Below are 72,089 nucleotides of genomic sequence, written 5' to 3' on the forward strand. Positions count from 1 at the left end.
TTGTGTGCGGCCCACTGATATCTGAGCGCTATGTGACACGCTCGATGGCACAGCTGCCTGTGACCAAAGTGACGAGAGGATAATGGAGATTTTGAATCTCTGCGTACACTTTTGGACACTGGACACTTGTGGATTGTGTGCGGCCCACTGATATCTGAGCGCTATGTGACACGCTCGATGGCACAGCTGCCTGTGACCAAAGTGACGAGAGGATAATGGAGATTTTGAATCTCTGCGTACACTTGTGGACAGTGGACACTTGTGGATTGTGTGCGGCCCACTGATATCTGAGCGCTATGTGACACGCTCGATGGCACAGCTGCCTGTGACCAAAGTGACGAGAGGATAATGGAGATTTTGAATCTCTGCGTACACTTGTGGACAGTGGACACTTGTGGATTGTGTGCGGCCCACTGATATCTGAGCGCTATGTGACACGCTCGATGGCACAGCTGCCTGTGACCAAAGTGACGAGTGGATAATGGAGATTTTGAATCTCTGCGTACACTTGTGGACAGTGGACACTTGTGGATTGTGTGCGGCCCACTGATATCTGAGCGCTATGTGACACGCTCGATGGCACAGCTGCCTGTGACCAAAGTGACGAGAGGATAATGGAGATTTTGAATCTCTGCGTACACTTGTGGACACTGGACACTTGTGGATTGTGTGCGGCCCACTGATATCTGAGCGCTATGTGACACGCTCGATGGCACAGCTGCCTGTGACCAAAGTGACGAGAGGATAATGGAGATTTTGAATCTCTGCGTACACTTTTGGACACTGGACACTTGTGGATTGTGTGCGGCCCACTGATATCTGAGCGCTATGTGACACGCTCGATGGCACAGCTGCCTGTGACCAAAGTGACGAGAGGATAATGGAGATTTTGAATCTCTGCGTACACTTTTGGACACTGGACACTTGTGGATTGTGTGCGGCCCACTGATATCTGAGCGCTGTGACACGCTCGATGGCACAGCTGCCTGTGACCAAAGTGACGAGAGGATAATGGAGATTTTGAATCTCTGCGCACACTTTTGGACACTGGACACTTGTGGATTGTGTGCGTCCCACTGTTATCTGAGCGCTATGTGACACGCTCGATGGCACAGCTGCCTGTGACCAAAGTGACGAGAGGATAATGGAGATTTTGAATCTCTGCGTACACTTGTGGACAGTGGACACTTGTGGATTGTGTGCGGCCCACTGATATCTGAGCGCTATGTGACACGCTCGATGGCACAGCTGCCTGTGACCAAAGTGACGAGAGGATAAGGGAGATTGGATTGCTTTTAAAAAAGCAGTTTGCGGAGCAGTGGGTAAACAGCAATGCCAGCGTGTCAGGAAGCCTTAAAAGGCAGCCCAACAACCAACACCACTGATACACCACAATATAGCCTCCCCTTGCACTGCACACACAGTGACTTGTGTGTTGTGCAGGCCAAATCGCTAGCAGCAGAAGCAGTTTTTTTGTCTTCTTCCCTGCCTAACGCTCTCCCTACAGAATCAACAGCAACCTCTCCCTATACTAAGATCGGCAGAAGTAAGATGGCGGTCGGCGTGCACGCCCTTTTATACCCCCTGTGACGCCCACCAAAGCAAGCCAATCACTTGCATGCCCTTCTGAAAGATGGTGGTGACCCGTGCCTATGTCATCACGTTGCCCACAGTGTCCGTGGATCCTGATTGGCTGAAAAAGAGCGCAAAACAAACTTTTGAAATGCGACTTTGGCGCGTAAGTCGCCGACCTCGTGGCCGACCTCATCCTAGGGTCGGGTTTCATTTCATGAAACCCGACTTTGCTAAAAGTCGGCGACTTTTGAATTTTTTCGACCCGTTTCGGTCAACTCTAGTAATAACACATAAGAAGCTCAGACTCAGGAGGTAGACATACACACACACGTGCAAACAGAGTGGTAGAGTATCCACTCACACACACCGAACCTGAGTGACACTAGCGCACCCAAAGCTCCAACCCAAACACTCACGCCCAGCCATCCATGACATCGCCGCGGGCCAATCCGGAGCTGCCACATCACCAGAGCAGCTAACGTCTGTCCACTAATGAGAAGACGCCACATCACGGACATGCTCAGTAAGGTGATATCTGGACTTAGGTTCCAGAGCGCAAGGCTGCACCTGTGTATTACTGGTTACCATAGACTTGGCTGGAGAGCCAGCAGTAACCAAACGTATACCACAAGCCTGAGCAAGATACTGGGACCGACGTCCGTGTTGGGCAGCAATCCCGGCGGCCGGTCCAGAATGGGAGATCACAGCATCAGACCATGCCCGTGCAGCGGGAGAATCCTGGAACCTAACACACCCCGTCAAGAAATAACATACATGCTCTATAGCAAAGAGGAAGTCTCAGTCACCACTATTGTCGGGTGATGAATTGTGCACTGAAGCTACTGGTGAAATACCTTGGTCATGAGTAAGCATGGGGTCAGTAGAACGACATTAGAATGCCCCCTTGTAGTAACTCAAAGAGCATGAACAATGAGACTTTCCTGCCAGTAGAAGCAAACACAGGTGACAATGATCAGCACAGGAGGAGGTTGGGCCAAAGAATAGGTAGCTAGTAGTGGGAGAGAGTAAGCACTCACTAATTTGGTGCAATACTCTTAGGCCCTGATCTAAGCTGTAGCATGAAAAACTTTTTCCCACAAGTAGAAACCTCCAATCTTTTAAAAATACCAGTAAATTTATCTCAATGATATATTCTGTACAATACAAAATAAAATTGTGGCACCGTGTACTTTTCTCAATGATATATTCTAAAATATATTCATAAATATTACATTTTAACTATACAATTAATGTATGTACTGTATTTTAAACGTGAACAATTGAGCATTTTAATTTAAGACAACCGGTGACAATCTTCAGGACATATGAATGTGTCCACTCTTACCTTTAGATTAAATATTTTGAAAGGTGTAGCCCACAATCATGAATTATCACCCAGGATAGGTGGTAAGTAGAGATGAGCGACTTTGCCTTTTTTAGGGTCGAGTCGGCCGACTATAGGGAAAAGTCGGAGGTCCGACTGAAACACGAAACCCAATGCAAGTCAATGGGGAAGCAAAGTTGGCAGGGAGTGGAGGACAGTAAACATACCTACAGTGCCCATTTCAATGCCAACAACATCAATTCTTATTACTTAAGGTTGTCAACCTTAATTTACTTTACAATAATAGTTACGCATTGAAAACTGGGAGTTATTTGGCTAAAGTTTTGGGGGGGTAGGGCTGGCTCCAGGTTTTCATGTGCCCCGGGCCAAAGAGTGTCAGTGCTCCCCTTTAATCATACCATAATTCATGATGCTCCGATACGGCACAGAAATATAGGTATAGTACAATGAAAAATACTTCACTTCTTACATGACATGACTGATATCTATTTTAAATTCTACAATAGCTCAAAAAATGGACAGCATATTACTCCATACGCTATATTATGGCCACCACATGGTGCATCATACAGAATAATGAGCCCCATATATTTTTCCATATGGAATAATTGGTCCCATATAATGTTCCATACAGTATATGATGAGCTCCACATAATGCTACAGTATATGATGGTCTCCGTGGATGATGCTCCAGTATGTTATGGGCCCAAATAATGCTCCATATATAATGGGCCCCATTTCTAATGCTCCAGTGTATAATGGGCCCCATAGATGCTGCTCCAGTGTCTGATCTGCCCCATTTAGAATGCTCCAGTATATGATGGGCCCCATGGAGGATGCTCCAGTGTCTTATGGGCCCAAATAATGCTCCATATATAATGAGCCCCATTTCTAATTCTCCAGTGTATAATGGGCCCCGTAAATGCTGCTTCAGTGTCTGATATCCCTCATTTGGAATGCTCCAGTATATGATGGGCCTCATGGATGATGTTCCAGTGTCTTATGGGCCCAAATAATACTCCATATATAATCTGCCCCATTTTGAATGCTCCAGTATATGATGGGCCCCATGGATGATGCTCCAGTGTCTTATGGGCCCAAATAATGCTCCATATATAATCTGCTCCATTTAGAATGCTCCAGTATATGATGGGTCCCATGGATGATGCTCCAGTGTCTTATGGGCCCAAATAATGCTCCATATATAATGTGCCCCATTTAGAATGAACCCAGGCATGGTATGTGAAAAGAGCTCCATGGAGTAATCTGAAGTGTGGGCTGCCGCATCCTTCACTTTTGGTGTGGGTGAAGGACCCAAGGAAAGGGGTTGCTCCTGACCAGAAGCCTGCACTGACAACTCAGTGCTTGCATTTTTTTGAAACTTCAGAAGAGGCGGCGATAGAGCTGGAGGCTGTTTCAGCAATGTAAGGAAAAACCAGTTCCTGATGCTCCAGCTTTAAAAGCAGTTTACCTACTCCCTGAAAAGGGAGCCTTACAGGCCTTCCGGAGCCAGACCATGATGCAGGCTCAACACCTCCTGCCTTATCTGCTATTGTGCTTTTGGCACTACCAGCAGATGCACCACCACCACCATCAGTACCAGCTGCCCCCCATGCCCACGTCCGCGGCCTCTTCCACTATACTTACTAATTTTTTGTGAAAATGTACCCAAAATACCAGCAGATATATGGTACTGTATCAGAAGCGTACAGTTCTATACAGTCTAGAGATAATTGTAAATCTCCGTATATATTTCATGAGTCATACACAAACGCTCACAGGCTCAGTATGGATTACGCAATAATATAAAAAGTTGAAAAAGGGTACAGTATCACCAGATACAAGGTATATATAGTATAGTTTAAACATTTTGAATCTCCGTATATATTTCAGGAAGCAGACACAAAGGCTCTCAGGCCCAGTATGTATTAGACAAGAATATAAAAAGTTGTAAATGGGTAATGTATCACAAGCGTACAGCTGTATACAGTGTTGGTGTAATTTTTAAATCTACATATATATTTAATGAGTAACACACAGACTCTCACAGGCTCAGTATAGATCACACCATAATATATAAAGAAGATCCGCAAGAAATAATCACACATGTGGGCCAATGTTCCAGGTGTCAATGATGCACTTAGAGTGGTGGGAGGAGGAGGACTTTCTGGTTGAAAGGGTACTGTATCAGATACAAGGTATATATAGTTTAGAAAGTAGAAAAAATATCCGTATGTATTTCAGGAGGCAGACATAGACGCTCTCAGGCCCAGTATGGATTCGACAAGAAAATGGAAATTTGACAAAGGGTACAGTATCAACAGATAATCGGTATATATAGTATAGTTTAAACATTCTAAATCTCAGTATATATTTGAGGATAAAAGAAACAAAACAGGGCGCATCCACTGTGTGAAACCTTTAAAACACAATTGGAATGGTGAGGCAAGGAGAGACTCACCTGATAGGGTTGTGAAACTTCGGTCACAACACCTACAAACGCATGAAACAGCTGCTGCAGTCTGCACAGGGTCCAAAGACTTGTAAGTGAAGATGGCTTTAAGGTGCAATGATACACTGCACTGCTGTAGGTATAATTCAAGGAACTTTATTGGTGCCTATGCGTTTCCTGAGCTGTCCCAGCTCACTTCATCAGGGCATGATACAAGAATGCAATGCAGGAGTTTATATACAATCCAAAGTGGAAAAAAAAAAGGGGGGCAGGACAAGTAACTGCCACACCAGCAAGGCTATGGTATAAAACACATTAAAATAATTGTATTTTAATAGAATATATTAAAACTGCATATAATAAGAATACATACTCAAGAACAATAAAAAAGAAAATACATATATATATATTTCTTTTGAAATAGACACGGGGGATCACAGGGTCCAATAAAAAAGTAGTTAAAATCATCCTCAAGGAGTCTAGAACTGTGTTTTATTTCAAAAGAAATATATATATTTTCTCTGAGTGCTAGGTTCATATTTGTTGCTTTAGACACTGGTTTAAACCTCCCCCTAAACAAGCAACATTGTTTGGGAGGAGTGTTGATAAGAAGGTGTCTTCAGGGCCAGACCAATACTCTACAGACAGCCTTGCAGAGACCAGACAAGAACATAGAAGAGCCTTCCAACTGTGGATTCAAGCTTCAGCAGCCAAAATGTGAGTATTCTTCAACATAATGTCTGTGTGTTCTGTACAATTTATTATGTACTAATGTATTTTTTGTTTAAATTTCATCATGTTTTCTTCTTGATCGGCCTATTCGCTATCTCGCCAAGAACTGGCACAAGCAGATCGTGAGGTGAGAATCTTGCTGCATTTGGGTAAGTATAGCTGTTGCCTCTAGAAATGTCTAATAATTTTTTTTCTTTACAGACATTGGACACGGCCAGTGAAGGTGAAGTGTGGGAGCAGTCTGAGCGGAAGCAGTCTGAGCGGGAGCAGCCTAGCCAAGTTGTGGCAAGGAGACATTATGTAAGTACAGGGGTTAGACTAAATAATGGAAACACCTAACGTTTTGGCATCATAATCTTCGAACATGTTATAAACATGAAAACTGTGACATATGGTAATGTTTTGCAGTTGATTATTTGTGTTATGTGATATGTGTATGTAAATTAACTGTTTGTTTTGCAGAGTTGTAAGAACATTGATGAAAACCTGATACCAATGGCAGACCTCTTGGATTTTCAAAGAGGCCAAATTGTTGGTGCTCGTATGGCAGGCGCTAGTGTAACAGAAAGTGCCCGAATGCTTGGCATGTCAAGAGGTACTGTCTCCAAAGTAATGACTGCATTTGAAAGAGAAGGAAAAACGTCCACAGCAAAGCACAGGTCCAGCAGAACGTCGAAGTTGACTGAGAGAGACCATCGGACTCTAAACCGAATTGTGAGAGAGGATCGCAAGACCATGGCTCCGAAAATCACTGCTGAGCTCAATGAACACCTACAGAACCCAGTTTCCATGAAAACTGTTCGTCGGGAGCTGCACAAATCTGGATTCCACAGAAGAGCTGCAATTCAAAAACCGCTGCGCTCAATGACAAATGTTTCCAAGCGCTTAGAGTGGTGTAGAAACCTCCAGAATTGGTCCCTCGAACAGTGGAAACATGTGGTATTCTCAGACAAATAATTGTTTACCCTATTTCCGACCTCCGGCCGAGACTGCCTTCTCCCAACCGTAAAACATGGCGGAGGTTCTGTGATGATCTGGGGTGCTATTTCGTGGAGATCCGCCGGGCCAATGATATCCCTTCATGGAAGAATTAACAGCCGCGATTATTTAGGCATTTTGGGCGACCAAGTGCATCCTATGGTTCAAGCACTGTTCCCGGAGGGGAACGCCATCTTTCAGGATGATAATGCACCAATTCATACAGGTAGAATCGTTAAAGCATGGCACGAGGAACATTGTAATGAAGTTGAGCATCTCATCTGGCCCCCACAATCCCCAGACCTCAACATTATTGAGCATTTATGGTCAATTTTAGAGATTCAAGTTAGATGTCGATTTCCGCCGCCATCGTCTCTCAAAGAACTGGAGGGTGTTTTAACTGAAGAATGGGCTACAATTCCTTTGGAAACAATTCACACCTTGTATGAATCCATACCTCAGAGAATTGATGCTGTAATCGCCGCAAAAGGTGGACCTACACCATATTAAACTAACTTTTGTTGATGTTTCCAGGTGTTTCCATTATTTTGTCCAACCCTTATATAGTCTCTCAATTTTTTTTTTCTGTCTTTATTTTTATCTTCTATCTTGCTTCTTCTCTGTTTCTTTTTCTATCTTTTTCATTCTCCAAAATTACAAAGATTCTATTTTTTTTGTTTTTTTCTAGGTACCACAATGGGATGATGAAGATGTTTACATCGACAAAGAGCGCCTGATCTGCCTTGTTGAGGAGTGTATCCCGTTGTGGGGGGCCGTGACCAGCAGTACAAAGACACAGTGGTGACCCGGCAGCTCTGGAATGAGGTAGCCGCAGCGATGATGGATGGCTGGGACAGCGCCTCTCCAACTTCAAAAAGGGCATTCAGTAAGTATAAAGCTGCTCTGTGATGCTGCATTTATTCTTGGTCCTGATGGTGCTGGTGTGTTTGTTGCAAGATATATTCTGGCATCAAACACACCAATGCCTTCTGGAAAAACAGTGATTGCTTTGTGTATTGAACTGCTGTCTTGAATCTGGATTTATTTTTGGTCCTGATGGTACAGGTGTGTTTGTTGCAAGATATATTCTTGCATCAAACACACCAATGCCTTCTGGAAAAACAGTGATTGCTTTGTGTATTGAACTGCTGTCTTGAATCTGGTTTTATTTTAGGTCCTGATGATACAGGTGTGTTTGTGGCAAGATATATTCTTGCATCAAACACACCAATGCCTTCTGGAAAAACAGTGATTGTCTTGTGTATTGAACTGCAGTATTGATCCTGCCTTCACTCTTGCTCCTGATGATACTGTTGTGTTTGCTGCTAGATATATTCTAGCAGGAAACATAACAGTGTCCTCAGGATCAACAGTGACTGCATTGTGTATAGAATTATTTTGTGATGCCGCATTGACTGTTTGCAAAGTTCAATCAGGTGTGTGTGTGCTGATAATGATGTTGCCTTCAGTGCATTGTATAACATTTTTTCTTTGTTTTTCCAACAGTGAACAAAGTCCGCACACATTTGCACTCAATGAAGGACCGCTTCAACACTGATGTTCGTGCTGAGGGACAGGTTCGTAGTAGTTCAGCGGCAAGGCCCAAAAGAAAGTACCACTATCATCGCGAGTTGGCTTTCCTGAGACCGGTCCTTGCCACCAGAGCGTAAGTATTATTAATTTATTTTTTTTTTAATTACTATGTGCTTTTCTATTCTACAGCTGATGCTTCTTGTAAATGCATGATAGTAATGTTTTCCCTTTCTTTCCACAGCACTTGGAGCAGCACCCTGCAACCTGTCCTTAAAACGTGATCTGTTGGTGGACCTTGAGGACTAGATTTTGGAAACCCTGGCATAGAGGATGGTGTTGAGTGCAAGGCATATCTATTGTTACCTTGCCTATTTTTTTTTTTACCATCATCATTTAACTATTTTTGAGACAAGGCAAGGGGATTATAGATATACCTAGCAATTAACAACATACTCTATTAAGTGTGTGGAATAAACTGATGACCTGATGCTGAAAATAAATGTTTTATTTACTTCACCAATACCCTGGCCTTGTATCATCACTATCACACCTGGGCAGGTGAATACACATGAGTTTTAACCTGCAGCGTTGCTTCAGTCTCCATATATTTGAAGCAGCCTGTAGCGATGCAGCAGTTTAAGTCATATGTGTATTCTCCTGCCCATGTGTGATAACTTTGTGAAGTCAGTATGCGTTAGTTTGTGCATCCTCACTTCAGCATAACACCAGGCCTAGGTATGGTAGAAGTTGTATAAACTCTATTATGTCTCCAGTGTGCGTTCAACCTCAAGCCACAGTGGTGATCCTACAAATGCCAGTCACATATTTTGGTGTAATAAAAAGTAAAGGATGCCAGTGCATCCAGAAATCATTTTTTTTTAAATTGGCCCATGTGACAAAAATATTAGTTGTATTATCTCCACCGTCGCTGCTAATTGAACATACACTGTAGAGATGATAAAGGTCATACAACTTGTGTGTGTATGTATAGTCACTTGGTCAGGAGTACTAGTAAATTCATGATGCACAAAACACAGCATCATAATTTCATTGGTGCACCTGGCGAGTTGATAATAGTATTGGGAGTGTAAAAAGACACAATGCACTCAGTACAGGTATCAAAATATTGTTTTATTAACACACCAACAAGAAATTTTTTTTACACCATTTGCTCTTGCCATTCCACCCGGCCTATATCTGAGATGAAGTAGGCCGCAAATTGGTCCCTCATTTGGCCAACTTCAACCGATGACCTGAGAGGGTGCTGAGTAAATTCAGGCAATGGGTTAGGAGCAACATCATCAAGATCTTAGTTCGGATGCTCTCTAGCCATGACAAAATTATGTAGAACCACACAGGCCTTCACCACCTCATCCAATGTTTCCAGTTTTAGATTAATGGCTGTGGCGAGAATGCACCATCTGGATATAAGAATACCGAAGGCACACTCATTAGTTCTTCTGGCCCTGGTCAGCCTGTAATTAAAAAGTCTTTTGGTGTGGTCCAAGTCCCGGCTGGAGTAGGGCTTGAGCATGTTTAGGCACATCTGGAATGCCTCATCCCCAACCATTACAAAGGGCCGTGGGGGACCTTCGGTGTTGGGAAGAGGCCGTGGCATGGGAAAATTAAATTAGTTGCCATACAATATCCGGCCCATGTCAGAGTTCTTAAAGGCCTGGGAGTCATTTCCACGGCCAAATGCCCCAATGTCCACTGCTACAAACATACAGTCTGCATCCGAAATGGCTATGAGTACTGTAGAAAAGTACTTTTTATAGTTGTAGTACTCCGATCCAGTTCTTTTTGGCTTGATAATCCGGATGTGTTTCCCGTCCACCGCTCCCAAACAGTTGGGGAAATTGCAGACTGTCCAGAATTTTTTGGCGATTTCCAACCACTTTTCTGCGGTGGGCAGAGGCATGAATTCTGGACAGAGAACATTCCACAAAGCAGGTGTCCGCTACAATTCCAGACAACGTGGATATTCCAATACGGTACTGGAAGTGGAGTGAAGAGAGGGTCTTTCCAGTTGCCAGGAATCTGGGAAACAAAGGAAAAACAAAAATTATTACTTCTGTATATGTATTTTTAAAACACCAACAATAAATTAAAAAAAAGTTAAGAAAAATACATCTGCAGCCTTTTGTTCACTACATGCCATAAAAAAAAAACGCAGCTTTTTGTTAAATACATGGCAGAACAGTAATTCTGCCAGATTTGGAATAGTACATGTCACAACAAAGAAAATTCTGCAGGCATTAGTTTTGCAATACTACGTACCGTAATGTAACCAGTAGCCGTTACTCAGGAGTAATCACAAGACGGAGCTGCGTGTCCTGTCTCCGGATGACTTCTTGGACCCGACAAGGCAAATCGTTAAAGCTTTGTTGGGACATCCGGGTATAATCTGTACATTTTTCCGGGTTTGCCTGTAGCTCACTGTAGAGGGTGTGTTACACTCCACAGCTCTCCCAGAGTTCAATAATAGGATGTATCCACAAACGCCGCTGCTGCCGTCTTCGCTGCTTCTCTCTCTCCCTTTGTTGATGGCAAGCAACTGCATAAGCCTGAGCCATCCTGATGTCTAGATCCAAGTCAAAGTAAAAACTCTTCCAGTGCAGATCCATGTTTCACAAGGAAAATGCAAGCAAATGTGAAGAAATCAGCTGTAAACAGGGTCTATATAAAGAATTTACGTAACACACGCCCACTGGTGTCCCATTGGTGAAGTCTGTTGCAAGAATTTTTCAAAGATTTTTCTCCTGTGAAATGTGACACTATTGAGCATAAAAAATGCAAATGCATGAAAAAACGCTTACAAACACATAAAAACGCTGCGATTTTTTGTTGTAATGTGCACAATAATGCTCAAAAAAATGTAGCATTTACAAGCGTTTGCACACGCTTTTGACATGTGCTTCATTTGCGCTCGATACTTTGCGCAAAAAGGCGCAAGTGTGAAAGCAGCCTAAAGGTACTTTCACACTTAGCGATGTACCAGCGATCCCGACCAGCGATATGACGCAGTCAGGATCGCTGGTACATCGCTAAGTGGTCGCTAGTGTGCTGCGACACAGGCAGATCTCACCAGCGACATCGCTGGGGATGGGGGTCGCTACTTATCTGTCACACTAGGCGATCCTGCGTCCTCCCGCCCGGCTCCATGCTCGTCGCTCGCCTCTCCACAGGAAGCGCCGCAGGAAGCTGACGATGAGAAACAGTCCTGGACGTTCTCGCGCGATCAGCGATAACCAGCGGGGGAGCGGGTCGTAGGTAAGTATCAGACATAGCGATATCACTAGCAATATTGCTATAACTTCACAAGTTATAGCGATATTGCTAGCGATATCGCTTAGTGTGACAGCACCTTAAGCCAGTCCAGACTCTCCGCTACTGGAAACTAGATGGATACAAGTACAGACGGAAAGTCGAGTGTTTGCAGAAATTAGGGAATTACTAATCACGGGAAAACCTCCCGGTAGATTTCGCAGAGGCGATGCTGACCCTCAATTACTTTGTCTGTGGAGACAGCGAAAACGGTTCTTTGTGAAGAAAGGACTGCTTTATCGCAGTAGTATGGATCCCATCACCGTTACTCGTCTCCTTCAAATTGTGATCAAAGGGAGAGATGTAGACATGGTCCTCACTGCCTAACATGATGAGTCTAGTCACTTTGGAGTGCAAAAGACAGAATCCACAGGCCGTAGGCGATTCTATTGGATTGGTATGAGAGGAGACATTGAAAAATGGTGGCAGGAATGTCACACGTCTGTGACTAGGAAAACTGTGAAAGCTGATCATAAAACACCACTGCATCCGATTGTGAGTTGACGTCCATTAAAAATGGTAGCCATTGATTATCTGAAGGTAGAGACCAGCAGGACAGGCCATAGCTACATCTTAACCATCATCGATCAGTTCACCAAATTTGTAGTGGCCGTCCCTGTGAAGGATTTAACTGTCCAGACTACACAGAGATGGAGAAGGGAGAGGTAAATATTGCAACTTGCAAGTGCTGTGGCCATGAGCAAGCAGGGAGGCCCACTCGTGGGCGATGGTACTGGCACAGGGCCCCTCATAGTACGACGGTGTGTCTGACGGCGAGTGGGCCCCCCCACCATCAGAGACACTGTATTGTACTATGAGGTGCCCTGTGCCAGTGTCATCGGCCAATAGGGGGCCTATCCACCTGTTCAGGGCAACGGCACTTGCCCGGGTGCACCAGGTGGTTACCCCAGCCCTTGGGGGGGGCAGCCCAGTTAGGGAGGTTTAAAAAATGGCATATGTTGATGTGTAGGCTGTACATTCAGCAGCTGCAAATGGAGGAATTGCACAAGTCCGAGGAAGAGGAGGACAAAGCGAGCCAATTTTCTGGCAACCTATGTGTCATCAGGGGAAGGTGGGACAAAATCCTTTGAAACCCATGCATGGTTCATTTTATTGAAGGTTAGATCATCTACATTTTGGGTCAACAGACGGGTCCTTTTTTCTGTCAGGATTGATCCAGCAGCACTGAAGACTCTTTCCGTTAGCACACTATCAGCAGGGCAAGCAACCTCCTGTAAGGCATATTGTGCCAAATCAGGCCAGGCATCCAGTTTAGAGGCCCAATAGTCAAAGGGGAATGACTTGAGAGGGAGAACATCGATATTGGAGGAGAAGTAATTTGTAACCATATTTGACAACTGCTGTCTCCTGTCACTTTTAATCGATACAGTATTAGCAGTCGTGTGAGCGGTACTTGAGAAATCATTCCACAACATGATCATTAAACCCCTGTCTCAAATGCCACTTTGGCTGTGTGCACCACGAACACCTCTTCCATTGTGCCCACTACGGCTCGTGGGAGAACCAGCACCACTGCTGTGTGCTGGGAAAGCCTCAAACAACCTGTTTACCAGAGTTGCTTGTTTGTTAGCGAAAATTATCTCTAGGTTCTCCTGTGGCATGATGTTGTGTAATTTGCCTTTGTAGCGTGGATCGAGGATGCTGGCCAGCCAGTAGTCATCATCTCTCATCATTTTGGCAATGCGGGGGTCCCTTTTTAGGATCCGCAAGGCATAATCGCACATGTGGGCCAATGTTCCAGGTGTCAATGATGCACTGCCAGTGGTGGGTGGAGGAGCACTTTCTGGCAAATCCACATCCCTACAGTCATGCACAAACACTGTACCTGACCTTGGAATGCCAACATTTTCTCTTGCCCCCTGAGAAGCATCCTCCTGCCCAAAATAATCATCCCCCTCATCCTCCTCCTCTTCCTCTTCTTCCTCCACCTCGTCCAGGACAGATCCCTGACCAGACAATGGCTGACTGTCATCAAGGCTTCCCTCCTCCTCCTCCTCTGCTGCAAACGCCTGATCCTAAATGTGCGTCAAACTTTGCATGAGCAGACGCATAAGTGGGATGCTCATGCTTATGATGGCGTTGTCTGTGCTTACTAGCCATGTGCATTCCTCAAAACACTGAAGGACTTTACAGAGGTCTTTCAGCTTTGACCACTGCACACCCGACAATTCCATGTCTTCCCTCAAACTGCGTGCCCTTGTATCCTCCCACAAATGCATTACAGCCTGCCTCTGTTCGCACAGCCTCTCAAACATGTGCAGGGTGGAGTTCCACCTTGTTGCAATGTCTATGATTAGACGGTGCTTGGGGAGGTGGCGCAATCGCTGCAGCTTCTGCATACGACTGGAGTGTATGGCCGAGCAACGAATGTGCGAGCACAGTCTTCGCACCTTATGGAGCAGGGATGTTAACTCCGGATAATTATTAAGGAAGCACTGCACCACCAGGTTCAAAGTGTGAGCCAGGCAAGGTATGTGTGTGAGTTTTGCATGGGCTATGGCTGCCACAAAATTACAGCCGTTATCACTGACTACCTTGCCTGCCTCAAGATGTAGACTGCCCAGCCATGACTCAGTTTGTCGCTGCAAGTAGTCAGCCAGTATCTCCGCGGTGTGTCTGTTGTCGCCCAAAGACATCATCTTTAACACAGCCTGCTGACGCTTACCACTAGCTGTTCGATAGTGGGACACCTCGTATGCAACACTGCCAGCTGTGGATGGAATGCTCGTGCGACTGCGCTCTGTGGACGAGCATTCGCTGATAGAGGATGAGGAGGAGCGAAAGCCTACAGCCAACTGTTTCCTATACCGTGGGATAGGCAGCACTGTTCCACCGCCGCTGTCCCCAGTGGAGCCTGCATCCACCACATTAACCCAGTGCGCAGTGATGGGCATGTAGCGGCCCTGTCCATGCCTACTGGTCCATGCATCTGTTGTGAGGTTCACCTTTCCATTTACTGACTGTTTTAGTGCATGGACAATGCGGTCTTTTGCATGCCGGTGGAGGGCTGGGATGTCTTTTCGAGAAAAGAAGTGCCGACTGGGTAGGTCATAGCGTGGGACAGCGTAGGCCATGAGGTCACGGAAAGCTTCGCTTTCAACCAAACGGTAGGGCATAATCTCTACTGAGATTAGTTTGGCAATGTAGGCATTCAAGCAAAGTGTACACGGATGAGACGATGAGTACTTTCTTGTCCTACTCAGAGTGTCTAGTAGTGTGAGCTGGACTGGAGAGCTGCATATGGGGGAAGTAGCGGTGGACCGGACGGAGTGAGATGGGGTTGGTGATGATATTGGTGGTGATAGCCTAGATTCAGTGTTGTGTTGCAAAACCTTTGTGATTCCCTGAGTGCTTTGGCCTTGCGACGACACCTCCACATTTAGTGCTGGTGGTGTGCTTAATGGTGGTGGTGGTCTTACAGTGGGGGAAGCAATGGAGCGTTGCTGGCTACCTTGATTTGGAGGAGGTGCACACGTACTACCTGAGGTTTTGTAGTCTGTCCATGCTTGCAAGTGCATGTTGATTAAATGTCTAAGCATGCAACTGGTATTCAAATTTCTGAGTTGTTTACCTCAGCTAAAGGTCCTTCCGTTGTTCTAACAGGTAACCTTTGCCTCATCAGTAGGATTTTGGACAAAGAAGTGCCACACTGCACTCTTCCTAAAATGGTATATATTTTCTGGCCTTGCACGCTGTGCTAAGTTGACCATCTGGCCAAGCTGTCCTGCAACTCTTTAAGCTTTTGTTCCACGTTTCTGGACAGCTATGGGCCTGCCAGATAACCGCTGCTGCGAAGTTAATGCCTGCTGCGGATCCTTCTCCTTATCTGAAATATTGTGCCACCCTCCTCCTCCAATGGATGCCAATCCGGGTCAAGAACTGGGTCATCCATCACCTTCTCTTCAAAGTCATCTGCACCTTCCTCTTTACCTTCCTCTGTGTCACCGTGTAAGGTGGTATAGTATGCGGGAAGGGGCACCTGAGTTTCATCAGGGTCAGATTCTGGCTCAGTACTGTAGACTGCGAGGGCAATGTAGTGCTGTGGGTCAATGTACCAGCAGAATCATCTAGCAGTGGCTGTGCATCAGTGCACTCCATGTCTGATTCATCTTGGACTGGGGAATTCAGGATTTGACTGTCATACCCAGGCATGGTATGCGAAAAGAGCTCCATGGAGTAATCTGAAGTGTAGGCTGCCACATCCTTTTCTTTTGGTAGGGGAGTCAAACACATATAGCATGTATTTGTCCGTGATACTAGCTGGTACACGGTAGTGTGTGAGGAGCGTACAGCTCTATACATTGTATGCATGGAAAAATGAAAATCTACATCTATTTTTTTCCATAGTCACACACAGACGCTGTCTCAGTATGGATTTTACCGTAATCTAAACAGCAGATATACGGTACTGTATCATAAGCGGATAGCTCTATATGGTGTATGTATGGAAAATTTTAAATCTCTGTCTTTTTACGGAGTCACACACAGATAGCATGTATTTGTCCGTGATACCAGCCGGTACACGGTAGTGTGTGAGGAGCATACAGCTCTATACGGTGTATGTATGGAAATTTTTAAATCTGCGTCTAATTTTTTTCGGAGTCACACACACACGCTGTCTCTGTATAGATTTGACTGTAATTAAACAGCAGATATACGATACTGTTTGAAAAGCGGACAGATCTATACGATGAATGGAAAAAATGGAAATGTCTGTATATGTATTTACGGAGTCTCACACACACACGCTGTCTCTGTACAGATTTGACCGCTATCCAAACAGCAGATATACAATACTGTTTGACAAGCGGACAGCTCTATATGGTGTATGTATGGAAAATTTTAAATCTCCGTCTATTTTTTTACGGAGTCACACACACACACGCTGTCTCTGTATAGATTTGACCGTCATCAAACAGCAGATAAACGATAGTGTTTGACAAGCGGACAGCTCTATACGGTGTATGTATGGAAAATTTTAAATCTCCATCTATTTTTTTACAGAGTCACACACACGCTGTCTCTGTATAAATTTGACCGTATTCAAACAAAAGATATACAATACTGTTTGACAAGTGTACAGCTCTATACAGTGTATGTATGCAAAATTTTAAATCTCTGTCTATTTTTTTAAGGAGTCACACACACACACATGCTGTCTCTGTATAGATTTGACCGTGATCAAACAGCAGATATACAATACTGTTTGACAAACGGACAGCTCTACATGGTGTAGGTATGGAAAATTTTAAATCTCCATCTATTTTTTTACGGAGTCACACACACACATGCTGTCTCTGTATAGAAGTGACCGTAATCAAACAGCAGATATACGATACTGTTTGAGAAGCGGACAGGTCTATACGGTGTAGGGAAAAATTGAAATGTCCATTTATGTATTTACAGAGTCTCACACACACACTGTCTCACTGTCTCTGTATAGATTTGACTGCAATACAAACAGCAGATATACGATACTGTTTGAGAAGCGATCAGCTCTATATGGTGTATGTATGGAAAATTTAAAATCTCTGTCTATTTTTTTTACAGAGCCACACACAGATAGCATGTATATGTCCGTGATACCAGCCGGTACACGGTAGTGTGTGAGGAGCGTACACCTCTATACGTTGTGTGAAAAAATGAATGCTCTGTAACTGTGCAAAAAATCAGAATAAAAGTCTTTTTGCTTTGAAAAAAGCAGTCTGCATAGCACTGTGCACACAGCAATGCAGCTATCAGGTAGCCTTATAAGGCAGCCTACTAACCACCAGTGCTCCTGCACACACAAAAATCCTCCCCTGTCACGGCACACTAACTGTACAGTTGAAATCGCTATCAGAAGCACAGATTTTTTTTTTCTTTGTTGCCTAGCACTCTCCCTATTGAGAATCAACGGTAGCAACCTCTCCCTATGCTAAGATCGGCAGAGGTAAAATGGCGGTCGGCGGTCAGTGCTTTTATAGCCACTGTGATGCCACACAAAGCAAGCCAATCACACGAATGCCCTTCTCTAAGATGGTGGTGGCCGCTGCCCATGTCATCGCGTTACCTACGGTGTGCGTCCATGATAATTGGCTGAAAAAAGCAGCTGGAAGCATTATGGGAAACGCGACCTCATGGCCGACCTCACGCTATGGTCGGGTTTCGATCTGCGAAACCCGACTTTAGCGAAAGTCGGCGACTTATGAATTTGACCGACCCGTTTCGCTCAACTCTAGTGGTAAGTATCTGATCACCCTATTACCAACTGCTGGAATCCTCAGCGAGCACAATAGCAAGTGCCAGTGGTTGTACATTTGCTCTGCCGTTCAATTCAAAGTGTATGGGAATGACCTCTATCCCACAGAGAATGAATGGCTTGTTTTCATTTGCTATATATACTAGTTGCTTTGTAACTTTATTCATAACCCATAGATTTTCTATACATGTTATCAATTTATTCAAGTTGATGGTTTTATAAAAAATTTTGAATTGTTCAAAATCTTTTAATTTGCTCACGTCAAGTAAGCATTTCTTTTGCACTAATTTTTTATATTTAGGGATGGGTGAACCTGTGGATATTTAGGTTTTTCAGGTTCAGCCCATCTAGAGTTCAAAGTTTGGTTCAGCATTTGAACATGACCCTGCATTCCTGTGCATGCCTGCTTAATGAAACCAGGTACAGCTTATACTGTATGTGTAAATATGTGTACCGTCTTGTTAGGCGTCGGGTTCTTGTCGCTGCACAGCAGGAATCCCAAGCCTTGCCTTTGGCGGTCTCCCATTCCTCTTCAGCCGCAGAGGAGGCTGCTCAGCAGACTCGTCGATCCCGGCGCTCTGCTCAGACTAGCACTGTGGCTTTGGTCGCTGCTGCCACCTCTGGTCCAGCTATAGCAGCACATGCTGGTCAGCAGCGAGCTACTCCAGGGACAAAGTCCTCCTTTCAGTCTACTGAACGTGCTCGTGGGACGATCGCTCATTGGAGATCGGAGGTCACATGATCAGGTCCTTCTCCTGTTCGGATTGGACCATCAGGAAGGTCCCCGAAGGATGCTGCTATAAAAGGCTCGCATGACCGCTCGGCCATGCGCTAGTATAGACAGTATTTTGTAGTTGTGTGTGTGAAGATGGATGTATGTGTTCTGGTGACTGATTCATTAAGACTCCCTCCTTCTGGTTGTGCATGTGTATAGGGTATTGGAGATAAGTCAGCGCCTACAGGTGGCATTGCCTATATGCCACAGTGCATCCAGTCCTCTGCACCACACTTAGCATCTAACTGTGCCATCCAGCACAAGGCACTACTATACTGTGTCAATCAGCAACTGCCAGTGCGGCGCCGCGCGCAAACATTTCGCTTTCCAGCCATAAGGTTAGGCTGGTTAGTGTGTCCGCCAGTGCGGCACTGTCTGAACCTAATGTGCTTTATCTTTATTTTGTGTATGTCCAGGCACCGCAGTAGCGGTGCTGAACACTAGTGGGTCAAGAGGGACTCTAACCCCGTGTCCTTGGGGCAGGGTCCTGTGATCACAACACTAGTGCTCACTCAGCGGTATCGCAGTCCTGTGAAGCAACAGGGTCTGCTTCCTATTAACCGGGTGAAGTTAACCCGTGTGTACTAGTTATACCGCCAGTTATTGTCCGCCATTATTGAGCAGCAGTTGTCATCTCTGCACTGTGGACCCCGGGCTGCGAACGCACCTCTTACCATCTCTTTATTATTTGGTGCGTTCTGCCAGCCCTAACACCGTGTAATGTGGTAGCATTTGATTATATATATGTCTCTAGGTGTGAGGGATAGAGGTAGGGATATGTAGTTATACAGTTAGGTTTAGTGTTCAGTTAGGGGTATGTTGCATTTAAGAAAGTGGTTGCACTATAGAGTCAGATTTAGATGTCAAATAAAATAGGAATAGTTAGACAATGGGAAGCTAGCTAGTGGGATGAGTTAGCTGAGAGTGAGCAGGAGATTCTTGAGATAGATAGTGTCTTGAGAAGAATTAAAGCTGGACAAGTGTGTCGTGTCTGTCTTTGGAGTACGCGTGGATCTGGGCAGCTGGAGGGAATCAGCAGGTAGGCCTTTGGATTACTCCCGTGACGTCCGGGACCTACGGTCCGACAAGGACTGCTGGTAGCATCCTTTAATTCCGCCCAAGATGGGGAAAGTGGACAGGGAGCACCAGGGACAAGGTAGATCGGTGATCCAGAAAGCTGCAGGAATGTAGACCACTGTGCAACATTTCACGTTAATAGGAAAGACCAGGGACAGCTTAGCAGAAGGAGCATTCATGACATATGAAGACTGTTGGGCGGTGTCTGTAATGAAGTTGAATGAGTTTAGTAAAATTTTGCTGAAAATGATCCGGGACTTTGAGAATATTTGTGTGCTGCTGAAACAGATTGGGACTTTGCACTCTGAGGAATCTTCTGACCCACAGGTAGGTGAAGCACATTCCAAACACAGCACACAACAGAAGGAATTTAATTTTTCTATAGTGGAGCGTCAAGGTATGCCAGAACAGCAGCAGACCCTCGCTATGACTATCACCCTGGCCCACGTTACAACATTGAGCCCCATGAAAGTCAATGACAAAAGTCAATATTACATACCTGTTATGTCTAAATGTACCTGTGATGTTAACATGTACATGTAATGTAATAATTTACCCCTAATGTTTACTGAATTAAATATAAACTACCTTCCCTCAAAAAAAAGTGTGTTTGTGTTGTACCTTACCTCAAAAAACAAATGTGTTTGTGTTGGTGGCGGCGCATAAAGATGAAAAAAACACAAGATATAGTGCTAACAAAATACAACAACTTTTATTTTCAACACTTTTACAACTTTTATTTTCAGCATTTTTTTTAAAAAAAAAGGGTTAAGCTTGGGGTGATTTGCTTTTTCTTCGGGGTTTACGTGAGATTGAAATGGGTAGGACCTTGGGGGCGTGGAGCTGTGAGGATTGGGTGATAGTTGATAAGGAAGGGATTACAGGGTAAGGGTCTACAGAGGAAGGGGCAACCAATTGAAGGATTGGATCAGGGATGGCAGTGGAGACATTGGGGATAGATGACAAATTGGAATCATGGGACTCAATAGACAAACTGGAAGGAACAGACAGAGACACAAAGTAAGGTAGTGACAAATTGGTAGGTGAGGGTGGAGGTGGTGGGTTCAAGGTGGGCAGATTTTTTTGGCTCCTGGTTTTGGTCCTGATGTCAAGATGTTTTTTTTGGACCTCGCTTTTCTTGGCCGAGTGGGAGTGCTGAGTTCTGTAGCAGTCATCTGGCATGGTGTTGGACTGGGCCGCATTGTAGATACTGCTGGCTGCAGGGGTGCTGTAGTGGGCAGGGGTGCTGGAATGGGCGGGGGTGCTGGACTGGGTAGGGGTGCTGGACTGGGCAGAGGTGCTGGACTGGGCAGCATCGTTGATCCTGCTTGCTGCATGGGTGCTGTACTCTGGAGCATGGTGGATGCTGCCGGGTGCAGGGTTGGAGGACTTGGCAACATGGTCACTCAGTGAACTTGAGGCGGCGGTGGTGGCGGATAGTTCGGTGCTGTTGGAGCTGGATAGTAGGTTTGCTGCTGGTAGTATCCTCCGGCCTGTTGAGTGTAGGATTGTGACTGCTGCTGGGACTGTTGATGCTGCTGCTACTGTAATGTGTGACTGTAAGCAACTTGGCAGGCCTGCATGACATTGAGCTGGAGTTGAGGCGTAAGGTTTTCCGACACGCTCCACTCAATTGCATTAAAAAAATGTTGCGGCTGTCTATTAAGGTCGGCTTCCAGGAAGTCTAGGTGATTGTTGACTTCCTTGAACCCACTCTTCACTCTGTCAGCAATCAACCTAACCCCATCCTGGAAGACCGGGCTTAATTGAAGAAACTTGGGCATGCCTGACCTCTCCCAGGCCCTCTGCTACTGATGAGAAGACCCAGCAAAAGCAGAGGCAGAGGGCTGGGAGAGGGGAAAACCTGATGGACCGGCTGCTTCTTTCCCAGCCTGTGTAGCCTGCAAGGTTGCTCCATCGCTGGTGGATGACTGGGACTGCGTCTGTTCAGTGGCTGGTAGATGAGGGGCCGCTTCAACCGAGGAGGTTTCAAGTTGTGTGGTGCTGCACCAGGTTCTGTGTGGAAAAGAGAAAAGCATTAGTGCAAAAATCAAAGTTGTGTTGTGCTGCTCATGGTTCTGTGTGTGGGAAAAAAATTAAACATTAATAAAAAGAAAAAAAAAGTATATACTTATGTTCACTGAGCAAGCGCAGGCCTCAGAAAGGCAAGGTCCCGGTGGAATTTGTAGTTGCGGAACCTTGCAGCAGAACCACTTCGAATCCGAAGCTCCTCTCTCATGTTCTTATTGAAGCAGACCTTCATTGAGCGCCAACAGATTTTGATTTACTTCACTGTGAAGGGGAAATAAAAGAATTAGAAAACAATGCACATCCATTCACAGGTTCACTGCCGGTCCAGACCACATTGCAATACTTACCAAAATCAGTTCTGGCTCACGGAGTGGCACGGTCCCAACCAGGCAGCAGCAATGTTGTTGCCACTTCTTCCCAGAGCCATCGAATCACCACATTGTCGGAGTGCTGACTGTCACGGGTGTCCCACAACGGTACTCGCTCTTGCACAAGATGGATAAGTTGTTTGTTGTCTATATCCAGTGTGGCTTCTTCCCATTGTGAAACCTATAGATAAAATACACAAAAAGAATTTTAAGTAAAACTGAAAAAAATTTGTATTACAACTCTGATGAAAGGAATACTTACACCCCAGCTTTCCTCCTGAGAAACATGAGCCCGACGACCATGGGAAGAATCCTCTCCACTGGACTGCTCCTGCTCTTCATCACTGCCAGGTACCTGTAAAGAAATTAAATGATTTAACACATGTGGAGTATTGCCAGTCAACACATACCAATCAGTAAAGCGAATGTGATTACGTAATCTTTGTCCAGTCCATCCTGGGAAGAAGTCTGTTCTTCACTTGAGGACACTTTGAAGAGCAGGCAGCAGTCAAGTGAAACACTACAGAAAAGAACAGAAGAAAAATTAAACTTCTAAAGATCCAAAAGCAATGTAGACCAAAAAAAGGACAACAATACTTACATTACATGAAGTAGTCCAACACCACAGCAGTCAGCACAGACTAGGGACATACGGCAGCAAGAGGAGCCAACCACAGCACCAGGAGATGACCACGGGAAAACTGTTGCACCAGGAGACACCCACTACGCCAGAGAGAATCGGCAAGTCTACAAGGAACAGAAAAAGCATTCAGAGAGACAGACATTTCCAAAGCTTCAATACTTAGGTAGATAGTGTTGTCCTCACCACGACAGAAAGTAGCACCAGGAGACAAATTGGAGAAAACCGCTGCACCAGGAGACACCCACTGTGCCACAGAGAATCGGGCAGTCTACAAGAGCATTCAGAGAGACAGACATTTCCAAAGCTTCTATACTTACATAGACAGTTTTGTCCTCACCATGACAGAAAGCAGCACCAGGAGACAAACTGGAGAAACCCACTGCACCAGGAGCCAAACAGAAGCCAACCAGGAGTCAACCACTGTACCAGGCCAAGCAGCACATCTAAAAGTAAACAGAAAAAAAAATTTAATACTAAGTACAAACAGCAGTGAGGGAGGGTGACATTTTCTAAGGTTCTATACTTACATAGCCAGTGTTGTGTATTCGTCCAGAGTTCAGAGAGCTATGGCCTTGCTGTGTCCACACTTCCTTATATAGAGCTCTCAATTATCAGGTAGATGAATCACTTCCTGGACCAACTCATTAAAAAAACACATATGTATAGAAGGAAGGTTCGTACGCATGTCCTTGCGTACGCATGCGTTCCCATGGACAGTAATGCGTTTATTTGACGCACTTATCCGCATGCGCATGAATGCACATATTTGACAGATTTTTGCCGCTTCCAAAAATCCAACATGATGCGTACGCTGGACCCTGCCACACACCGAAAAACAACATATGTGTACGTTGATGCATGCGAACTGATGCAAGCGCATGCCCCTGTGTACACGATGTTAATGATAGGGAGACATGATGCATACAGATTGTTGCGGATGAAACAAAAACAGATGCAAATGTGAAACCAACCTTAATCAAACCCAACGAACTCAAACATCCACAGGTCCACTAATCCCTAGCAGTAAAGTAGTAACAAAAGAAAATGTACGCAATGTTGAGATAACTGCTCACCACTCTGTTTTATTATACATAGACACAACACTAGCTTAGGCGTGTTATATGACTTCTGCAATCCTACAGAATTTAGTAGATGAGATTCATCAATATAACACAGCATGGAATGTATGTAAACAGCAATCTGGAGTGTGATGCACTGTCAGCAAAGTCAGGGGCGTCCGGATGAAGTAAGGTGCATACATTTTTTTTTATTGCAGGACTCATTCCAAATATGGTATGTTCTCTTCATCAAGTTCATTAGACCACATTACTGATTGCTGTTTACATGCATTTCATGCATTGCTCATCAATATGTCAGTCCTGGAAAACTCCTTTGATGTATTTCAGAGCAGAGCATAGGAGAAAAAAATAGAGCTTTTTTTTCCCCATGTTAATGATCTTTTTAACTGCACAAAAGTAGCTGAAGAAAAATCATTTTTCACTGCTATAGTTTAAAGATGACATTTTGCTGTGGCCCAAAAGACCGCTATTCATGGAAGGTTAAAGAATAAGTCAACACAAGCCCTCAGAGGATACAGATTCAAAACATTAGTGGAAATAAGTAGACTCAATTCCATTTTAGCAAAACTCATTTGAATGCAGCAGTCCTCCACTAATAATATTCCTGATTAGCTGTGATATACTCATTTATCGTTTAGAGTTTCAGGCAGTCCCATTGATCTACATGTTCTGACCAAATCAAGAATTGATCTGCTGAGCAGGTAAATCTTTTTAATGATATGGAGAGAAAAGTATTACTATCATCTAGAAAGAAACACTAGAGCAAAACAGGGTATTTACAATAAATATATTTCCTAGGCTATGATGACAAGAGAAAGTAGCTGGGATTAGATAAGTATTTGATAAAATGTGTTTTAGACTTTCATTGTGGATGTTATTCATTTCACCATATATTACTTATGGCATCACATTCAGTAAGTATATTGTGTATACAAGCTAAACCTGGTGCTCTTTTTTCATGCAATTAATAGCTTTGTTAGAGCAGTGAATCATCTGCAGGGCATGGTATGATTTTGGTTGTGATATGGTACATGTATTGGTGGGCAGCAGGCAGGAAATGAAGCGCAAACCACCAATGCGGTATACCAGATCATCATCCAGCAAGTGAACGAGGCTATGGTGCATTGACCGGTTTTGGTATTGCTTATGGGGAAAAAATATCCTTTTTTACTTATGCTGTACAATATTTTTTTTAACTTACTGTATTTTGCGGTTTATAAGACTCATCAGATTATAAGACGCACCCCAAATTTTGAGGAGAAAAATAGGAAAAAAATCCTTTTTTTTAATAAAATGGTGGTGCTTCTTACAATCCTGGCGTCTTATTGCTTGGGGTGGTGGCTGCCATGAAGCGAGGTCCCAGGGTTGCTGCTGGTGGAAGCAGGAGTGGGGCAATGCTGCGGAACCCAGACTGGGAGAAAGGGGTGATCGGTGGTCCAGGCTGCAGTAGAGTAGGGTCACAGGGACGCAGCTGGAGGAGGCAAGAGTGGCGCTGCGGGTGTTCGGTGGGGCGGGGGCTCCGCTGACATTTTGTGAAAGCCCAGAGCCCCTGCACTGTTTACTATGCAGTGGACTCCGGGAAAATGGCTGCCGGGGTGGCGCATGCACAAATGGAGATCTTGGCGCTGAGATCTCCTGAGATCTTGGTGCTGAGATCTCCATCTGCACCTGCGCCACATCCACTGCCATTTTCCAGGAGGCATCGCGTAGAGGTAAGCGTGGATGGAGATCTTGGCTTTCCTCCATTTGTGCCTGCACCAAGTGAGAAGCCGTAAGCCAGACTCCGGACCCTGGAAGAAGAATGGCGGCCGCCATATGTCGCCCTCGCACAGCTACCGCACGCGGCCGTACCACCACCCCTCACCGCCATACCACCACCGCAGGACCACCACTTGCTGCTGTACCACCACTGCACACCGCAGTACCGCCATAACACCCCCAGCTCCGGGCCTGCAGCATTGACCCCTCGGTAACAACAGTGCTTGGTTTATAGAGGATTCAAAAAGATATAAATAAACTGGAGCACTGGGCAGCAACTAACAGAATCATTTTTAACAGGGGAAAAATGCAAAGTACTACATCTAGGCAATAAAAATGAAAACAGCATATACAGAATGGGAGGAGTAGGGCTATGCAACAGTACATGTGAAAAAGACTTGGATATACTAATAGATCAAAAAATGAACATGTGTCAACAGTGTGATGCAGCAGCAAAAAAGGCAAATGCAATTCGAGGATGTATTAACAGAAGCATACAGTCTAGATCACATGAAGCCATTATTGCCCTCTACTCCTCTTTGGTCAGACCTCATCTGGAATATTGTGTCCAGTTTTGGGCACCACATTTTAAAAAAGACATCAAAAAACTGGAGCAATTCCAGAGAAGAACAACCAGAATGGTGAATGGTCTGCAATCCATGTCCTATGAGGAACGGTTACAGGATTTGGGAATGTTTAGCTTGCAAAAAAGAAGACTGAGTGGAGACTTAAAAACTGTCTACAAATATCTCAAGGACTGTCACATTGTAGAAGGATCATCTTTATTCTCATTTGCACAAGGAAAGACTAGCAGCAATGGGATGAAATTGAATCGGAGGAGACACAGATTAGATATTAGAAAAAACTTATTGACAGTTAGGGTGATCAATGAGTGGAACAGGCTGCCTCGAGAGGTGGTGAGTTCTCCTTCCATGGAAGTCTTCAAACAGAGGCTGGACAGACATCTGTCTGGGATGATTTAGTAAAGGGGGAGACAGGGCGCTTCCAATGCGTAGGTCTGTATGGAAAGTAGATGAGTGCACAGCAAGTGTTAGGCTCACCTGATAGGGTTGTGAGAGTTACAACACCTATAATCACATAAAACAGCTGCAGCAGTCTGCACGAGGTCCAAGGACTTGGTACAAAGAGAAGGCTGGTAGTGCAATAAGAGACTGCGCTGCTGTGGTAGAGTTCAAGATATCTTTAATGCCAACGCGTTTTCTGAGCCAGTACCAGCTCACTTCATCAGGCCATGTTACAGAAGATCATTGAAGGGGTATATATACATAAAATAAAAAAAAAGAAAAAAAAGGGGGGGAGGCGCCTATTATTCTTGGCGCCTCCCCCCTTTTTTTTTATTTTATGTATATATACCCCTGCAATGATCTTCTGTAACATGCCCTGACGAAGTGAGCTGGGACTGGCTCAGGAAACGCGTTGGCATTAAAGATATCTTGAATTCTACCACAGCAGCGCAGTCTCTTATTGCCCTACCAGCCTTCTCTTTGGGATGATTTAGTGAATCCTGCTTTGAGCAGGGGGTTGGACCAGATGGCCCAGGAGGTCCCTTCCAACTCTACCATTCTGTGATTCTATAAGGCCCCCATTTTCCCCCTAGTTTTATAAAATGCGGTACATTTTTTATATATACATGATGGTGGAGGATTTTTTCTTTATTTTGTACACCCAGTAGGTACAAGAAAGAAAGCTCTGTGACATTAATTGAATACATAAGTAACCACTTTTCACCAAATATAGCCATTTTTAGCTAAATGCTCATAATTATCAATACGTACCCAGAAATTTCCTACTATACATTTCATTGTTTTTATTGTTTTACATTTCACCAACTTTATCACAATCACTGCAAATCCTGTATCTAGGGTGGCTGGTAAATATTGGTGGAAGAGTTAATTTGAATCGATTTGCAGATGGGTGATTCCCTCCTTTCTCCCGGCATCCTTCGTTCTTTTTTTGATTAGCCAGCCTGGCACAACATCATCATTAAGGTATGATGCTCGTACATGTGATGTTGCGCCAGGCTAGCTAATCAAAAGAAGAGCTGCAGTTACCAGGAGGTAGGAAGCAGTTTTTAGGGCTCTCATTCAGTTCCCACAGATTACTAACATAGTCGTTGAACCATGTCCTATGAATCGATTTCCACCAAGTTTAATTGGTAGAAGTTCAGTTTTCCATCTTATACACATTTGATAAAATTCATCGGAACCCGGAACCATCTAATGAATATTGGGCCCCCTACCTGTCTCCAACAGAAGGAGACATAAAAATCAGTGGGAATTCATTTGATCCCTTTGTTCAGCTATAAGATAATCCACTTTCAGATGATTCTGGCAGCATATCATTGCATTTAAAACACAGGATCACTCACACTATCCAAATGTTCCAATATATGGATAAGTAAAAAAGGGGTGTCCACACAATTATTTGGCCGACAGCTATCCATCTATTCGACATGACCAGTAATGTTGCGTAGCATCAGAGATGCACCTTTGTAATTGTTCTGATTGTACATCTTATGCTAACAAACATTGTTTCCCAGTTTTATTGTAGTTTAAAAAGGATGATTACCGCTTATTTGTATCATTTCTTGGTCTTCTCACTGTCACCTCAGCAGGCAGGTAGGTAAGAATATTTGCATGGCTATGCGCATATTTATATTCATTTTCCTTGTGTAAGACTTTGATGAATGAGCTCTCTCTATACATTGCCTGTGAATACATAGTCACATTGTCATTTAGGCTGAAAAACGATACAAGTTCAACCATTTACTTTCTGATGACCCTATTGTGTTGAATCAAAAGGAGGTGAAAAGGAATACATTTCATTTGACTCTGAAATTACAATTTGAATTTTTACTAAACCAACATCTCTACATACAAAATTCTGGTATATTATGATTTGTTAAAAGGAAATCAATTTTGTTATTCACAAGTTCAGCAGGTAATGAATGCATCACCATGTTTAAGGCTGCCACTAATAATTACATTAATGAAAATCACAGATTATTGTCTTGATTCTGGCAGGTATTCTAGAAAATCTAATTCGTTGGATAGTTCTTCCTATAACAAAATGCTCCAGTAACACAATGGGGATATTAAATATACTAAAAAGAAGTTTTATACCTAGGCTGTATCTGGTACAACACAGAAGTGGAGTATGTTAAATATATTATTAACTTTATGTAACTTTCCAATATGAGCACGGGACAATCTTTCTGGATTCCCAAGAGAGTATTTACCAAAAAGGTTGGGGATATTAAGAATACTCTGTTATCCCCATTCCACAAATGATTTATGATTGAACCTGGATTTCAAAAATAACACGTGGGTAGACACAGGTGAACGAGATACCCAGTATTTCTACATGCTCCATTTAAACTGGTTGTCCACTACTTGGAAAATCCTACTACAATCAGAATGTGTAAAAAACAACATTTGATACTCACCTCCAATATTGGTGCCGTTCCAGCTGTGTCGGCACTAGTGCTCTGGGGAATCCCATCACTTTGTTATGATATGTGATTCCTGACACCAATCTGCAGTGGCTTCACTCTCTCCACCTTCAGACGTTTTAGACATCAAAAGGAAGAGAGCAGTCAGCCACAGCTTCGACTTCTTCTTGTCTGATTTGAAGAAAAAAACCTAGGAGAGTGAAGCCAGCGCTGACTGATCCCCAGGAGTGTGAGTGCCGACACTACTGGAATAGTGCCAGAGGAAGTGAGTATAAGGGTATGTGCACATGTTGCAGATTTTGATGCGTTTTCTCTCTCTCCTCCAGAAGCACAAGGTAGAAAGTTCACAAACCATGCATGGGTTTCCAAGGATTTTGTCACACCTTACCCTGATGACACATAGGTTGCCAGAAAAATGGCTTTCTTTGGTCCTCCTCTTCCTGGGACTTGACCAATTTCCCCTTTTGCAGCAGGTGAATGTCCCACATCAACATATGCCATTTTGTAAACCTCCCTAACTAGGCTGCCTCCTCCCCCCCATGGCCGGGGTCACCACCTAGCGCACGCAACCGTGCAAGTGCTGTTGCCCTGGACAGGTGGGTGGGCCGACTCTTGGGCACGGGCACTGGCACAGGGTCCCTCATAGTGCAATCAAGTGTCTCTGACGGTGGGGGTGCACACCCGCCGTCAGACACACCACCGTACTATGAGGGGCCCTGTGCCAGTGCCGTCGCCAACGAGTGGGCCCCCCTGCTTGCTCAGGATCACAGCACTTGCAAAGTTGAAATACTTACCTCTCCCTGCTACACTACCATGATGTCTTCCGTGTTTCCTGACAGTGATATTCTGATCAGAGAGTGCAATGACATCACATCTGTACCCCCAGACTAGTACAGGGATTCCCTAGCGAGGAGACTTATTTGAGGAGACTTATTTAATTGTTTTCAATGTTGGGACAGCAATTTTTGGGGAGCACTATACTCTGGAGAATGATATATGGGGCCCACCATACACTGGAGCATTCCAACGGTGGACATCAGACACTGGAGCAGCATTTACAGGGCCCATTATACACTAGAGCATTAGAAATGGGGCCCATTATATATGGAGCATTTTTTGGGCCCATAAGACAGTGCAGCTTCATCCATGGGGACCAACATATACTGTAGCATTATGTGGAGCTCATCATATACTGTTTCAAACAATATATGGGACCAATGATTCTGTATGGATAAATATATTGGCCTCATTACTCTGTATAGCGCACTATGCGGTGACCATAATACTGTATGGAGTAATATACTGTCCGTTTTTGGAGCTATTGGAGAATTTAAAATGGATATCAGTCATGAGATGTAAAAAGTGAAGTATTTTTCATTGTACTATGCCGCTATTTCTCTGCCGTATCGGAGCATCATGAGTTGTGGTATGTGTTAAAGGGGCGCTCTTTGGCCCAGGGCACATGAAAACCTGGAGCCAGCCCTACCCCCTAAAAATTTAGCCAAATAGCCCCCATTTTCAGTGCATAACTAGTATTATGAAGTAAATTAAGGTTGAAAAGCTTCAGTTACCAGAATTGATGTTTTTGGCATTCAAAAGGGCACTGTAGGTGTGTTTCCTGTCCTCCACTCCCTGCCGACTTTGCTTCCTCATTGACTTGCATTGGGTTTCGTGTTTCAGTCGGCCTTCGACGTTTCACGATACTCGGTCGATTTCGTTTGACCCGACTTTTGCGAAAGTTGGGTTTCACGAAACCCGACTCGACCCGAAAAAAGGCAAAGTCGCTCATCTCTAGAGGACAGTATACACTGTGAGCTAATTGTGAAGGACCTGAGATAAGATAAGATATTGAGAGGAAGTCTGATTCAGTTTCAGTTTCTCTGATTCTAACATCTAGTCAGCAATGGCACAGTCTTCCTCCAAGCATCTGAGTGACCAAGAGATTGAAGCAACTGTGTTTCAAAGTGATGATGAAAGTGAACTATCTTTGTCCGATGACGAGTACCTGCCACCAGAGAATCAAACATCCTCAACGGATTCTTCTTCTGATAATGAAGAAGTGAATATAGTGGATCCTCAAGAAGTGATAAGTAGAACATCCAAACGAATGTTTTTTGGGACAGTAATCCTACATTAGTCGGACGTACTGCAATTCATAATATTGTGAGACAGGCTCAAGGAGCTGTGGAAGTCCCAGTTACTTTTCCCCTAAAGACGTATTCTGTACTTTTTTTCTGACAATATTGCAGAAGAGGTCCTTTTATGTTCAAACCTAGAAGGAAGACGTATCGCTTCTGCAAAAAATAAGTCCTGGAAATCATATTTTATTTAGTAGTTTTAAAATAAACTTGTAAAAGTTACATAAGTGTGTTTTTCCATATGATTTGCATGGGGGCCTTAAAGGCCCCCAATACGTTAATATAAAGATTTCTGATGTCACGCATACTAGGGTTAAATCATAATGACAGCCCAAAACATCCAGATGACCCTGATCAAAAGTTCACATACCTTGGTAAACTTTTGAGCACAACTGTATAAATATATTCAGCTCTGACAAAAATTAAGAGACCACTGCAAAATTTTCAGTTTGTCTAATGTTTCTCTTTATAGGTATACTTTTGAGTAAAATGTAAATTGCTCTTTTATTCTATTAACTACTGACAACATGTGTTTGAATTTCCAAGCACTAAATGTTGTATTTATTTTCAGAAAGAAAATGAGAAATGGTAAAAAAAAATGCAGTTCTTGCAGACCTCAAATAATGCTAAGAAAACAAGTTCATAATCATTTTGAAATAACAATACTAATGTTTTAACTCAGGAAGACTTCAGAAATCAATATTTTGTGGAATAACCATAATTTTTAATCACAGCTTTCATGCATCTTGGCTGCTTTCCACCAGTCTGTCACACTGCTTTTAGGTGACCTTATTCCACTCCTGGTATAAAAATTTAAATAGTTCTTCTTTGTTTGATCACTAGTAACTATCCATCTTCCTCTTGATTACACTCCAGATTTTTTCAATGGGTTCCAGGTCTGGAAATTGGGCTGGTCATGACAGGGATTTGATGTGGTGGTCCTTCATCCAAACATTGATTGACCTAGCTGTGTGGCATAGCGCATTGTCCTGCTGGAAAAAACAGCCCTCAGAGTTAGGGAACATTGCCTGAGCTGAAGGAATCAACTGTTTTTCCAGGATAACCTTGCATGCGGCTAGATTCATATGCCCTTCACAAAGATTAACCTGCCCAATTCCAGCCTTGCTGAAGCATCCTCAGATTATCACCGATCCTCCACTAAATTTCACTGTGGGTGCAAGACAATGTGAATTGTACGCCTCTCCAGGTCTCCGTCTATCCACTGAACAACCAGGTGTTGGGCAAAGCTGAAAATTAGACTCATCAGGACGCTTGGCATTTGTCACAGAACACCAGGATTGGCAAACTCGCCACTGGTGCCCTGTGCTCTTCACAGATGAAAGCAGGTTCACACTGAGCAAATGTGACAGATGTGACAGAGTCTGGAGACACCATGGAGACCGATCTATTGCCTGCAACATCCTTCAGCATGACCGGTTTGGCAGTGGGTCAGTAATGGTGCAGGGTGGCACTTCTTTGGAGGGCTGCATGGTGTTGGGCTGTGAGCTCAACACCCATCTGTGGATGTTGGGCACTGAGTCCATCCTCATGGAGTCAGTTTCTAACTGTTTTTACTGGTATTTACTGGAATAATGAGAACATGCATTTAACATTAGAGCAACAACTAAATGAGCCTGGTGTCAATGTTTGGGGTGGTATTTCAAGTTTTGGTGTTTTTGGAACATTTTGATTTTTTGGAACAGTCACAGGAGATAAGTATTCTGAAATTCTAATGAATCAAGTTGTTCCTCAGTTACAGCAACAGCCTAATTCAAATGACCTTTATTTCCAACAAGATGGGGTCCCTCCACATTATTCAAGAGTAGTCCGCGAGTATCTTGATGAAACATTTTGTAATAAATGGATTGGTCGAAGAGGCGCACTTGATTGGCCGGCACGTTCACCAGACTTGACCCCAATGGATTTTTTCTTTTGGGGAGTACTCAAGGACAAAGTTTATAGTCGAAAACCAAAAAGTGTCAGTGATTTGAAAAATTACATAAGAGATGCATTTCAAGAAATTAATACCCAAAGAGACTTGTGCAAAAATGTTTGTCGAAGCGTAGGGCAGATTTCAAAGCAGTGCAAATTGTGATGGAAAATAGTTTGAGCGCCTGTGTTGATAAAATTTAAGGGCTTTTGAATTATTGTTCAGAATAAAATTTAATTGCCAATGTTATGCTTGTGTTAATAAATAATTTTATATCTAAATCAAAGTTCGCGCTTGCTTTTTCAAAAGAGATTTTTTGTTTTTGATAAAGCAATTGCGAAACGCGCATCAGGGGTGGCACATGGCTCCCGGGCACTACAGCAATACATCCTATGGGTAAGCACTAAAAGCACTTTTTTATGGCACTTAACTGTTTCCTTCAATTAACTCTTTGATGATACACACACTGAGGGTTTTTCCCCAGATTCTGAGATTCATGTTTGTGTCTTTTTGAGGGATTATGCTTTTAACAAGTGGGATTATAATTCATGTTATATGTGATCGGGGCCGTATTTAGAGTTTATGCTGCCCTAGGCACTTTTCGTGATGCCTCCCCCGCATTAGCGAGCATGACTAATGCAGACACTGTCGGCAGTGACTTAGGCTACTTTCACATGAGCGATTTTCGCCATTCTCGGCAGATCCGGCAGTTTTTACACATCTGTCACGTAACAGATCACTTATGGCAATGCTGCATTCGGCCTCATTCATTCCCTATGGGACTTGCGGACATGTGCGGCACTTGCGGTTTTGCCACGATCCCGCAAATGCGGTACTTGCAGCAACGGAAAAAAACGCTGCTAGCTGTGTTTTATTTGTCTCACCGCAAGTGCAAAACCGCAAGTGCTGCACACGTTCGCAAGTCCCATAGGGAATGAGTAAGGGGTCTGAATCCATGTGCATTCCCATGTAGCTCTTTCAAAGACAATTCCAGCAATATTTTTACATGTTCAGTCCATTCATCTGAAATCGGTTTGCATACATATTCAGATGAGGGAGTAGATCTGTTGCTCCAGCTCTATACCCGCTCGGTGCCACATCTTCCTGATTGACTTACAGCCCTTTTTTCCAGAAGGAAACACATCATAGAGGCTGTCAGTGAAGGAAGTGGCACTCTGTGGGAAATAGAGCTGGAGTGACAGAGGGATAAGATCCACCATAGTCATATAGCAATTGAAATGCTGATTTCTGTATATGGGAGAAAGGGAATGACCATATAAAGGTATTTATGGAGTTTGTCTTGGAAAGAGCTACATGCACATATAAAAAGTTTGAAGGGGTGAAATGAAGCTAATATACAATGCTGCCAGCAAAAATATTCTTGCATAGCTATTATGGCAGCACGGTGGCTCAGTGGTTAGCACTGTATGCGGTGGCTCAGTGGTTAGCACTGTATATGGTGGCTTAATAGTGTATATAGTGGCTCAGTAGTCAGCGCCACAGCTTTGTAGCACTGGGGTCTGGGGTTCAAATCCCAACAAGGATGACATCTGAAAAGAGTTTATATGTTCTCCCCGTGTTTGTGTGGGTTTCCTACCACACTCAAAAGACCTACTAATAGGATGTTTAAATTGTGAGCCCCAATGGGGACAGTGCTGATGATGTATGTAAACTGTTGCGGGGCTAGGCGGGGTCACATTGCGTTTAGGCAGTCCGTTAGACGGACTGCGCTACACCATGGTATAACACGGTGTAACGCAGTCTGTTAATGCTGCCATTGACCCCCATTATGTGGCGCATCGCAACGCATGCCATAAAGCGGCATGCACTCGCGATGTGCCGTCATTCTGTGACGGAGTCTCGGACACGGGCTACAGCATCTGAGGCTCCATCACCCCTAGCGCAGATGAATTATCTGCACTAACGCGTATAGCATAACGCGATCGCTATCCGCTAAACGGGCTGCAAAACGCAATCTGAACCTGGCCTTAATAGCGCAATATCAATGGATAAATATTCTTAATATTATGTCACAATACCAGGATCTGAGGAACTTCTGTTTCGAGGTCACGAGCTGTCTGATGCGATGTCGCTGCCTGTCTCGCTGTCTTCCTCTTTTGACACTGCAGTGTGGTGGACAAGAGAGCATTAACTGGTTATCAACAAGAAGTATGGTGTCTGTGTACTAACTGAACTAGAAACTCTCCCCATACCATGTCCAGCAGACATTGGAGGATTACTAGATGCATTTTATTCTTCTATTACTTCACAGTCTCTGACTAAGGCCTTATTCATATGTCCAATACGTCCAGATGTTACAGCATAGTGGAGGGGATTTTATGAAATTCCATTACCACTATGTGTTCAAACACGCAGGTAGCAGACCTGAATATACGCACATGTGGCGCATCTCTCTAGACTGCAGCATGTCTGTTTATCTCGCGGAGATGCTCAGTCTACGCAAGATAAATAACCCAGTTCTATGAATAGGATGCGGTGATTCCACATGGTTCAATGATAACATGCAGAGTCACCGAGCGTACAAAAGCCGCCAAAGCTTTGGACGGAGCTGCATCCTGTCTGCAGTGTTTCCTGAACGTGGAAACATAAACTTAGGGTATGTGCACACAGTTCAGATTTGTCTGCAGAAATTTATGCACAAAATCTGCATCTCTTAGCAGAAAATGCAGGTAAAAATCCGTGCACTTTTTATGCAGATTTTCAAGCGTTCTTTCATGCGGATTTGTATGCATTTTTGTAGGCTAAATAGCAATCTATTATTTACCAAGAAAAAAGAATTGTGATGCCATTTCTTGTTCAACCTCTTCATTTACATACTCCATTGAAGAATAATGTTTACACACACAGATAGATAATAGATAGATGATAGATATATCGATAGATGATAGATCTATCTATACAGTGTGTTGCGAAAGTATTCGGCCCCCTGGAACTTTTCAAACTTTTCCCACATATCATGCTTCAAACATAAAGATACCAAATGTAAATTTTTGGTGAAGAATCAAGAAGTGGGACACAATTGTGAAGTTGGTTGAAATTTATTGGTTATTTTAAATTTTTGTGGAAAGTCAAAAACTGAAAAGTGGGACGTGCAATATTATTCGGCCCCTTTACTTTCAGTGCAGCAAACTCACTCCAGAAGTTCATTGTGGACCTCTCAATGATGTTGTCCTAAATGACTAATGATGATAAATATAATCCACCTGTGTGTAATCAAGTCTCTGTATAAATGCACCTGCTCTGTCATAGTTTCAGGGTTCTGTTTGAAGCACACAGAGCATCATGAAGACCGAGGAACACAACAGGCAGGTCCGTGATACTGTTGTGGAGAAGTTTAAAGCCGGATTTGGATACAAAATGATTTCCAAAACTTTAAACATCCCAAGGAGCACTGTGCAAGCAATCATATTGAAATGGAAGGAGTATCATACCACTGCAAATCTACCAAGACCCGGCCATCCCTCTAAACTTTCATCTCAAACAAGGAGAAGACTGATCATAGATGCAGCCAAGAAGCCCATGATCACTCTGGATGAACTGCAGAGATCTACAGCTGAGGTGGGACAGTCTGTCCATAGAACAACAATCATTCATACACTGCACAAATCTGGCCTTTATGGAAGAGTGGCAAGAAGAAAGCCATTTCTCAAAGATATCCATAAAAAGTGTTGTTTAAAGTTTGCAACAAGCCACCTGGGAGACACAAGAGACATGTGGAAGAAGGTGCTCTGGTCAAATGAAACCAAAATCAAACTTTTTGGCAACAATGCCAAACGATATGTTTGGCGTAAAGGCAACACAGCTCATCACCCTGAACACACCATCCCCACTGTCAAACATGGTGGTGGCAGCATCATGGTTTGGACCTGCTTTTCTTCAGCCGGGACAGGGAAGGTGGTTAAAATTGATGGGAAGATGGATGGAGCCAAATACAGGACCATTCTTGAATGAAACCTGTTGGAGTCTGCAAAAGACCTGAGACTGGGGCGGAGATTTGTCTTCCAACAAGACAACGATCCCAAACATAAAGCAAAATCTACAATGGAATGGTTCACAAATAAATGTATCCAGGTATTAGAATGGCCAAGTCAAAGTCCAGACCTGAATCCAATCGAGAATCTGTGGAAAGAGCTGAAAACTGCTGTTCACAAACGATCTCCATCAAACCTCACTGAGCTCGAGCTGTTTGCCAAGGAAGAATGGGCAAGAATTTCAGTCTCTTGATGTACAAAACTGATATAGACATACCTCAAGCGACTTGCATCTGTAATCACAGCAAAAGGTGGCGAAACAAAGTATTAAGTTAAAGGGGCCGAATAATATTGCATGCCCCACTCTTCAGTTTTTGAATTTCCACAAAAATTTAAAATTACCAATAAATTTCGTTCAACTTCACAATTGTGTCCCACTTGTTGTTGATTCTTCACCAAAAATTTACATTTGGTATCTTTATGTTTGAAGCATGATATGTGGCAAAAAGGTTGAAAAGTTCAAGGGGCCGAATACTTTCGCAAGGCACTGTATATATCTAATACCAAGATAATACCAATACCAAGCCCGATGTTTAGTAATATTTATAATAAAATGGTACATAGAGAGTTAAATAAAGAAACACACACATAAAATCTGCGTTAGACCGGGGTCACACTTGCGATAAACTCGCACGAGTCTCGCACCTCAATACACGGCACTGCCGCCGGCAATCGGGACCAGAGCGGTCAGCTACATAGAAATTCATGCAGCCGCACACTCCTGTCCCCCTCTGTATGCATGGCTCCGGGCTCATCCTCTCCCCCCTGAATGCATGGCTCCGAGCTCATCCTCTCCCCCCCCGTATGCATGGCTCTGGGATCATCCTCTCCCCTCCTGTATGCATGACTCGAGGCTCATCCTCTCCCCCTGTATGCATGGCTCTGGGATCATCCTCTCCCCTCCTGTATGCATGACTCGAGGCTCATCCTCTCCCCCCCGGTATGCATGGCTCCGGGCTCATCCTCTCCCCCCCGGTATGCATGGCTCCGGGCTCATCCTTTCCCCCCCACCTGTATGCATGGCTCCAGGATAATCCTCTCCTCCCCCTGTATGCATGGCTCCAGGCTCATCCTCTCCCCCCCTGTAAGCATGGCTCCGGACTCATCCTCCCCCCCCCGTATGCATGGCTCTGGGATCATCCTCTCCCTACCCTGTATGCATGGCTCCAGGATCATCCTTTCCCCCCCTGTATGCATGGCTCTCTTGGCTCATCCTCCCCCTTTTCCCCCCCAGCGGACTCACCTAAGTCCTACGAGTCGTGCGGTCTCTGCACGTGCATGTTTTTACCTCCAGCGGCGCCGCTATGCTTCCTGGACCAACTGGAGGAAAAAAAAACATTGCTGAGGTGCCGCCCCTCCGCAGAGTCCCACCCTAGGCACATGCCCGCGAGTGCCTAATGGGAAAAACTGCCCTATATGTGATATGGTACTTAAGCTTATGTGCTTGGATATATAATATTATTTTATTGTATGCCCTGGACCCATGTATTAAATATTAGGGTTTACCATTACTTGGTTGTTACATATGTACATTATTTTGTGTAATAAAAGTAATCATTTTTAATATATATTTTTTGTATGCAACTCCATTTTTTTCTTGCTATTGGATCCTTTTGAGTTGGTACAGCCATGAGTCTTCTTGGGAATGATGCAACAAATTTTTTACACCTGGATTTGGGGATCCTCTGCCATTCTTCCTTGCAGATCCTCTCCAGTTCCATCTGGCTGGAAGGTGAACATTGGTGGACTGCCATTTTCAAATCTCTCCGGAGATGCTTAATTGGGTTTAGGTCAGGGCTCTGGCTGGGCCAAGTCAAAAACGGTCACAGAGTTGTTCTGAAGCCACTCATTTGTTATATTAGCTGTGTGCTTAGTGTCATTGTCTTGTTGGAAGGTGAACCTTCGGCCACGTCTGAAGTCCTGTAATGCTCATGCCTTGACTGGATGGCGCAAGCGCAGATTGTGGCCCCACTGTGCCACAAACCAGACTACCCTGGAGGGACATGACAAAGCAGCTACCTTGGTGTTCACTAGAGCCTCTGATGATGAGGTTAGACTTGTGCGACAGGTAGCTGCCAGGTTCTACTCCTGGGCGGTATCTGGCTGTAGCAGCTGATCCCACTTAGAATTATCACCAAAAAGTCCTATCTTCATCTCATCAGACCAAAGAATCTTATTGCTCATAGTCTGGGAGTCCTTCATGTATTTTTTAGCAAACTCTAAGCAGGCTTTCACATATTTTGCATATGTGACTTAAATATGACTGTCTGAGCAAAGGGTCTGAATTCTTATGACCATGTGATATTTCAGTTTTTCTTTTTTAATAAATTTGCAAAAATGTCTACATTTCTGTTTTTTCAGTTAAGATGGGGTGCAGAGTGTACCAAATGGCTGCAATGAAACAAAGAGTGAAAAATTTAAAGAAGTAGTCTGAACACTTTCCGCATCACTGTATACACAGTATATATATATATACTGTGTATACAGTGGTGCGGAAGGTATTCAGACTACTTCTTTAAATTTTTCACTCTTTGTTTCATTGCAGCCATTTGATACACTCTGCACCCCATCTTAACTGAAAAAAACAGAAATGTAGAAATTTTTGCAAATTTATTAAAAAAGAAAAACTGAAATATCAAGTGTTTGGTACACTTTGCCCACTGACAAAGACATGAACAGTCTATAATTTTAAGGGTAGCTTAATTTTAACATTGAGAGATAGAATATCAAAAATAAAATCCAGAAAATCACATTGTATACATTATATAAATTTATTTGCATTTTGCAGTGAGAAATAAGTATTTGATCCCTCTGGCAAACAAGACTTAATACTTGGCAGCAAAACCCTTGTTGGCAAGCACAGCCATCAGACATTTTTTGTAGTTGATAATAATAATAATAATAATAATCTTTATTTATATAGCGCCAACATATTCCGCAGCGCTTTACAGTTGAACAGTTTCAAACACAACAGTCATAAGTAACAACGTTAACAATACAATAATTAAAGCGAAATAAGACGACCCTGCTTGTGGAGCTTACAATCTACAATGGTGTGGGGGAGATACAAAGCATAGGTTTGTATTTACAATGATGTATTTACAATGATGGTCCAGCCATCTTCAGGGGGTGGGGGTTAGATGGAGATAGTGAATGGGCTACACACACACAAACATAACATGACTTTGATTACTGAATGTGATAGGCCGCTCTGAACAAATGTGTTTTGAGCGAGCGCCTAAAACTATGCAAATTGTGGATGATCCTAATATCTTGGGGTAGAGCATTCCAGAGGATTGGCGCAGCACGGGAGAAGTCTTGGAGTCGGGAGTGGGAAGTACGGATTAGGGCAGAGGTTATTCGAAAGTCATTTGCGGTCGGTTAGGCCGATAGACAGAAATGAGGGAGGAGATGTAAGGGGGTGCCGCACTGTGGAGAGCTTTGTGGGTGAGAACAAGTACTTTGAATTGTACCCTGTAATGAATTGGCAGCCAGTGTAACGACTGGCGAAGAGCGGACGCGTCTGAGTAACGATTAGCCAGATGGACAACCCTGGCTGCTGCATTAAGGATAGACTGGAGAGGGGAGAGTCGAGTGAGAGGGAGGCCAATTAATAGAGCATTACAGTAGTCCAGGCGGGAGTGGATCAGGGCGACAGTGAGAGTTTTTGTTGTTTCCATGGTGAGAAAAGGGCGGATTCTAGAGATGTTCTTTAGGTGTAAGCGGCATGAGCGGGCAAGAGATTGTATATGGGAGGTGAAGGAGAGATCGGAGTCGAACATAACACCCAGACAGCGTGCCTGCTGTCGGAGTGTTATTATGGTGCCACCCACAGAGAGGGAAATGTCAGATTTAGGGAGGTTAGTAGATGTGGGAGCAGAAGAAGTTCAGTTTTGGAGAGGTTGAGTTTCAGATAGAGAGCAGACATGATGTTGGAGACTGCAGACAGACAGTCAGTGGCGTTCTGTAGTACAGCGGAGGTAAGGTCAGGGGATGATGTGTACAGTTGTGTGTCATCAGCATAAAGATGGTACTGAAAGCCAAATCTGCTGATGGTCTGTCCAATTGGGGCCGTATAGAGAGAGAAGAGAAGGGGGCCAAGGACTGAGCCCTGAGGTACCCCAACAGTGAGAGGAAGAGGAGATGAAGTGGAGCCAGAAAACAGAACACTGAAGGAGCGGTCGGAAAGATAGGAGGAGAACCAGGAAAGAGCAGTGTCCTTAATGCCTAGTGACTGGAGCCTAGAGAGTAGGAGAGGATGGTCAACAGTGTCGAAAGCTGCAGAAAGGTCGAGAAGAATGAGCAGAGAGTGGTCACCATTACGTTTTGCTGTCAGAAGGTCATTGGTCACTTTGATGAGTGTAGTTTCTGTCGAATGTAGGGGGCGGAAACCGGACTGTGAAGGGTCTAGGAGGGAGTGAGTGGAGAGGTAACGGGTAAGGCGTGAGTATATCAGGCGCTCCAAGAGTTTAGAGATGAAGGGGAGATTGGAGACTGGTCTGTAGTTGTTTGTGCAGGATGGGTCGAGGGTGGGTTTCTTTAGTAATGGAGTAATGATAGAGTGTTTGAAGGAGGAGGGGAAAATGCCAGAGGAGAGGGAGAGATTAAAGATTGTAGTTAGGTGAGTTGTGACGACTGGGGAGAGAGACTGGAGGAGATGTGAGGGAATGGGGTCGGTTGTGCATGTAGTCGGACGAGAAGAGGAGAGGAGCCTGGAGACTTCTTCTTCTGTGATGGGATCGAATGTGGAGAGTGAGCCAGGGGAAAGTTGATGATGAGGTTGAAGGTGAGAGATCAGCCTAAAACTACACGGGGTGAACTTGTTAATGATCTCAAGGCAGCTGGGACCACAGCCACCAAGAAAACCATCAACATGATCAAGGATACCCCACGAGGTGAGATTTTGCATGGTGTCTCAGAACGATGTCAATTGACAGTCATTTTGTATTTCTTCCATTTTCATACTATAGCAGCAACAGTTGTCTCCTTCTCACCCAGTATCTTATGTATGGTTTTGTAGCTCATTCCAGCTTTGTGCAGGTCTGTGGTCTTGTCCCTGACATCCTTAGAAAGGTATTTGGTCTTGCCCATGTTGTAGAGGCTGGAATCTGACTGATTGAGTCTATGGACAGGAATCTTTTATAAAGTTGACTATGTAAGACAGCTGTCTTTAATGCAGGTAAAGACTTGATTAGGAGCACCTAACTGGTCTGTAGGAGCCAGAACTCTTAATGGTTGGTAGGGGATCAACTACTTATTTCTAACTTCAAAATGCAAATACATTTATATAATTTATACAATGTGATTTCCTGGATTTTATTTTTGATATTCTATATCTCTCAATGTTAAAATTAACTTACCCTTAAAGTTATAGACTGTTCATGTCTTTGTCAGTGGGCAAACTTACAAAATCACTATGTACTATGACTATGACTATGTACTCCATGTTTTAAGTACCGTATATACTCGAATATAAGCCGAGATTTTCAGCCCATTTTTTGGGGCTGAAAGTCCCCCTCTCAGCTTATATTCGAGTCATATACACCAGGGGGTCAGAGGGGGAGGGGGGGCGGGGATGTCAGGTCATACTTACCCATCCTGGCGCTGTCTCTTCAGCCCCCAACTTCTCCGCGATATCCCTTCCTTACTTCAGCGGTCACATGGTATCGCTCATTAAACTCATGAATATGCGCATATTCATGAGTTTTAATGAGCGGCACCACGTGACCGCTGAAGGCAGGAAGGGAGATCGCGGAGAAGCTGGGGGCTGAAGAGACAGTGCCAGGACTGGTAAGTATAGCGATACTCACCTGCCCTGCATCCATGGCTGCTTGTTGCTGTCTGGCACGTCATCTGTTAGTGACGTTCAGACAGCAGAGGGTGCGGTAACGTGGTTAGTGCACGCCGCGCCCCCTGCAGTCTGAACGTCACTGACAGATACCATGCCAGACAGCAGCAAGCAGCCATGGACGCAGGACAGGTGAATATCTCAGGTGCCAGCAGTGACATCAGCACCTGGCCCCCAGTGACGGAGAGGTGAGTATGTCATTTTTTTATTTTTAAATGCAGCAGCAGTGGCAGCACATGGGGGCATAATCTATAGAGTATCTTATGGGGGCAGCATATGGGGGAATAATCTATGGAGCATCTTATGGGGGCAGCATATGGGGGCATAATCTATGGAGCATCTTATGGGGGCAGCATATGGGGGCATAATCTATGGAGCATCTTATGGGGGCATAATCTATGAAACATCTTATGGGGCCATAACCTTTATGAAACAGCATATGGGGCATATTATTCTATGGAGCATCTTATGGGGCCATTATTAACCTTTGTGCAGCATTATATGGGGCATATTTTGTATGGAGCATATTTTGGGGCCTTCATGAACTGTATGGAGCATTATGTGGGGCTCCTGATTCAATATGGATATTCAAAAACATTTAACGTACTGATGTCGCAATTGATTTTACTTTTATTGGTATCTATTTTTATCTTTTAACTTCACCAGTAGCTGCTGCATTTTCCACCCTAGGCTTATACTCGAGTCAATAAGTTTTCCCAGTTTTTTGTGGCAAAATTAGGGGGGTCGGCTTATACTTGGGTCAGCTTATACTCGAGTATATATGGTATACATAGCTAACTAGGTTATCAGCTGGAGGGATAGAACCAGGATAAGGAGATAAAATCAAAGACAGGGTAACAGCCTGGGTCACAAACCATGTGTTCAATCAAAGCAAAATTAGTCTAGCTGGGATCAGTTAAAACAAAGTAAGGCGGGATTATAGAACAAACATGCTCAGGGTAACAAGCCAAGTCAGTAACAGGATTGAAGCATCAAGCCTTTCACCAGGAAGCCAGGAGATATCCTAGCAATAACTGGCAACTCAAAGCAGTAATGTGGTAGTTTAAGTATGGTGTTGCACTGCCCTATTGGCCACAGAAAGGATTACACCTGAACTGTTGGATAGCACACATATTCATTCTGCCTGACAAGCCAGCATCAAAGTTCCCAGCAATACAAGTATATCTGGCTGAAAGCACAAAGTCTGTACTACTCAGCAATATTGGCCATATAGAGCATCTCCTCTATAACCTGGGCCTCCTTCAGCATGAATATGGTAGCGCCTGAAAACAGAGTCAGATATCCCTGTACAGATGTGACTTCCTGTCAGAAGAAGAAAGCCAGACTCGCTGTTAAGGGCACTTTTTCATTACAGTAACCTGATTGTCATATATGATGAAAAAGCATCCAGCCCATATGTCAAACTTATCCACTGACCAACATTAACAGAGACCAAAAAATGTCCACTTGACCTTCATTGGCTGGTAAGTCTTTTTCTGCTGCATGGAATTGCATCACAAACAACGCAATTCCACATAAAGATATCGAGTCTTGAGAAAATAATGATCACACAGAATATGAATAGGTCATCTATGAATCTCTTGTGATAATGGATGTGGCCCTCTGGCAGGGGAGAAAGGAATGATCACACAGAATATGCTTATTAAAATGGCCAATAGATGGTTGCTGTCACTATACCTGTACCTTGGAAATCCTGTCAATGTTGTGGTGTAGTGACCACTGTGTCCGTTAGGGGGCGCTGTGTGGGCGTCCCAGGATGAACGGATAGCCTTGTCCAGAGTGGTAACAGGAGCAGGGTGCAAAAGGATCGTTATGTGTCTCAAGGTGAGTGGCCTTGGGATGGAGGCTTGCTTATGTGCTGATCAGCAGAGCTGATCTTTTGTTCCAATGTGTCAGGGAGAAATCTCCAGATAGCTGGTGAGACGGGCAAAACCAGTTACCTACAAACCCACCCAGGGGGTGTGTTTAAGAACGCTATTGTAAAGTGTGTATGAGTGGTTGAAGGACCTGTGATGAGGTCATAGCCATGTGACCCGGTGGGCGTGGCTACGGACCATATAAGATGGCCAGGGTAGGTCACATGGAGTGAATGCTGGGACCTGGTTGGTCCGTTTTGGAAGGTCCCATCTGAGAGAGATGGTGCTGTCTTCCTGACAGCAAGTGAGCGCTGTGTTAATGGCTGCACGTGCCTGATAGCTTCCTGGAGGGAATGGACGTCTGCAGCATGGTGAAGCGGTCATGAGGTAAACCTAAGAGAGCCTGCGTATGGCATAACCTGTGTGACCACAGGCTAACAGAGTGAAGCTCTGTCATGGACGCTATGCTGTTTTCTATTTTTTTTGATGGTTTTGATGCATGAATAAACCGCATTGACTGTTATTATTTTATGGAAAACCCGTGCCAGATGTGGTTATTTGGCTGCCAAGCGAGTATCCCCTACCCGAATGACAGCGCTACCTTACAATTGGTGGAGAATGCTATGGGCAGTGTTGTAGCCTTGTTGCTAGGAGCAACGGAAGAGGACTGCAAAATTCTGTTGCTAAGGGCAACGGTTTCCAAAGAACATGGTGTAGTGCTGGCAACACTGAGCCAGGAGGGCTGACGGTTGTGAAAGCCGTGTGATATACTGACAGCAGGTCAGTGGAAGAGACTTATAGGACACCTCTGCGGAAGAGGGATCTGAGAACCTGCGCGGCCAGCAGGTGACAGTCATAAAAGCCGTGTTGTACTGACCGGGGTCAGAGAAAGAGACTGGTGATTGCTAGGGTGCCTCTGCGGATAAGAGGTACCCGAGAACCTGTGTGGCTGACACAGGTAACGGACAGGTGTTCGCATTGTACTGACCTGGAGGGTTCAGTGAGCAAGATCCTGGAGGGTCAGTGTTGGGAGGTTCTGGGAGAAGAATCGGATGCCTGGAGCACGTGGTATGACCTTGGACCTGGTGAGGCGTGAGTGTTGGGCAGTCTCAGGAGGGGATGAATGTCCTGAAGAGCACCCGCTGAGCCCCTGGACCTGGTGAGGTTGGTGTGTTGGGAAACCCTGGGAGGAGGGTCAGCTCCCTGAATAGCACCCGGTGCGCCCAGTGTTTTGGACGGTCTCAGGCGGAGACGGAACATCCTGAATAGCACACAAACAGGACACGCGAGTATTGTGTGGGGTGTTTTTTTTTCTCTTTTCTCAACTCAGCCGGTGGTGGCCTAGGGGAATCAAGAAGGTGACAAGCGGCTTGCTGTAACTCGGCGGGGTTACGAAGGGGACAAGCGACTTCCTGTAACTCAGCGGGGTTACGAAGGTAACTCCAGCAGCTGTGTGTAAATGGCAGCCGGAGGTGTCGGAGATCGGTAACAGCAGGAGCTGTGGTGGTGCCAGCAAGGACTTGTGTGGTATCGTAAGAGACATAAACTGTGTTGTGTGAACTGCGGTCTAAGGAGACCGGTAAAACGGACATGGGGAAATCCCGAAAGGGGGCGGTGGCCCAAATCAGGGTGGTAGCACAAAGGGGGTAGAGTCCCAGCAGGGGGCGATGACCCAAATCGGGGTGGTCCAGAAAGGGGCCGGATTGAGCATGGAAGGGGTGGTAACCCAAAAAGGGTGGAGTCCCAGAGGGAGGCGGTGGCCCAAATTGGGATGGTGGTCCAGAAAGGGGCCGAGTTTGCAAAAGAGGCAGTACTGGGTACCTCAGTGGACATGTCTTGGGAACCGCAGTGTGTGTATGTCTTTTGAGGAGTGTGGCATATATTTTCCAGATAACGACAGGCCACAGGTGTGTACCGTGATGCTGCACTGGGAAGGAGTCTCTGGTAGGCTGGACTCAAAGAGTCATGTGACTCTGACAGGAACTCCGTTCGTTTTATCTCTGACCGAGACAAACGCCAGGGTTCGCTGCGACCACGCGGTCATTGTGAATTATACGGTGGACAAAGTCCTGATTGAGATGACAAACGGGGAGTGTTGTGAATTCACTTCCTGGCCTACCTCTGGTTACTAGTGAAGGTAGTGGAGCTGGTTATATTGACAGAGGGGTCGCAAGTTCTCTTTCCGGGCTCCCTCTGGTGGTAACTGGAGGTAATGGAGCTGATCTAATTAACAGAGGCCTGCACCTGATAATGAGTAGGATGACTGATCTGGAGTTTCTGGCTGGATTTAAGGCAGCCAACTCCCTCTATCCCTGCTGGTGATTTTTCCTGCCTCCTGAGGTCTTAGTTTCCAGCTCTGTCCCTGCATGCTCAGCTAAGTGTTCTTTTGCTATTGTTCACATTTGATCTGGTTTTGTCTATTTCAGCTTTGTGTGTTCAGCCAGCTCTGGCTGGGGCTGTGCTGAATTTCCATCTTTATGTTACTACTTGTGCCAGTTTGTTTTTGTCCCTTATTAGATTGGCCTCTTTTTGCTCTGCTTTCAGAATATACCAGAGTGCTGATATAGTGGGCGAAGTCTAGTGACTTCTGTATTTTTCTATCAGACGTGTTGGGCATTTTTTGCAGGGTTTTTTGCGTGATTGCAGACAGTGTCTTTCCTTTCCTGTCCTGTCTAGTTAGTGTGGGCCCCATCGTTTGCTCAGTCTATTTTCCTGCCTGCGTTTATGTTTTTATCTTGTCTCACCGACAATATATGTTTGGGGGCTATCTATTCCTTTGGGGTCTGCTCTGGGGCAGTTTAGATTTCCCCTTTCTTGCTTTAGGCTTATTTAGTTCTCAGGCTGTGTCGAGGCATCTAGAATCAACGTAGGTGCGCTCCACGGCTACTGCTAGTTGTGTGGATAGGATCAGGGGTCAGCAATCTGCTTAGTTACCAACCAGTCTGGTTTTCTGTGGCTTAGCTTGGTCTTGCTTTCCTCCTCGGTGACCCAATCATAACAGGGGAGTGCCAAGGTGGGAGTATGCCACCCAACTTAGGGCATACCTTTGAGAGGGGTTGGGACTTTGTCTTGTTTGATGATATATGGCAGGAGGATGGAGACGTTCCTACTGTTGGGTTAGCAGACATGGTGACGGTGATGCCTGCTAAACTGGACAGGTCAGTGGTAGAAGTGACCGGAAGAAGGGGTACATCTGCCCAACTTACGGACCTGACGTCTCATGACATTATGGATGGTGGGCTGGGAGATGAGACGACTGGAGTGGACACACCGTCACAGGGTAACTGGATGGTTCTCTTGAATGATCGGCGTGACTCAGACTCTAGCGGTGACTATGGCTCTGAGAGAGAGAGGGAGCACAGACTAGATGAGCTAGAGAAAGAAGTCTTCGAGCACAAAGGTCACCTGGCATTGTGGCATGGTCTGAATAAGTCCCTCAGAGAAGAGGTAGGAGTACTCACAGAAACTGTAAGAGGTCTACTGCGGGAGAAGAAGTGGGAGGAAGACTTACAGCAGCAAGGCCTGAGTGATGAACAGAGTGAAGTCAAGAAGAAACTGGAGAGTATGGAAGCAGAGATGATCCATATGCAAGAGAAGCTTGCTGCTGCAGAGCATGCTAAAAGGCAAGCACAGCAGGAAAGAGATGATCTGGCTGATGTGATTGCCAACAACAGTGGTAAAGATGCTCTGGCTTTGGAAGAAAAGAGACGGTTAGAGTCTCGCATTGCTCAGTTTGAGGAAGAAGTGGAGGAAGAACACGGCAACGTTGAATTAGCCAATGGCAGGCTGAGAAAGGCCACACTTCAGGTTGACCAGATGAATGCTGATCTGAAGACAGAACGTAGTAATGCTCAGAAGAATGAGAGTGCCCGACAGCAATTAGTTCGCCAGAATAAGAAGTTAGAAGCAAAGGTTGCACTACTGGAGGAACAGCCTGATGCGGAAATTAAAGCGCGACAATCTGCAAGCAAATAAGTACATCGTACGGAGAAAAAAAAAATTGAAGGTTGTACTAAGGCAAATGGATGATGAAAGGCGAGGTTCTGAGCAGTACAAAGACCTGGCGGAGGGAAATGATGCGCGTTTGAAACAGCTGAAACGCCAGGTGTAAGAAGCAGAGAAAGAGGCTCAACGTGCCAATACGTGGCACTATAGATTACAGTGTGAACTGGAGGATGTTACAGAGACATCAGGTGCAATGAACCGTGAGGTTAATGCACTGAAAAGCAAACTTAGACGTGGTGGGGTACCATTTGTTACAAGACGCTTAGATAGAGAAAGGATGGTGACGACGCAGACAGACCATGACTGGAGGGTCAAAGACAATGATCGATATTCTGACCGCTGGTGGCGGGGGAGGCCTAACGCAGGGATGAGGCCGTGTGACAGATGGAGACGGCTCTCTCAACCTGTGGGGCAGGGTATAATGAGTGCCCGGTCTCGAGATCCTGGTGTAATGTTGTGTGTTCAACCCCACAAGTTTGAACAGAGGGGGGAGGTAAGTGGTGTAGTGACCACTGTGTCCACTAGGGGGTGCTGTGTGGGTGTCCCAGGACGAACGGATAGCCTTGTCCAGAGTGGTAACAGGAGCAGGGTGCTAAAGGATCGTTATGTATCTCAAGGTGGCTGGCCTTAAGATGGAGGCTTGCTTATGTGCTGATCAGCAGAGCTGATCTTTCGTTCCAATGTGTCAGGAAGAAGTCTCCAGGTAGCTGGTGAGATGGGCGGAACCAGTTACCTACAAACCCACCCAGGGGGTGTGTTTGAGAATGCTAATGTAAAGTGTTTATGAGTGGTTGAAGGACCTGTGATGATGTCATAGCCATGTGACCCGATAGGCGTGGCTACGGAGCATATAAGGTGACCAGGGTAGGTCACATGGAGTGAATGCTGGGACCTGGTTGGTCCGTTTTGGAAGGTCCTGTCTGAGAGAGATGGGGCTGTCTTCCTGACAGCAAGTGAACGCTGTGTTAATGGCTGCACATGCCTGATAGCTTCCTGGAGGGAATGGACATCTGCAGCGTGGTGAAGCAGTCATGAGGTAAACCCGGAGAGGGGATATAAGTGTAAGGCTAAGAGAGCCTGCGTATGGCATAACCTGTGTGACCACAGGCTAACAGAGTGAAGCTCTGTCATGGACGCGATGCTGTTTTCTATTTTTTTTTATGGTTTTGATGCATGAATAAACTGCATTGACTGTTATTATTTTAAGGAAAACCCGTGCCGGATGTGGTTATTTGGCTGCCAAGCGAGTATCCCCTACCCGAATGACAGCGCTTCCTTACAATGTATACATCCATGTGGCAGAGGAACCCAGCAGTCCTGTACAGGGGTGCACAAGTAGGAGCGCAATGTGTAGTAATCTGTGATTAAAAAAACTTTACACTCTAATCATAGGAATTCAAGGAAATATACGGTATTTGAGATTGTAATCCATTGTGAAAACATAATGTTTCAGTCTGTTAATAGACCTTCCTCAGATGCATGGATTGCCACCAGAGAAATGCATAGAATGTGACTGTGAAAGACTCCAGAGGTATACTGCGCTAAAGAATAGTGGAAATTTTCTGTAGGTGTGGCGCCCTCGGAAGCTACTATGTCTATGAACAGACTGAAAAGTCATGTTTTAACTGTGGATTGCAATCTCAAATAAATTCCTTTAAATTACTATGAACAGAGTGCCAAGTTCTTCTATGACAATCTATCTCTCCAGCCAGGCAACGGCGTAAAAAAATGCAATGTGAAAGAGTCCCAACAGATACTTCTCTTATGATGTAAGATAAAAGAAAGAAATCATACTAGGAGTGTTGAAGTTACTCACCTGAGCTTGTACCGAGGCAGGCACAACACTGAAGAAAAATGGAATTAATCCAAAAAGCTGCTGCTCCACCCGCTGGATTCCATGTGAGTTCCAGATAGTAATCCAAGGAAGGAAAAATAAATGGTGGTTTGATTCAGCGCTGCCACGGAAAGGAAGTTAATATACCACTGAAGTACTTGATTAATAAACTTTTATTCAATTTTACGTGGTCTAGCTCCTTCATCAGGCGGATGTACATACACAATGATTACCCATGATTTTATGCACTTATAGAGAATATTGTCAATTGAATTTGACTCTTGATAGGTTGTCACCAGTGCTATGCTGCACCTTGGCAGTAGCAGAAAATAGAAAAAAACCACACACAAATTTAAAAAAACTGTAAAGAACATATGTGGAAATAATCTCTGTAAAGGGGTACAAAAGCTTAATGTTTTCTTCTTGCTGTTATCTTTTTATTTTTTTTGCTTCATTTTATTTGTATTGCTGTACAGTTTATGTTCTAGGCTTGATCTTATCTAACCCGTATTGTCAATACATTCATTCAAATCCCCGGGTTTGAGTGTCGCCAATTTGAAGATCCAATATAGGGCACTTTATTGATCAATTTTTGTAATCTATTAGGGATGTTTTGGGGTATCTGTTCCAGAATAATTAATTTAAGATTGGTGGGGTCCTTGTTGTGCTCCATAAGGAAATGTCTGGATAGGCTATGAGATACATTGCCTGTTTTAATGATATTCCTAAGCCCGTTCATCCTGTTGTGCGTTTCTTGTGTCGTGCGTCCTATATATTGTAATTTACAAATGCACTCAATTAGGTAAATTGCAAATCAGAATTGCAGTCAATGTAATGTTTGATAGGAAATGTTTCTCCCATGGAATTGGAGGAAAAAGATTTTTCTCCATGTGTGATCATGCCACAGTTCTTTGTATTGCACCTATAACACCTTGGCGTCTTTAGAGAACTAGAGGGAAAAAAGAAAGTGATTGCATGGATCTTAAGAGCTATATGGCTTTTTAAATTCATATTTTTGCAAAAAATTATGTTGGATTGGGTGATGATGTTCCCTGATAATATCAGATTGTTCAACAAAAGCATCCAGTATTTGGACAAGATCTGTCTAATCTTTTTCTGATTATAGGTCGTGATGAAACTATATTTGATTTTATCATCTAGTTCTCTCTTTTTCCCTACTGGACTAGTGGGTTTGCTGGGTTGCCCCAAGCAATCATTCTAACATAACAGTGATGTTCTTTGGCAAGCATCATTCAAGAGTCTAATGGGCTACTGTTTTGCTCTAAACCTTTTCCTTAAAATGAGGGCTTCTTTAAGGAATTCTGTGTTCATGGTGCAATCTCTTTGTATTCTCCTGTACTGGACACAGGGGATGTTCGTGATCCATTTGTGATAGTGGCCACTACAGAAATTAAGATAACTGTTTACATCTACACTTTTGAAAAAAGTGGAGGTGCAAATGCCATCATGATTACCTTTATATATGCTCAAATCCTAAAATTCAATGTTGGATGATGAAAAATTGTGAGAAAACTTAAGGTCCAATGAGTTTTTATTAAGTTCCATTACAAAATATTAATTATTTTGATGCACATGTGCATTTGATGTACAGGTCATCTATGAATCTCTAGTGATAATGGATGCGGCCCACTGGCAGGGGAGACTGAGCAATATGTAGTACAATGGAAAGTATTTTTAGACCCATTGGTATAGTAAGATTTCAGACTAATACCACCAATTAGTTTAGTAGAAAAAGATAATCAGACATGTATAATTCATTAATTCATGAACATTATGTGCTAATTCTATGCATAGTGGGCTACTGCTAACTGAGCAGAAACCTGATCACAGCAGCACATCAGTGTTTTTTCAATCATTCATCATGGTTTTTTGCTATGTTTAGTCATGTATATACAGGTGCTTCTCACAAAATTAGAATATCATCAAAAAGTTAATTCATTTCAGTTCTTAAATCCAAAAAGTGAAACTCATATATTACATAGAGTCATTAGTAACAGAGTGATCTATTTCATGTGTTTATTTCTGTTAATGTTGATGATTATGGCTTACAGACAATGGAAACTTAAAAGTCATTATCTCAGTAAAATAGAATACTTTATAACACCAGCTTGAAAAATGATTTTAAATTCTGAAATGTTGGCCTACTGAAATGTATGTTCAATAAATGCACTCAATACTTGGTCGGGGCTCCTTTGGCATCAATTACTGCATCAATGTGGCATGGCATGGAGGTGATCAGCCTGTGGCACTGCTGATGTGTTATGGAAGCCCAGGTTGCTTTGATAGCAGTCTTCAGCTCATCTGCATTGTTGGTTCTAGTGTCTCTCATCTTCCTCTTGACAAAACCCCATAGATTCTCTATGGGAATAAGGTCAGGTGAGTTTTATGGCCAATCAAGCACAGTGATACTGTTGTTTGTAAGCCAGGTATTGGTACTTTTGGCAGTGTGGACAGGTGCCAAGTCCTGATGGAGAATGAAATTTCCATCTCCAAAAAGCTTATCGGCAGAGGAAAGCCTGAAGTGCTCCAAAATTTTCTGGTTGACGTCTGTGCTGACTTTGGTCTTGATAAGACGCATATGACATGGCACGCCAAACCATCACTGATTGTGGAAACTTCACATTAGACAAGCAGCTTGGATTGTGTTCCTCTCCACTCTTCCTCCAGACTCTGGGACCTTGATTTCCAAATTAAATTTCATTATTTACTTTAATCTGAAAACAACACCTTGGACTGCTGAGAAGCAGTCCAGTTCTTTTTCTACTTGGCCCAAGTAAGACGCTTCTGGCATTGTCTATTGGTCATCAGTGGCTTTACACAAGGAATGCGACACTTGTAGCCCATGTCCTGGATACGTCTGTGTGTGGTGGCTCTTGAAGCAATGACTCAAACAGCAGTCCACTCCTTGTCAATCTCCCCCAAATTTTTGAATGGCCTTTTCTTAAAAATCCTTTCAAGGCTGCGGTTATCCCAGTTGTTTGTGCATCTTTTTCTACTAAACTTTTTCATTCCACTCAACTTTCCATAAATATGCTTGGATATAGCACTGCGTGAACAGGCAGCTTTTTTAGCAATGACCTTTTGTGGCTCACCCTCCTTGTGGAGTGTGTCAATGACTGCCTTCTGGACATCTGGCATGTCAGCAGTCTTCCCCATGATTGTGGAGCCTACTTAAACAGACTAAGGTACCTTTTTAAACATTTAGAAAGCCTTTTCAGGTGTTTTTTGTTAATTATTCTAATTTACTGAGGTAATGACTTTTGGGTTTTCATTGGCTGTAAGCCATAATCAGCAATAACAGAAATAAACACTTGAAATAGATCACTGTGTTTGTAATGACACTATATAACTTGTAATATATGAGATTCACTTTTTGTATTGAATAACTAAAATAAATTAACTTTTTGATGATGTTCTAATTTTGTAAGAAACACCTGTATAACTGCTACTATGCAATGCTGTCTCATAATATATAAATAATATATAATATATGCTATACATGCCTGTTGCTTCACATGTGCATGAACAAAACACTGCCCTAACAGATTTTAAGGGTTTTTAGAGGCTAATTTTTAACTGTTGTCTTTCACTGTTTGATTAATTTAATAAAAATTATTGTTTAAAATTGATGAAATTTACATGTCTAATTATCTTGTTTTTTTACTAAACTAAGTGGTGCTATTAGTCTGAAATGAGACTGAGCAATATAGTCCCATGAAAAGGATGACGTAACTGGGTGTGAAACGCGTCCCAAACTCACAGACCCTCTGCTGCCAATTGGCTACACCCTTAAAAGAGAACACTTTGTGCTCCAGCACATACCTAATACCCTCTAGCAAGAAGGTAGACTGGATATCAGACATGGATTTGTTTTGGCTGAAGTAATGTTGATCGGCTCTTATACCCAACTCATACAGAATGTTGGAGAACAATGCTTGGACGTCTAAAGTCATAAAAGAATAATGACTCGGAGACCTCAGTTGCTTTAATTCAGACATGAGGTGGGTAGAATTTTAAAAAATTTTTCTTTCTCATTTAAGCGATTATTTCAATTAGCTATCTATTAGAGACAAACATTCAATTCAATTCAAGTGTACTTAATTCCTCATCTTCCTCATCCAATATTTGATTTGAACACATGTAAAGATGATCATGATTAGAGATGAGCCAATGTTCGCCAATCTCAAATTCAGCATGAACATAGTACATTCGGATTTGTGTTTCAGGAGCATTTTTCCTCAAAGTCGGCAAAAATTCGGTCACAGTTCGGAAAATCATCACGTTTCCACTAATGCTTTTGTTTTTACTTTGGCTGGGATTGTAATGATGTATGATGAATGTGGGGTGGGTGGGGGCGTGCTTGATGAGAGGAAGGGGTGTATATAGATTAGAGGAGCTGTGCATTCTTTTTTTTTCCCCTTAACTTTATGTGTGTTGATTCCGGCAGCCAATCAGGGCACAGAAACCGTCCTCAACGTCATGACACAAGGTCTTCTGTGTTTGACTATCGAAGTCATATGTCCCAGGCCATATAAAAAGAGGACATCTTGTTTTGCTGGCGCCATTTTCTCAGAGTCACAGTGCAGAGAAGCCGCTCCTGATAGTGCTGCACAGGAACTTGTCAGTTAGCTAGATAGGAAACTGTCCTGTGTGAAATCGATCTTCCAGCACCTGTGTAAAAACTGTGAGGGAGTCTCAGGAGGACCCATTTGCTAATACAAATTGTTTGTGATAAAACTGTGTTTCCGTGAGAAATCATAAGGCCAAATTTCCACTTAAAAATCGTTAAGCTTAATATTGGGGTGCAGCGAGGAGGCCCAATTAACTAATCCAAATCATTTCTGCTAAATCTGTGTTTCAGTGACAAATCAGAAGGCCGGGTTTCCACTTAAAAATCGTTAGGTATAACAGTGTTGTTCAGGCACACTATCTAAGAAAATAAATAGTGATTGTTCATTTAGTGGCAGGTGACTGATGGCTGTGGGCCTAAAGTTGTGAAACAGCAGGTTACAAGAGGAGAAGGATACATAGAACATAGAACAGAGTTGGAAAAAGCGAGATCGTGGTGGAAGGGGGAATAGGCTTGGTGTTCAACGTGTACGTGGGTTAGGTCCTAATGTTAGCGAAAGCTCAAATGAACACCTCATCCTATCCAAAGACCACTGACAACTTCTGTTACTGGACAGGCTACTCCACTCTCTTTCTCTGGCAGCAGCACTATGGTACGACTTGTAGATGAAGGCCAGAAAGAGCATGCGCTCCAGTTGATGGCAAGCGCTGCATCAAGTGGCCTCTCCTCCTCTTCCTTCACCTCAACGTCACACACAGTACAATCCTCTGAGGTGGAATCCCAATCACCCTTGTTTCCACTCGCGCCACAAATTTCCAAATGCAAAACTGACTGTGAGGATCCCCAGATGGGCCATTCTGCAGAGCTGTTCACACATACTATTCCATGGCACCAGAGGTCTGGTCCAAAGATTCCCAAAATCCAGGGGAGAAAAGCATCTGCACTGATGCCCAAAATATTTTTATGTTGGATCCTGGGCCGGATGAAGTAGAGTCCGAGCAGAATCCAGACCTTCATCACCAGACGTTAACCACTAGAGGTGAAGGTGATCCTGATGAGACTCAGACCAGAGGCGCATGAGGACTGTACTGTGGTGTCATGGCGGGGAGTGGGTGACTTTCAGGGTGAGAAATGTGAGAACAGAGAGGTTGACAATGGGGCTGTAGATCCCACTTGGCATGGACCCAGAGAAATGCAGCTGAGTAGCTCAGCAGAGGAGGTGGAGGTGTAGGAAGACGAGGAGTTTACATTGCGGCTTCCCACACAAACACAAAGTGATGAAACTATGACAAAAGCTGCATCCTCAGCCCCAACTCTGGCTGTAGCCAGAGTGTGCAGTTCGCAGGGGCAGCAAGAGTTGCCTAGCATGAGACTTTATTGAGACCACAAAGGAAGACTCAACACACATTATCTGACAAATTTGCAAGAAAACCTCAGTAGAGGCAAAAATCGCAATAACTTGACAACTACATGCATGAACCAGCACATGCATGATCAAGATGCCTTAGTGTAGGAATTTCACTGTGCTAAAATGCGGAACAGCATGCCTCGCCAACTATAGTCTATCCCATCAACCACTTCTCCCTCCTTCGTCACCATGCCAAGAGTTCTCACATAGGTCTCCGGCCACAGAAACTTCACTTTTTTACCCCCAACAGTTGGGGTGAGTGAGAGCCCATCAGCTGTTACAGAAGGGAACGTATGACTGCTGTTTTTATGTCACCTAGCACAACACATCTTTCTCAATCCACAATAACATCTCCGCCTTCAGCTCACTCACAGTGCAGCAGTTTGTCCTGTTCTACATACTACATCCTCTCTCAGCACAGCAGCCAGCCCTCGGTCCTGCAGTTGTAGTCATGTAAAATAATGTTTCGTCCTACACTTGCCAAAGCTAAGAGCTTGAACTCCATCATCTCCAATTTGCTGGCCATGCAAATACTGCCTTTATGCCTGGTGGAAACATACAGTTTCAGAAAGTTGATGGCAATTGCAGTCCCCCAATACCAGTTGCCCAGTCACCATTACTTCCCTAAGAAAGCTGTGCCTGCACTACATCAGCATGTCACAGAAAACATCACCCAATCCTTAAAATTTTTTTATGTCTGCCAGGGTGTATTTCACCATTGACACCTGGATGAGCAAACATGGGCAGAGGTGTTATACTTCACTGACTGGGCACTGGGTGACTGGTGGCTGTGGGGGCAGATGGTCAAGGGGTTGCTCCACATGTCTTTGAATCCTCAAGGCTTGCAGGACAAGACTCTGCATCTAACAGTTCCTCCTCTAGGGCCTCCAACTGTGCCCTCAACCTCTCCCTTAATCAACAGTACAGATAGAATCACCCACACCTCTATATTACACAGCCATGCCTCATCGCAATCAGGCAGTGTTTAAATTAATATGACTTGGAGATCAGAGTCATACAGCTCAAAAATTGTGGACACTTATCCAGGCTGATTTAGAGATATGGCTTTCTCCTATAAACCTGGAGGTAGGGAATGATGTGTGCGATAACAGTGAAAACCTAGTGGTGAGCCTACACTGGGACAACCTAACAAATGGGTCTTGCAAGGCTCAAGTCATCAACCTGTTGAGACAGCGATTTCTCTGCCACTATGCTGGCTTGGATGTGCTGCTGCAGAAAGCACAGTCACTGTGTGCTCACTTCTGCCAATCGCAACCAGCAGGTCATTGACTTGCATCGCTACAGAGGTTTTATGGCTTACCGGTTAACCGTTTGATTTTCGATGTTCCGAAATGCTGGAATTCCACTCTGCACATGTTGCTGGGACTATGGCAGGACCTCTGCACCCTTCCGAATAGTTTTGAAATGTTTACTAAGATGGTTAATGCTGACGATGCCATCATCAGCATCACTATTCCGCTCATAAACATGCTGGAGCACGCTTTGAATATTTTGCATGAGGAGGTGGTGGTCCCAGATGAAGAAGGTGGAAGAAAAGGAGAATGCAGAAGGGATAACAATATCTCAAATTTACGGACTGTCATTGCACGGGCGGATGATATGGGACTGTGGCTTACAGCAATTGTTGGGGGCTCATGGTACCAAACAACCTGTTAGTGCAGGTGCAGTAACCGAGGAACCAAAGGAGGAGAATCAGGTGATGGAGTTGCAACAGTCAGGAGATGAAGAGGATAATGATTCCCGCTCTGTTGTCCATGGATGGTGGGAGGGGATAGAGGAAGCAACCTTAAGTGTTACTTTGCCACCAGCACAATATGGACTTGGACGTCAAACCTCATGAAAGTGCCCCACACATGAGCGCCTTCTTGCTGCTTCTTCAACATGATGCCCATATTCTTAGGGTTAGAAATAATGCTGACTACTGGATTTCCACTTTGTTAGATCCACGGTGCAAGAGTAAATTTAGCCCTATTTTCCACCCCCAGAAGGGGACGCGTGCATGCTGGAGTATTGAAACACACTTGTAGACAATCTTAAGAGTGGTATTCCAGAAGACAGCAGTGAGGCACACAGTGTGCACAACCACTGAGGACTCTCAATTCTAAATATTCTTCATTGCTGTTCTAGTCATCCAACCCTGGGAATATCAAAGAGTCATCACAAAAACATAAGCAGCAGCAGTGTCAGTGGCATAAGCAATTTTTGTGAGTCGTTTAACACATTTTTTAGAGCAGACTTTCCACCAGCAGAACAGAGTACAAGTCTGACACTTTGTGAATGACTGAAGAGGATGGTTCAGGAATATTTGGAGATCAAAATCAATGCCATCAGGGGTATTCTGGACCTTTTTGCATTTTTGATTTCAAAAATGGAATAGTGTCCTGAGCTCGCCTGTCACATCTTGGAAGTTTTGTCATGTTAGCATTCTCTCAGTACATGTCTTCAGAACAGATAAGTGCATCAAGCTGTCCCCTGAAAGTCTAGACCACCTACAGTTGTGGCCAAAAGTATTGACACCCCTGCAATTTTGTCAGATAATACTCAGTTTCTTCCAGAAAATGATTGCAAACACAAATTCTTTGGTATTATTATCTTCATTCACTTTGTCTTAAATGAAAAAACACAAAAAGAATTGTCCTAAAGACAAATTGGATATAATTCCACACCAAACATAAAAAATAGGGTGGACAAATGTATTGGCACTGTTCGAAAAATCATGTGATGCTTCTCTAATTTGTGTAATTAACAGCACCTGTAACTTACCTGTGGCACCTAACAGGTGTTGGCAATAACTAAATCACACTTGCAGCCAGTTGACATGGATTAAAGTTGACTCAACCTCTGTCCTGTGTCCTTGTGTGTACCACATTGAGCATGGAGAAAAGAAAGAAGACCAAAGAACTGTCTGAGGACTTGAGAAACCAAATTTTGAGGAAGCATGAGCAATCTCAAGGCTACAAGTCCATCTCCAAAGACCTGAATGTTCCTGTGTCTACCGTGCGCAGTGTCATCAAGAAGTTTAAAGCCCATGGCACTGTGGCTAACCTCCCTAGATGTGGACGGAAAAGAAAAATTGACAAGAGATTTCAACGCAAGATTGTGCGGATGTTGGATAAAGAACCTCGACTAACATCCAAACAAGTTCACGCTGCCCTGCAGTCCGAGGGTACAACAGTGTCAAGCCGTACTATCCGTCGGCGTCTGAATGAAAAGGGACTGTATGGTAGGAGACCCAGGAAGACCCCACTTCTTACCCCGAGACATAAAAAAGCCAGGCTGGAGTTTGCCAAAACTTACCTGAAAAAGCCTAAAACATTTTGGAAGAATGTTCTCTGGTCAGATGAGACAAAAGTGGAGCTTTTTGGGCAAAGGCATCAACATAGAGTTTACAGGAGAAAAATAGAGGCATTCAAAGAAAAAAACACGGTCCCTACAGTCAAACATGGCGGAGGTTCCCTGATGTTTTGGGGTTACTTTGCTGCCTCTGGCACTGGACTGCTTGACCGTGTGCATGGCATTATGAAGTCTGAAGACTACCAACAAATTTTGCAGCATAATATAGGGCCGAGTGTGAGAAAGCTGGGTCTCCCTCAGAGGTCATGGGTCTTCCAGCAGGACAATGACCCAAAACACACTTCAAAAAGCACTAGAAAATGGTTTGAGAGAAAGCACTGGAGACTTCTAAGGAGGCCAGCAATGAGTCCAGATCTGAATTCCATAGAACACCTGTGGAGAGATCTAAAAATGGCAGTTTGGAGAAGGCACCCTTCAAATATCAGGGACCTGGAGCAGTTTGCCAAAGAAGAATGGTCTAAAATTCCAGCAGAGCATTGTAAGAAACTCATTGATGGTTACCGGAAGCGGTTGGTCGCAGTTATTTTGGCTAAATGTTATGCAACTAAGTATTAGGCTGAGGGTCCCAATACTTTTGTCTGGCCTATTTTTGGAGTTTTGTGTGAAATGATAAATGTTTTGCTTTTTGCTTCATTCTCTTTTGTGTTTTTTCATTTAAGACAAATTAAATGAAGATAATAATACCAAAGAATTTGTGTTTGCAATCATTTTCAGGAAGAAACTGAGTATTATCTGACAGAATTGCAGGGGTGTCAATACTTTTGGCCACAACTGTAATTTTCATCAAAATGAATTAGCTATGATGAATCTCCAATAACCCTTGCACCCCCGTCGCAGACAGGCCAGACTAGGCGATGGTATAGTTTATCGTAGATAAAAAAGACAGCGCCTCAGACAGTGGTGAAAAAAAAAAAAGCCTTACATTTTATTCTGCCTCCTGTGGCGTCTTTTCGGTCCGAAGACCTTTTTCAAGCACTGTCTGAGGCGCTGTCTTTTTTATCTATTGCTATGGAACTTGCTCCAGGATGGACTCCCTGGTTTTGACGTGCACCTTTACAAATTTGTCTTAAAGACTTTGACGCTTATAAGCTGCGGTTTAACTTTTCGTTTTTTGGTATCGGTATAGTTTATAATATCATGCATTGATTTTGCATTATTGCAGCCTGTGCCATCTTTGTGGTGTCTTCTGTGCCTTCTGTTGCAATTGCTGCTGATGTTACAAACAATTTTTTGAAACATGGAGACTCTAAGTTTGGTCTCCATCTGGAGGGTTGCCTGTGGTAGAAGGTGTGAAAGAGTCCTATTATACTATTTCTGCTCTGTGGCAATTGATTCCACTTTAGTGGTGTGTGATAATTATTTTTTGAAATGTGGAGACTCCAAGTTATGCTTCCCTCTGGTGGGTTGTCTGTAGTGGAAGGTGTATCAGAGGCCTATTATACTGTTTCTACATCTAGTGGGTTGCCTGTGTGAGTAGGGCTCCCAGACAGGCAGCCCTGCACTTGCTTTCAGTCAACTACCTGTGTTACATTCCTTACAGTATATTTTTCCTATCAATATTACTGTATGAAACTGATGTTTATGCCAACTGAGTGTGGCAGGAAAAAAAATTTGGAGGTGTTGCATGAGGTATTAGGGCTTCCAGCTAAGAAGGTTTACACTGCTCCCTTAACCATCATGTCCTCATTGAAACTTCAATTTCAAGCTGTAAATGCTGGCCATGATACTTCATGCATGGCCCATTGCTGACTGATGCTGTGCCATTTCCAAATTTCTACTGTGGGTCAATTGATGCCATTTTTTATGGTGTCTGCCCCTAATTTTAGCTGTTTGGGAAGCTTTTTGTCACCCCTTTAAGGTGCTGTGTATACATTTGGTTTGGTTGGTCCCACTGAATTTAATGGGGTTTGGTATGTTCATCGAACTGTTCAGCAAACGGCTAAACGTTCAGCAAATTAGATCGAACCAAACCTTGAATGGTTATATCATCTCTAATCATGATGGCACTTGCTTCTCCTCGTTTTTTCAAAAATGTTGTTGTAAACAGTTATCTTTATTTCTGTTGTGGTACTATCCCAAATGGATCACGAACATCCCCTATGGCCAGTATAGGAGAATACAGTCATATGTTAAAGTTTGGGCACCCCTATTAATGTTAACCCTTTTTTCTTTCTAACAATTTTGGTTTTTGCAACAGCTATTTCAGTTTCATATATCTAATAACTGATGGACTCAGTTATATTTCTGGATTCAAATGAGGTTTATTGTACTATCAGAAAATGTGCAATCTGCATTTAAACAAAATTTGACCAGTGCAAAAGTATGGGCACCTCAACATAAAAGTGACATTAATATTTCGTAGATCTTCCTTTTGCAAAAATAACAGCCTCTAGTCGCTTCCTGTAGCTATTAATGAGTTCCTGGATCCTGGATGAAGGTATTTGTGACCATTCCTGTTTACAAAACAATTCCAGTTCAGTTAAGTTTGATGGTCGCCGAGCATGGACAGCCCCCTTCAAATCATCGCACAGATGTTCAATGATATTCAGGTCTGGATACTGGGATGACCATTCCAGAACATTGTAATTGTTCCTCTGCATGAATGCCTGAGTAGATTTGGAGCTGTGTTTTGGATCATTGTCTTGCTGAAATATCCATCCCCTGTGTAACTTCAACTTCGTCACTGATTCTTGCACATTATTGTCAAGAATCTGCTGATACTGAGTTGAATCCATGTGACCCTCAACTTTAACAAGATTCCCGGTGTCGGCATTGGCCACACAGCCCCAAAGCATGATGGAATCTCCACCAAATTTTACTGTGGGTAGCAAGTGTTTTTCTTGGAATGCTGTGTTTTTTAGCCTCCATGCATAACGCCTTTTTGTATGACCAAACAACTCAATCTTTGTTTCATCAGTCCACAGGACCTTCTTCCAAAATGTAACTGGCTTGTCCAAATGTGCTTTTGCATACCTCAGGCGACTCTGTTTGTGGCGTGCTTGCAGAAATGGCTTCTTTCGCATCACTCTCCCATACAGCTTCTCCTTGTGCAAAGTGCGCTGTATTGTTGACCGATGCACAGTGATACCATCTGCAGCAAGATGATGCTGCAGGCCTTTGGAGGTGGTCTGTGGATTGTCCTTGACTGTTCTCGCCATTCTTCTTCTCTGCCTTTCTGATATTTTTCTTGGCCTGCCACTTCTGGGCTTAACAAGAACTGTACCTGTGTTCTTCCATTTCCTTACTATGTTCCTCACAGTGGAAACTGACAGGTTAAATCTCTGAGACAACTTTTTGTATCCTTCCCCTGAAAAGCTATGTTGAATAATCTTTGTTTTCAGATCATTTGAGAGTTGTTTTGAGGAGCCCATGATGCCACTCTTCATAGGAGAATCAAATAGGAGAACTACTTGCAAGTGGCCACCTTAAATACCTTTTCTCATGATTTGATACACCTGGCTATGAAGTTCAAAGCTCAATGAGGTTACAAAACCAATTTAGTGCTTCAGGAAGTCAGTAAAAAGTAGTTAGGAGAGTTCAAATCAAGAAAATGATAAGGGTGCCCATACTTTTGCACCGGTCAAATTTTGTTTAAATGCAGATTGCACATTTTCTGTTAGTACAATAAACCTCATTTGAATCCAGAAATATAACTGAGTCCATCAGTTATTAGATATATGAAACTGAAATAGCTGTTGCAAAAACCAAAATTGTTATAAAGAAACAAGGTTAACATTGATAGGGGTGCCCAAACTTTAACATATGACTGTATAAAGAAACTGCACCACAAACACAGAATTACTCAAAAAAGCCCTCATTCCTAAGAAGAGATTTAGAGCAAAACATTACCCTATTACACTATTGAATGATGCTTTTAAAATAACATCACTGTTTTGTCAAAATGACCAGTGACTAGTCCAGTAGGGAAGAAGAGAGAACTAGATAATAAAATCAAATATAGTTTTATCAATACCTATAATTAGTCTCATAAAAAGATAAGACAGGTCATGTCCAAATACTGGATGCCTTTGTTAAATGATTCGATATTATCAGGGAATGTCATCTCCCAATCCAACATAATTTTTCACAGAAGCATGAATTTAAAAAATCATATCGAGCCAAGCAAGCTAATATCCATCCAATCACTTTCTTCTTTTCCTTCTAATTCTCTAAAGACCTGGGGATGTTACCTATGCAATACAAAGAACTGTCTTTGCTGTAGGAAATCTTTTTCCTCCAATTCCACTGGAGAAACATTATGTTGACTGCAACTCGAATTTTGCAATTTACCTAAGTGCATTGTAAATTACAATATGTAAGATGCATGATACAAGAAACGCACAACAGGATAAACAGGCATAGGCATAATATCAAAATAGGCAATGTATGTCATAGCCTATCCAGATATTTCCTTATGGAACACAACAAAGACCCCACCAACTTTAAATTATTTATTCTGGAACAAATACCAGAAAACATCCCTGAAGCCCCCATCACACACAGCGATCTCGCAAGTGAGATCGCTGCTGAGTCACATGTTTTGTGACCCAACAGCGATCTCACCAGCAAGATCACTGTGTGTGACACCAGCGACCGGCCCCCCTGCCAGATATCGCTGATCATCCTGGAATGACTAGGACATTTTTTTGATCACTGGTCTCCCGCTGGCCAGCAAGCATCGCTGCGTGTGGCAGGCGGGAGACCAGCGATCAGCAAGCTGGTGCTGGTAACTAAGGTAAACATCGGGTTTCTAAGCGGCGCGCAGCACTTAGAAGCCTGATGTGTACCTTAATTACCAGCGCGCTGGTGCAGGGAGCTGGTAACCAAGGTACACATCGGGTTTCAAAGTGCCACGCACCACTTAGAAACCCGATGTGTACCTTGGTTACCAGCTCCCTGCACCAGCCCACTGGTAACTAAGGTACACAGTGGGTAACTAAGCGACGTGCGTCGCTTGTTACTCGCGTGTCGCTGGTGCTGATCGCTGGTGAAGCTGCCTGTTTGGCAGCTCACCAGCGATCATGTAGCGACACACCAGCGATCCTGACAAGGTCATATCATTATTGGCATCGCTGGTGTGTTGCTATGTGTGATGGGGCCCTAATAGATTGCAAAGATTGATCAATAATGAGTCCTTTTGGACCTTCAAATAGTTGGCACTCAAATCCGGTGGTTTGAATGAATGTATTGACATTACGTGTTAGATAAAATCAAGTCTGAAACATAAACAACATGTACAGCAATGCAAATAAAATGAAACGAAAAAACTAAATAAAGTCTTCTGAGACCACATATTTTCTACTGCAAAGAACATTGGATTATATACCTGATGAAGACTCCTGCTCTCAGTTGAAACACGTTAAATGTTTATTATTAAATACAATATGGAGAAAATCTGACATCTCTAAAGACTTCTATTCCAGATAATTACTCATGTTCTGCCCTAAAGTACTTTTAATGTGCAGATGAAACAGGGGAGTGGCTTATGACTTTTTATATTATGTAATTTAATTTACTAAGCATAAAATTCTCAATGACAAAAATGCTAGCATGGGAAAGCTTACTTGGCATGTCTGAGACACTGTACCTTTTGGACAAAGAAAATGTCTTTGGCCAATGGTTCAATGGATCTTGCTGGTTTCCTTGTTGAAAACTGTTTATATAGCAACTTATTTCTATCTAATCTGGGCATACAAAAATAACCCTACAGTTAATGCAATCCAAATTAGATCTACTGTCAGAATACTGGTGGAAGAGAAGTTTAATAGTGTCCTCTGCCATTTTCCTAAAGCTTGCTACCAAGCAATCAATGAGCGAGGACCACTGGGACATTCTGGAGATGGTGATGTGAGGTGATTTGACAGATAATGGGTGTGATCTCTACATGTTTAATGTTGTCACTGCTGGAGACAGACCTGACAGTTGGGAGTGATTTCTCATTCTATGGTATCTCTCATGACTAGTGTCCCTTTTAATATATCAGAAATGTTCATTTGCTGCATGTCTCATTCCATTGCATTTATAAGGAATTTGTCATCAGAAATTACCTATTATTTAACCCCTTCATGATATGTGTCATATATATATACAGCGCAAGTCATAAAAGGGTGTATGGAGCGTTCCCGTCCCATACCCGGCAGGTGATGGCTATGTATTACAGCCAGGACCTTCTATCTCCGCCCACCATGGTTAACCTGTCAAATTCCACTATCAATCTCTGACACCAGCATTTAACAGGCACTGACATATCCACATGTCATTACATCCTCCCATCGGCGCACCCATAATGTGATTGTGGGTCGACGATGGGTTGTCATGACAGTCGGGGGTCAGATACTGACTCCTGTGCTTGTCATTATGGAACTCCTTTGAAACCCTGCCTGTGATATGGCTTCAAAAAAGACTGTGATTTCAGCTTTATGCAGCAATGTTGTGGCATCGATGCTTATAGCACATGTGATCGGACAATCGCATATTCAAGCCCCCTAAGGAGGCTAACAAGAACAGTAAAAAGTAAAAAAAATGTTTTAAAAAGATGAAAAAAATAAAAGCTCAAATCAATCCTTCCCCCATTGAAAACAAACATATTAAAAAAATACACATATGTGGTATTGCTGTGTTCCGTGTTTTGATATATCAAAATATAAAACAATTAACTCGATCGGTAAACACAGTAAGCAGAAAAAAATCAAGAATGCTAAATTTAAGCTTGTTTGGTCACCACAATTTCACAAAAATGCTGTAACAAGTGATCAAAAAGTCAAATCTATCCCAAAATGGTGGCAATGAAAATTTTGTCTCGTCCCACATAAAATAAGATATCATACAGCTCCATTGGATGAAAAATAAAAATATTACGGGTCCTGGAGAATGGCGATACAACTGAAATTTTTTTTTTGCAAACTTCAGATTTTTTTTCACCGCTTAAATAATAAAAAAAATTGGACATGTTTGGTATTGCCATAATCCTATTGATGAGGAGAATCATATTGCTTGGTCATTTTAATGCGAAATGTACACTGTAAAAAAATTCCCAAAAAACAATGTCAGAATTGTGTTTTTTTTTCACAATTTCACCGCACCTGGAATTTGTTATCCTGTTTTCCAGTACACTAAGTGGTAAAATAAATGGTGTTATTCAAAAGTACAACTTGTCCTGCAAAAAACAAGCCGTCACAGTGTATGTCTAAGTGGACAAAAAAATAAAAGCGTTATGGCTCTGGGAAGAAGACGAGGAAAACAAAAAGAGAAAAAACTAAAATGGGCTGCGGGGTGAAGGGGTTAATTTAGTTTTTTTTTCAAAAGTGACCACTTTTTTGCTCTTATTTTAGTCCAGCTGTTCCCCCTTTGAATTCTTTTTTTTAAATCCTCAATACGATTTCAGAAACATGAACTTTTTTGATTTAGTGTTAATTTATTTTGTGCTTACCAAAAGGGCAATGCTCACAGAAATATCTGAGGACACGTGTTTGGACAGCTCAGTATAATTACTCCATGAGCAATGTCTCCTTGGTAAACACCTAAATAATTAGCATTAAATAAAAAGTATCATATCTCTGTATGACAGATTTTAAGACGAATGGAATGCTCAGGATTAGCGGGACTAAAATAGGACCAAAACTGTGCACTTTTGACCTGGTGATTGTTCCTCTTCACACACCATTAAAATTCTTTTTTTTTTCACATCACTATTAGAACCCAGGGCATTTTTTATAAATTCAATTTGAGTTTCTTTGGTCTGAATTTACTGAATATTTAGATTAGGACTGAATCTATTCATCACAAATCAAAAGTGCTCTAAAAAGACAATTACTATGCTCTGAGGACTCTTCTGACCCAAAATAAAACATTATGCTGAAATGTCTTAATGCCAGCTCCAACTTATCCTCCCACAGAAGTTCCCTGCCTGAGCCTTGAGTCTTTGATCAGCAACAAGTTTTTCTTCTGATCTTTTTACATTGACTAGGCCTCACGTGTGTTTGTGTGTGTGTGTGTGTGTGTGTGTGTGTGTCCTAGTCAGCCTCAAATAGAAGATGGACAATTAAAGGCCAGAAGAAGATTTGGAGGCCAGAAGAAGATCCAAAACAGAGAATGGAAGATTGGGCCAGAAGCTGTGATGGCAGAATAGGTGAAGGGTAAATCTAGGATTGTTGAATATAGTATTTTATAATTTCTTATTATACCTTCTGTTATCCTATATATAGATGCTTTACCTCTAAAAATAATAATTTCTATAATGATGATGAAACTGCTGAAGTCATCTGTACACAGGAAGAAATATGTATATATATTAGGCTTAGTGGCAAGTGAAAAAAACATAAGATTTCTGATTTATTTTTTTTAAACAGTGACCTGGAAAATGTATATATTATCATAGATTAAAAATACACTTAACATATCAACCTGATTTAAATCGTAAGTCATTTACTGATAACACAATTGCTTTTATATTTGTCATTTTCCGTAATGAGACAATAAGAAATTCATTGTATTCTGAAAATTGACAGAAACATTTAAAATTGTCTTTCAAAAAGTGAGAAAATCTTCTTACCAAAATAAACAATTTAGAGAGTAGAAAAACTGTAATAAGCTTCCAGCGATTGCTGCTGTTGTGTCACTTGTAAAAGGAAACAACGCTTAGCAGAAAATACAGATGCAGGAGATTCTTTACAACTTCTTCACAGTGTCAGGTAAAATGTTCAGCGAGATTCCAGATAAGCTCTGTGCCAACAACAGGATTTACCTTCTAACATGCAATTTAGAGCCAAGTTAGAAGATTTGATGCACTTGCTTTGTTAAATATAATGCCACAGGCTTGCAATTTTCTAAAATCAAGATCTGTACTGAGACAATAAACCTGAGAATAGTTTATGTAGATTAGGTATAAGATTAAATAAGATTTCTTTTTATAAATTGCCCATGAATTGTGTTATATTTTGGTTGGTGACAGCTGGTTTGAAAATCAGTTTGCGTAGAAGAAGACAGACCAGGGATATTTCATGCTGGGGATAGTTCAAGGAAATTTCTCCAGATGATAACAACATATCTTCTCTAGTTCTGAAAACACCCACTAGCATTTATTTTCATATGTTGGATACTTGAAGCTCTCTTTTTTCTCTGCTCATCAAATTTGCAAAAATCCAGGCTGCCTAATTGCTTCCTTTAGATCACAGTTAGGCAATTGGTTTCCCACAAGTGCATGGGCTGTGGCCTCTTCCCCGAATCCACCTGCATTCAATACTCAACTGCCTGGCTACACATTCTATATGCATATGCTGCTCTATGTCATACAGAGAATGGATATCCAGCGTACCGTTTAGAGTGGAGATGTGGATACATGCACTATCACTCGACAAGAAAGAGAACATGATGGGGCATATGCTTTTAGACACTTTGCCTAAAATCTCACTGCCTCAGAGCTTTCACTTTCTACCACCCCTGTTATAATTCAAGTTGCTATAAGTAAGATTCTCTTAATGTGACAGATTGAGCAAAACTTATTTTGACAATATATCAGTCAAGAATGTATAGATTAAAAGGACTTTAAATATATATAAAGTGTACTTTGAAAACTTTTTTTATTGAAATACAATCTAAATGCCAGGCAATTACATTTTATTATGCTCCAAAAATAATAATATTATATGTGAGCTAATGAAGTGAACACAAATTAAGTATTTCTATGGCCTTTCTCACTTTTTTTTCTATTGAAGATCATTACAGTCATTCCCTCCCCCAGACTGAAATGACTGCTCCCAGGTAACAATACAGTAGATTACATAGTCCTGCCTAGCAAAGTCAGGCTGTCCCATAATGAGGTAAAGAAGTTGTCCCATATAGACAACCCATTTTAAAGTCCCACATACATATAGATAGTTTTCAGCCCAAAGTATTTTGACGATTTTTTGGCCAACACCTATCTCGCCTGACTCTCCCACATGCAAGATCATGATCCATCCTTTGTTTTCTTTTAAAGAACCACTACTGGACTGCTTTGGAAGTGTCTGGTCTCCCAGACCCAAAATTTAAAATCCTTCTTTCCCCTGACATCATCCGTGGGGGGAGTCCCCCATACACATCAGACTGTCAGCTGATCCTGCCGATATCATGGGTTCAGCCGAAGTTATTCTGCTCTGTATCTCAGTGTGGGTGCAGACAATGATTTCACATCCAGCCACTGCTCTCCTGACCTGATCATAGCAACTATATATTTAAGTTTGGACCTGAAATTCTAGTCTGTACGCAAACATGTGGATTCAGCTATAGAATGAAGCCTATTTATGCTATGACACACTGCCTTTACTCAGGCAAGGGGCATCTCTATACTGTCTAAATGCTTTAATTTGTATTATGTCATAGTGATTGTCAAGCATTTAAGATAAAAATTAAGTTTAGTATCCTTTCTAAATCTACGTGGAATCATATTTAGGTAGCTGAGTAGCAGAGTAGAGCCCAAGCAAGATATGCTGCCCTGGATTTGTTTGTGGTTGGAAAACTACCTTCTTTTCCTAGGTAAAGAATAGTTTAGCTATGTCTATGCCTGATCTATAAATCACACATTTAAAGTACGATAATGTCATCTAATCAATATCAAAAATATAGTTGCCCATCAAGATTAGTCAAAACAGGACCTTTCTTCCTATTCCTCCATCTGTACAATTAGGCATATCATACACCTGATGTTTTGCCCTGAAATAATACTATGAGACGACTGAGCCATGAATAAAGCTACATTTACACTAGCCGATAATCCGTCAGATTCTAACATTAATGATTCCTCGTTCATGATAATTGTGTAATGTTAATGATTTGAGTAACTGAAGGATGTTTCCAAAAACACTCGTTCATCGTATATGACATAGTTTAGGTGACCAAAATAATTCTCGTTGAACTTTTGAAAATTATGCAATGTAAATGTAGATTTTTTGCACGTGCAACAATTTGACCAACAAAAATGGAAGAGTGGAAATTCAAGTCCTTAATAAGATCATGTCCCAAGACAGTAAATTGCTCAGTAGCACTTTGAGTATTAGAACGAATACTATTATTATAGAAAATGTTATCTCTATTTCGAATAAATTTTCTTTGCACAATATCGGCGTTGTTTGTACGATCCTTCATGAATTCATGTTTTCAAGATAATGAATATCACTTATAGGATTTGAACGTTGAACCCACACTTCAAATTATCTGTCTGTGTGAATGAAGTGTACTAATATCAAATGTTACAATGTAATGATCACTATTCGTCCATTTCATTCCCGATCTTGGTCCTATATAAACACTTGTCTGACTTTGTTTGCTAGTCGTCAGTTATGATCTCATCGTTCATTATTGAAATGACTCATGAGAATGAACCTTTAGATCGGTGAACTATGGGAAACTTCTGACTGTCAATAACATTGCACAAAAACATATTCTTACATCGCAACTATGGGACATGGATCGCTAGCTGCCGGTATTGCGCTCATTGCGACATGTTAACTTAGCACTTCAGCTGTCTCGCTGACCATCTTGCGATATATCTGGCTATGTCTACAGTCCAAAAATCATCTTGATCTTCTCAATGATGTACTATTATTTTTCAATTTTTCTGCATCCATAATAAAGATAAGTAACTCAAA

The 72,089-nt window shown here is 43.1% G+C and overlaps 1 long non-coding RNA gene across 1 annotated transcript; it reads right to left on the minus strand.

The window, feature by feature from the left end:
* Positions 1 to 26,735: 26,735 nt before the first annotated feature.
* LOC141085822 (uncharacterized) lies at positions 26,736 to 38,850 on the minus strand. The gene is made up of 4 exons (XR_012231419.1): positions 38,771 to 38,850; positions 35,515 to 35,598; positions 28,525 to 28,664; positions 26,736 to 26,953 (listed from the first exon to the last, which is right to left on the minus strand). It is a non-coding gene; the product is annotated as an uncharacterized lncRNA (long non-coding RNA).
* Between the last annotated feature and the right edge of the window lie 33,239 nt (positions 38,851 to 72,089).

Source organism: Dendrobates tinctorius, unplaced genomic scaffold, assembly GCF_039654945.1.
Source record: "Dendrobates tinctorius isolate UK_male_01 unplaced genomic scaffold, ASM3965494v1 ptg000007l, whole genome shotgun sequence".
In the NCBI taxonomy this organism is placed as follows: domain Eukaryota; kingdom Metazoa; phylum Chordata; class Amphibia; order Anura; family Dendrobatidae; genus Dendrobates; species Dendrobates tinctorius.